This window comes from Arachis stenosperma, chromosome 8, assembly GCF_014773155.1.
Source record: "Arachis stenosperma cultivar V10309 chromosome 8, arast.V10309.gnm1.PFL2, whole genome shotgun sequence".
Lineage (NCBI taxonomy): Eukaryota > Viridiplantae > Streptophyta > Magnoliopsida > Fabales > Fabaceae > Arachis > Arachis stenosperma.
In genome coordinates this window covers 15,184,766-15,256,854 of record NC_080384.1, presented here as the reverse complement: position 1 = coordinate 15,256,854, position 72,089 = coordinate 15,184,766, and the positions used below count along the sequence as shown (strand labels likewise).

Sequence of the window (72,089 nt, the reverse complement as noted above, 5' to 3'; positions counted from 1 at the left end):
GACACTAATTCTATCCGTTCTTAATCTGTGAGTACCTGACTCTGTCGGTAGGTTACAAAAGATGCAATATTATTATATAATTTGATGATAATTTAAAATAAAATTTATTTTATGCAAAAAAAAAATTTAAGTGGCTAAGAATATTTTGTATTTAAGGAGAGGTTTTTGTTTCAACATCCACTCAGAAACATTCAATACACACCCTACCCCACCTGCACAAGAACTCTACCCGCACACTATCTTACCCATTTCAAATCGAGCTAACAACTCTACTTGACCAAGTTATGTTGAATATGTGCAAATAGAGTGCATGTTATCATCACTAGTGGTTACTCAAATTTATAACTCTATTTTATTATACTTTAATAAAATATTTGGTATTTTTTTGTATTACATCCTATTGTCTAAGTGAAAAAATTATAAATTTTAATTTTAATACATTAAAATCTATTATTCTTAAGTATTATTGCTTAATGATGACCAATTTTTTAATAGAATTAACTTATTTATTCAACAATTTTAAATTAAATTCTAATTTTGCTTCTAAAATTTAAGATTTTTTATTTTTTGATTTAATATTTTATTTTAATAAAATAGAAAGAGTACGCAAGGATAATAAAATTCTGAAAGAATAATAATGAAAGAAAAGAAAAGATGAAGAAATTTTATTGATTGTTGATTAATTGAATGGTACACTATGAAGGTAAAACTAAGTATATATAGAGCATTGGCCTATGAAAGATAAAGATAAACTATAAGATAAGATAAAGACTAAAATTATAATTGAATTTGTGTATTCTGTTGGGTTGAATTTGTGGGCCGTGAGATGTCTTTATTGTTGTCATGGGCTAAGGTGGAAGATTGGTTTAATACGCCCGCGCAAGCTGGAGGATGAAAGATGTCAATAATACTAAGCTTATTCATATTAAGATGGAAGGGTTGAGGAGACAAAGGTTTGGTGAAGATGTCAGCTAGTTGCCTAGAAGAGGGAATTGGGAGAAGTTTCATCACTCCACCTTGAGCTTTTTGTCGAACCAAGTGGCAATCAACCTCTAAATGTTTAGTACGTTCATGAAAAACTGGGTTAGCAGCAATATGAAGAGCACTCTGATTATCACAATATAAAACTGGTGGGCGGATAGGAGAGATGCGTAAAAATTGTAACACATTTAGTATCCATTGAAGTTCACAAGTTGTGTTTGCAAGTGCACGATATTCTGCTTCCGTGGATGAGCGGGCAACGGTGGTTTGTTTCTTGGTCTTTCAAGAAACTAAAAAACTGCCTAAGAAGAAACAATAACCTGTTAAAGATCGCCGAGTGTCAGGACATCCGACCCAATCAGAGTCACTGAAGCCGAGAAGCTGAATTTCTGATTCCCTTGGAAAGAAAAGTCCTTTGCCGGGACTAGTTTTCAGATATCGTAACACATGCTTGGCAGCTTGAAGATGAGATTCAGTAGGAGATGTCATGAATTGACTTAATTGTTGAGTGGCATACATGATGTCCGGTTGAGTAGTGGTGAGATAGATAAGACGTCTGGAAGGGTGCAGAAATTATAATAAAATGCAATTGACAGTAATCAGTGGTAAATGCCTCAAAATTGTAGTGAAATTGTATTGATAAGTATAAGGATTGAGTGACAGAGCATAAGTAGGAGAGGAAAAAGAGTAAGACAATATTATGAAGGTATAACAATGGAATTATTGAGGTAAATAAAAGGGGGTAGCAGCCATGATGCCCTGCTAGAACCTGCGAAAGGAAGAAAGGAGAGACTATAAGAGGGAAGGAAGGTAGAGAGAGATGAGAATTTAGAAATGGGAGAAAGACAAATACCACAATGATCTACTGCTCATGATTCTCCCATTTCCTACTAATAGTGCGCCTTCTGCTACTGCGTCTCACACCCTGTACATTCGAGCCTTGCTCCACGTGTCCAATTTCTCTAACTAACTCTGCCCTCTTTTGGTCATTTTGCCCCACTATAATGTTTCCCTTTTTTGCTACTGCTCCTTTGTTCATTACATTACCCGCTCTTCAACTTCAACCTTGTCCTCAAGGTTGAAATCTGGGTAAGCTTGGAGGAATTCTGCTGCATCCTCCCATGTCCTCTCTGCACCTGTACCTTGTCCCCATTGTATCTGTAATTGCTGCACTTCTTGGCCATTTTTCAAGATGACTCGGCGGTTCACAATGGTATGCGGACTAAGGATAGGGCCTTCTTCACTCGACCGGAGTGGCAGTGGCAAGTATTGCTCTTGTTTCTCGCCCCTGAATTTCTTGATGGCAGAAATATGAAACACATTGTGGATTTTGGCCTCGGCTGGTAACTCTAGGCGGTAAGCTACTGAACTCAGCTTTCTGCAGATGGGAAAGGGCCCAAAATAACGCATTCCCAACTTTTGGCTCCGACGTAATGCAACCGAGTGCTGCCTGTATGGCTGGAGCTTAACCAATACTAAGTCTCCTTCTTCAAATTCGACGAATCGCCGATGCTTGTCAGCTTGAGTCTTCATGAATTGTTGGGAGCGTAATAAGGTAGATTTAAGTTGCTCAATCAACTTATCCCGAGCTAACAATAGTTCCTGTAATGGAAGTTCATCCCCTGCAGAAATTTCATATCTGACCAAGGAAGGAGGGTCACGTCCGTATAGAGCTTTGAATGGGGGCATCTTTATGCTGTTGTGATAAGTGGAATTGTACCAAAATTGTGCCCATGGAAGCATGTCAAGCCAACGCTTGGGATTCTCAAAACAAAAGCAACGAAGGTACATTTCTAAAGTCTTATTCAAGACTTCACTTTGGCCGTCCGTTTGCGGGTGATAGGCTGAGCTCATCGCTAAAGTGGTTCCTTGAGCGTGGAACAACTGCTGCCAAAATTTACTAATAAACACTTTATCACGATCAGAGACGATCGACTTGGGAAAACCATGGAGTTTAACAATGTGCTTGATGAAGGCATCGGAAACTGTCTTGCTATCAAAATCACGACGCAGAGCAATAAAATGTGCGAATTTGGTGAGTCTGTCAATCACAACCATGATCACCGAGTATCCATGAGAAGGAGGTAAGGATGTAATAAAGTCCATGCAGATGTCATCCCATACCTGGTGGGGAATAGGGAGGGGCTGCAACAGTCCTGCTGGCTTGGTAGTTTCAGCCTTAGCTTGCTGACATATCACGCAATTCTGGACATACTTTCGAGTGTCCTTATGCATATTTGGCCAATAGAATGAGGAACGGATCCGATCAAGAGTTTTAGCGATACCAGAATGTCCCCCGCCCGGACTATCATGGTGCTCATGAAGGATAAGAGGAATGAGGCTGCTGTTTACCGGAAGCACTACTCTATCTTTCCATAATAGAATACCATTTCGGACCGTATAGTGTGGATCAACCTGCCTGTTTTGAACGCATTGTTGCCATAATTCTTGTAATTGTGCATCTGCCTCAATTTCCGATTTAAGAGTCCCCATCCATTCAGCCTTGGGACGAGACCAAGCTGCAAAAAAACATCGTGACAGGGCATCAGCAACTGCATTTTCCTGCCCCGGTTTGTACTGTATCTCATAATCATACCCCAGAAGCTTGTGAAGCCACTTTTGTTGCTCAGGCGTATGCAGAGTTTGATCAACCAATGCCTTCAAACTCTGCTGGTCAGTACGAATGATGAATTTTTTTCCCAGCAAATAATGCCGAAACTTTGCTACAGCTTCCGTAATTGCATAGAATTCCCTAACATAAGCTGATTGTTTCTGTAGCGAAGGAGACAATTTCTTTGAGAAGAAGGCTATAGGATGCTTTTCTTGAATCAATACAGCACCAACCCCTGTCCCTGAGGCGTCAGTCTCAACTTCAAAGGGTAGCTCAAAATTTGGAAGAGCTAAACAGGTTTGGATGTAATGGCAGCCTTCAATTTATTAAAAGCTAGTGTGGCTCCATCATCCCAAGCAAAGGCATCTTTACGCAGTAAATCAGTAAGAGGACTAGCTATGGAGGCATAGTGACGAATGAATCGACGGTAGTACCCGGTTAAACCCAAAAATCCTCTTAGTTGTTTCACATTGGTTGGTTGAGGCCACTCCATAATAGCTTGAACCTTGGCTTTCTCCATGTGAACGCCACTGTCTGAGATAGTATGCCCTAAATAATCAATTTCACTGGTTCCAAAAGAGCACTTTGAGAGCTTAGCAAAAAGGCATTCCTGTTGCAGTAACTTTAACACAGTCTCTAAGTGCTGTAAATGTAAAGTAAAGGAAGGGCTATAAACAAGGATGTCATCGAAAAAAACCAACACAAATTTACGCAAGTAAGGTCGGAACACATCATTCATCAAGTTCTGGAACGTTGCTGGGGCGTTAGTGAGGCCAAATGGCATGACCAGCCATTCGTAAAGGCCTTGGTGAGTGCGGAAAGCAGTTTTGTATCTATCCTCAGGGCTGACCAGAATTTGGTGGTAACCCGAACGAAGATCAAGCTTGGAGAAAATGGAGGCGCCAAACAGCTCATCAAGTAATTCATCAACCGTAGGAATTGGAAAACAATCCTTAACGGTGATATTGTTTAACGCTCTATAGTCCGTACAGAAGCGCCAAGTACCATCTTTCTTTTTGACTAGTAATATTGGAGAGGAAAAGGGACTCCGGCTTGGTTGAATAATCCCGTCATCAAGCATTTGTTGGACCATGAATTCTATCTGTGCTTTTTGACTGTGAGGGTAGCGGTAGGGTCTAACCTTAACAGGGTCAGCACCCTTGATTAAAGGAATACAGTGATCATGACGGCGCTGTGGTGGTAGGCCTGAAGGTTGCGCAAACACCCCTGCATAAGAGTGCAGCAATTTCATCACTTCTGGGTGTATGTCGTCAGATAGAGTCAAGGAAGAATGAGCAACTTCAACCTGAGGCTGCAGCTGCAATGTGAAAGCCTCAGCAATAGAATTGGTATGCACAAGTCTCCGGATGTGGTGGAATTCTGCCTGAGCTATAGCATTGGTCTTCTCCCCATGTACCGTAATCAAACTACCCTCATGCATGAATCGAATATAAGCTGCTTCATAGTCCACAATATGGGCTCTCAATCGTTTCAACCAAGTGGTTCCAATGACGAGATCACCACCAGCAACATTTAAAACAAATACATCAGGGACCAGCACTTTATAACCCTGTAATGTCACTTCTAGCAAAGGGATGCGACCTTCAACCTGCATAATGTCAAAATTTCCCACTACAACTTGGACTCCCGGAGCTGGCTCAATGGAGAGATTCAAAAATTTTGCAATCCGCGGCTGGATGAAGCAATCAGAGCTCCCACCATCAATGAGTGCTTGGATTTCTAGCTCACCAATGTGAGCTTTGATTCGAATAGTGGAGTGGCCCGATGCACCATGCATGGCATTGTAAGAGAGATGATGGTCTATCACCTCTGCATCCAGCTGTTGTAAATTTTCTCCTTCAGACACAACTATGTCCTCACTATTCACTACTACATCTACCTCATCATTCTCAACTTGCATAAGCATGAATTGCCGATTTGAGCACTTATGAGCAGCTGTGAATTTGTCATCACACCAATAACAAAGACCTTTCTCTCGTTTACTCTGAATTTCTGCCGGAGACAAATGGCGAATGGGATTCCTAGGTGGTGGGAGAGATGGCTTCTGAGACGGTGTAGGAAGCAAGGGAGGCAAGCTATTCCGTTGAAAGGTACGCACAGGTGTAGAGGAGCCGTGTGATGGAGACTTAGAGGTTGCCGGACCTGGAGCGTTCCGCGGAGATGTCGAAAACTTGTCTTCATAGAGCCTAGCCAAGCTTACGGCACGCATCAGTGAGGGTGGACATTGAGCTTTTACCTCACGTCTAATATCGGCCCGGAGACCGCTAATGAAACAGTCGCGTAATGCATCAGCAGGTTCGATATGAGTTCGATTAGCAAGAGCTACGAATTCAGCGTAAAAGTCACTTACGGAACCCTGTTGTTGCAGCTTGAACAAAAGCTCCCTGGGAGACTCAAATAAGGAGGGGCCAAACTCTAATTCAATAGCACGCTTGAGCTGCGTCCATGAACGAAACTGAGCGGAGCGCTGTGACATCTGAAACCACGGAATCGCGGAGCCAGTCATGTGCATCGCAGCGAGGCCGATTTGCTCTTCCGGAGGTACTCTAAAGAATTCAAAATACTGATCTGCGGAGAAAATCCAACTCAACGCATCATTACCGTCAAATTTAGGAAGATCGAAGCTCACCCTTCGAGGCTGTGACCAAGGACGCGAGTAATTGTCAACTCCAGAGTTCGAACCTAGCGGGGACTCGTGAGAGATGGAGTGTTGTCGGGACCGATCGGAAAGGAGCTGAGTGAGGGATGACTGAATCGTCTCGAATTTCAGATTCGTCGCCTCTTGCGCTCGAGTACGTTCTGCTCTGTTCTCCTCAGCCACCGTTTCTATCATTTGAGACAAACGCTTCAATTCCGCTTCCATCGTCTTCATGCGAGTGTTTTCCGCCATGGCCAATGAAAGCACCAAATGGAAGGGTGCAGAAATTATAATAAAATGCAATTGACAGTAATCAGTGGTAAATGCCTCAAAATTGTAGTGAAATTGTATTGATAAGTATAAGGATTGAGTGACAGAGCATAAGTAGGAGAGGAAAAAGAGTAAGACAATATTATGAAGGTATAACAATGGAATTATTGAGGTAAATAAAAGGGGGTAGCAGCCATGATGCCCTGCTAGAACCTGCGAAAGGAAGAAAGGAGAGACTATAAGAGGGAAGGAAGGTAGAGAGAGATGAGAATTTAGAAATGGGAGAAAGACAAATACCACAATGATCTACTGCTCATGATTCTCCCATTTCCTACTAATAGTGCGCCTTCTGCTACTGCGTCTCACACCCTGTACATTCGAGCCTTGCTCCACGTGTCCAATTTCTCTAACTAACTCTGCCCTCTTTTGGTCATTTTGCCCCACTATAATGTTTCCCTTTTTTGCTACTGCTCCTTTGTTCATTACAACGTCCAACCAAACGGCGATATACAAAAGGGTCGGATAGCAGGGGACTTTTGTCTTGATATAGTCTTGTGGTACTATCCATTGGAACAGAGGCAGGTTTAGCACCTAATAAACCAGAATCCTCCAAAAGATCAAGATAATATTTTCTCTGAGATAAGCAAATTTTCTTCTCTAATTGAGCAACCTCAATACCCAAAAAATATTTTAATGGGCCCAAGTCTTTAATTCGGAAGTGTTGGTGTAAAATAGACTTAATGGCAGCAAGTTCAGAAATGAAATTACCAGTGAGAACAATGTCGTCAACATAGACTAAAATGATAGAAATTTGATCACCAATGAATTTAACAAATAGGCTATAATCAGATGAGGTCTGCTGATATCCATGAGATAGCAAAAGATGAGAAAGTTTGTCATACCACATACGACTAGATTGTCGTAAACCATACAGTGACTTTAGTAGCTTACAGCATTGATTCGGTTGAGGAGATGTAAATCCGGGTGACAGAGTTATATAAACATCCTCAGCAAGATCCCCATATAAGAAGGCATTATTGACATCCAACTGATGTATGGGCTAACGCTTCATAGAGGCCAATGCCAAAACTAATCTGATGGTGGCAGGCTTGACAACAAGGGAGAAAATTTCCAAGAAATCAACACCTTCAGTTTGAGTGAATCCTTTAGCCACAAGGTGTGCTTTATATCGATCAACTGAACCATCAGGCTTGCGTTTGATGCGATAGACCCATTTACAACCAACCGGCTTAACCCCTGCAGGGCAATCAACAAGACGCCAAGTTTTGTTCAGCTCAAGAGCATCCAACTCATCTTTCATAGCACTATGCCAATTAGAGTGTTGATTGGCGTCCTTAGAAGACTTTGACTCAACGTCAGAATGTAAAGATAAAAGAAACTTTTTATGTGAAGATGAAAGAGAAAAAAAAAGACATGACTGAAGATAAAGGATACTTGCACTTTGAGGGAGATTGATTTGTAGAGATGAGAGAGAAATTACACAAGTAATCAGAGAGATATGCTGGAGGTCGGTGAGGCCGATCGGAATGACGAGGATGGAGTTGCTCAGGTGGTGAAGAAGGTGACGGGGGATGAGAAGGTAATGGTGGACTAGTGTCTAGTGTTGAAAGTGATTCGATGGTCATGGGTTCAACTTGGTTAGGTAACGATAGTGAGAAAGAAGGAGAGGTTGTTGGAGAAAATAAAGAACTAGGTGGAGTTGGGTCAATGGGTAGGGGTGGCAAGCGGGGAAGCCCACCCCGCCCCGCTTCGCCCTGCCAGAAGCCCCCGATCCTAGAATCCTAGCCCGCCCCGCCTAACTACGGGCTGGCGGGCTGGCGGGCTAAGCCTACCAAAGCTCCTCTTTTTTTTATTATTAACTACTGAGTAATATATATAATTTAACAACCATATTAATAAATTTATAATTTCTAATGGCATAAAAAATTATATTTTTTATATTCACAAACATTAAAATCTTTGTAATTATAAATATCTAATAAATATAATTATAAACCAAATTTTCATTCAAAATATAAGTATAAATATTCTCTCCAAAGCAAAATAAACATAATCCAAAACATAATTATAAATATTGTCTCCAAAATAACATAAACATAATTCAAAACACTCAATTTTTATCTTCATACTCTTGTAAGTTAGGTTAGGGGAAGTTAGGTTTTGCCAAAAAAATTGCAAAAATACCCCCTCACTAAAAAAAATCTTAGCCGAGCGGGGAAGCCCGCCCCGCCCCGCCAAAGCCCGCGGTTTAAGCGGTGCGGGTTAGGCGGGGTTTTGCTATTTGGTGGTCCTGATTTTTCAGTCCAGCCCGCCTTTTTTGGCGGAATACGCGGGCCGGCCCAGCGGATTTAGGCCCGTTTGCCACCCCTATCAATGGGTATAGGTGAGGATTCAACTAGAAGACTAACTGAATCTTATTTTTGAGAATGTGTGTTTGGTAATGTTGGGCTGAGGGTATGAAATTGGACATTTTTTGTGACTAAGGACAAGATCATTTCATAAAAAATCACGTTTCTAGAAATCTCAATTCTTTTATATTCTAAAACATAAACAATATATCCTTTAAAACCACTTTGAAAGCCAATAAATACACCCTTTTTGGCTCTTGGATCAAATTTTGATCTATTTGCCATCAGGGTAGAAACAAAACATAAGCATCCAAAAATTTTAAGGTCATGATAATTTGGTGCATGATTGAATAAAATCTCAAATGGTGTTTTAAAATTAATTGCGGATGATGGAACTCTGTTAAGTAAATAAACAGCATGTCTAACAGCATAAGACCAAAAAGATGATGGTAAATTAGATTGAAATATAAGAGTACGAGCCATATTTAAAATATGTTGATACTTGCGTTCTACCCTTCCATTTTGTTGAGGAGTTTCAACATAACTACGTTGATGAATAATGCCCTTTGAAGTATAAAAATCAAGTAAAATAAATTCTGGTCCATTATCGAAACGAATAGTTTTGACTTTGGAGTTGAATTGTGTTTCAATTAAAGTAATAAAAATATTTATGATTATGAATAGAATTTTATCGAAATGGACCCCAAATATCAAAATGTAATAAATCAAAACTTGCATTGACTTTGTTAAAACTTTGAGAAAATGAAAGTTTCTTTTGCTTAGAAAGATGACAAATGTCACAAGCCTCATCATGATGCATAGAGATAAAAGGAAATTATTTATGTAAATGATTAAGTCTTTGTCTAGAAAGGTGTCCTAAACGAAAATGACATATATTGGAAGGTGTAATGGGTGGAGATTGAACGGAATTTATGGAGTGTGTAGTGGATGAATTTTTACCGAAATTGGGTTCAAAGACATATAATTCCTCTCTCATTCTGACCAAATCAATTGTCCCCAAATTGTTGTTCTGTAAACTACAAGAAGAAGATGAAAAAGTGAGTTCACATATGAGTGCTGAAGTAATTTTTGAAACAGAGATAATATTAAAGTTGAAATGAGGTAAATAAAGAACATCATGAAGAAACAAGGATGGTGAAAATTGAACGATGCCTTTATAAGAAATAGTAGCTTGAGAACCATTTGGTAAATGAACAATAATAGGAGAAATTTGTGTGTAAGAAATAAACCAAGACAAATTTGATGCAATGTGATCTGTGACACCAGAATCAATGATCCAAGTATTCAAGAATGAATCTTGATTTGAAGAATTGTTAACAGTAGAAAAAGTATTGAAAGAACAAAGATAATGAGTAGTTGGACTTGACAAAAGCTCAAGTTGGTTTGAAGGACGAGCTTCTTCATTGAAAAGAAGTGTCATGAAAGAAAAGTGTTTGGTTGACGAAAGGTCCGAAAGAGCCTTCGGATGAAGTTGCTGGTGTGTCATTTCTCCTTGATCCATGGATGTCAGCAGAGTTCAAGAGGAGCTCTGATACCATAATAAAACGGAAAGAGTACGCAAGGATAATAAAATTGTGAAAGAATAATAATGAAAGAAAAGAAAAGATAAAAAAATTTTATTGATTGTTGATTAATTGAATGGTACACTATGAAGGTAAAACTAAATATATATAGAGCATTGGCCTATGAAAGATAAAAGTAAATAAAGATAAGATAAAGATAAGATAGAAATAAAGATAAAGATAAACTATAAGATAAGATATAGACTAAAATTATAATTGAATTTGTATATTTTGTTGGGCTGAATTTGTGGACCGTGAGATGTCTTTATTGTTGTCATGGGCTAAGGTGGAAGAGTGGTTTAATATATTTTACCATACTTTTATTCTTTAATTAAAATTACTTTTTTTATTATTATATTAATTTCACTCTCTAATCACTATAATTATCAATAAGATCATTATAATTACGAGTGTTACCCTTATTTAAAAGTAATAATAGAATTTGACTAAAAAATTAAAATAAAATAAAATAAAATAAAATAAAATATTTAAAATAAAAATAAAATATTTTAAATATTAATGACGGTATTAGAACATAATTCAAATATTAAAAATTAAATTAGTATTTTATTATTTTATATATTTTGATAGATATAAAATAAATTATAATTTATTCAATACGAAATTGTTTTTAATAATCATCAGGGTCAGATACCCCAAAGCAGAAATAGAAAACTACAAAAAATCAGGTAGTACATACTCTCAACTTGGAAACAAATTAAACAGTTATTGAACTTTTTTGTTAAGTTAATAAATCAGTAAGACAATTGACTTTTCGCAAGCTATGATGTCAGCTAAAATTTCGATTCAAAATTGTATGATTCTGACATCTTCAACAAACGAATAGTAGAAATGCAGGAAGTACAACTATTTCTTTTAGCAAATTAATCACAACTAGCGAATCCGATTCAATAAGATTTTGAAGCTCATTTACAATAGCAATCTGACATCTTCTAATAATTTCCCAATCTTATGGAACAACTTCTAATATTGTAGGCGAAAATTTTGATGAACGTACGGAAGTAATTTCCAAAGATTCCTCCACAAAATACATGATATTATTTTATGTTTGGTAATTATTTTTATTTTAAAGGCAAATGTGATTTTTTATCTTAAACTAACATCCACCTAAAGTAAAAAGTCGTAACTTCTGTTTGTATTTAACGTGCGTTTTGATTTTTTTATCTTTATTGGTTCCAATAGTTTTTTTTTATAAGTATTTTGATATTTGTTTCTGTCACTTTTCATCTAAATATTTTAATTTTTTTATTATTTATAGTACTTTTTTTTTGTTATTTTGATTTTTATTTTTTTATTAAATTTTTATTGTAATTTTATTATAATATAAATTAATGATTCTATTAAAAAAGATAAAATAGATAAAAAAAATTAACCATATATAACAATAGAATTATAAATAATAGAAATTTATAGTCTAAAATAATACTAAATAAAAAATACTAAAAATACTAAAATAATTATAAACATTTTTTGTTTGATATTATAAAATTTATGATTGTAATTCTTGTGCATGATTTATTATTCTAATTTTTTTATAATATGTATTATTGTTTCTATTAAAAATGATAATTTAAATAAAATATTAATTATAAGTAATAATAAAATCATAACTAGTAAAAAATTAAAACCCAAAATGATAATAAAAATAATATTATTAAAAATACTTAAAAAGAATACTAAAAAATAATTATTGATTTATTCATATATTTTTTTTATTTTTAGTATCAAATATATTTTTGTCAATTTTTATATATTATTTTTAATTTAATAAATAAATATTTTTTTATTATAATAATAAAAAATTATAACATATTAAAATAAAATACTAAAAACAATACTATATAAAAAATATACTAAAAAAATATAAAAAATTAAATATAATTTAAAAAAAATAATTATTAATTTAAAAATAATTTTAATTAATATTATTTAAATAATATTAATTTTATTAAAATTAATTTTAATATAAAATTATCAAATATAAATTATATTAACATAAATTTATTTTTGTCTAAAATCAATTTTATAAATTATTTTTATTCAAATTTTAATTTGATAAATACCAATACAAGCGTACACTTAGAATATGAAGAATAATTTTTTTTTTGTTTATCCAAATGGTATCTCTAACCCGACAGATTAAGGATTAATCTGTCGCAGATCTGAGCTCTATTTAAAGGTTTGTTGTTGGCCAATAAATTACTGCATACACAAAACGGTGTTCGAACTTCCGACACTTGACTTTCGAACTCCCGACACTTACTTAAGCCACTCGACCAATCCAAGTTGGTTGAAGAATAATTTCTTTATTTGAGCCGCATTTTATATACGTTGCTAAAGGGCCCATGTGTCTTCTACATCTCTTTGCATTTGAAAAGATAGCATTCTTCTTGACCAAAAAATAAGATAGCATTCTTTTACAATAAAATAATAATTACTAAAATATAAACCCTCCAATTCTTTTTATAATAAGTGTAAATATTGTTAAATTAGAGCTTTTAACAAGTATCTTGATATTATTTTGGAATAAAAAATTAGAAGTTTTAATATAATAAATATATTACAAACTTAACTAACTTTTTTTATTGAATAAAATTTTATAACCAAACAAAAAAATTTAACTAAATTATTGCAACTAAGAATTTTCAATATCAATAACAAAAAATTTATATATTACGAGCAAAAAATTTTAGTGTTATTTTTTAATATATTTTGTATAATTTAAAATTTCTCCTCATCATTATTATTATTATTATTTTTGTTTATCTTTTCTTTATTTTAATTTTTCATAATTTTTTTATTTTATCTTTTTAATAAAAATAAAAATATAAAAAATTAAACAAAAATATATATATAATATTATAAAATTATTAAAAAAAAAAGAAACAAAAATGTAGTAATAATAATAGCAATAAAAAATATCAATAAAAAAATACGTAAAAAATATAGAAGAAAAACACAATATAAAAAAGAGAAAAAATGCAGATATTTGTGTTAGTGAAAACAGTTGAAATATGTATCAATATTTTTACTAATAAAATTATTTTTTGTTAGACTTTGACTAATTTAATTAAATTTAGATGATAAAAAATTTAGATACTTAGCAAAATTCTTTCTATTTTTCAATATCGATTTTTTATATCAGTAGATCTAAGCTAAATCTAAATTAGAGGACCGAATGGGGTGATGGTGGTCCCCTGATAGCTAATGGTTGTTGGAGAATGGGAAGTAGAGTGATAGAGTCCAGTTGCTGGGATTTGCGGAGTCCACGTGGTTGCTGAAACCACAATGGCAAACTACGGTTCCACCACGTGGCACGGAACAGGGACACCTCCACATACAAAGCCATCCACTAGCACCCTTGATTTCTCCACCCTGTTAACACCGTCACCGTTAGTTTAACCATAATTAGGTTTTATTTCACACTATTTAAATCACATATTTAAATTTTTTCTATTATTTATCGATTTTTTATTTTTCTTCTTTTGATAAATATACTAGCTTTTATAAACAATGTTTATCCCGATCTAAACTATTTTTTATTACAAGGAGATAATTGTTGCCTTGATTTTTGGTTGGGGACTTGCTTCAGAAATAAGAAACTTTATGCTTCACCCTCTATTTCCACTTTTCTGTGACTTTGCTCGTCTCTTGCTTATTGTATGTATTTACTATTTAGGATTGACCACCATGGTAACCGACAAGGTAGGAAAAGATTTAGATTTCACTATTTTAATTTTATTTGTGGATTTAAATTTATTTTATTTGCGTTAAAAAAATATTTTTATTTTTATTTTTATTCTAAAATTTTATATTTGACTCAACCTACAAGTCCACAACAAAATAATTTTTTTAATCAAATATAATATTTAATTATTTTATAATTCATTAATATATTAATAAAAGAAAAAAAATTAAATTCTTATTAAAATTAAAAATAATAAAATTATAATAAAATTTTTGTTAAAATTATAAAAAATAGGATGTGAATTCGATTTCTAATTCTATTATATATATAATAATTTTTAATTACGTACTATAATATATTAAAAGTGGAAATTTGTCAAGTTAAATTAAGTTTAGATTTATACCCAATCTTATTTGTAGATCAATCTATTTCACTCTCGATCTAACTCAATGTAGATTAAATTATCAATTATATTTAAATAAATAATAATGCTTCACATCCATATAAAATACTTATTCAAGTCATTGAAACAGTTTTTATATTAACGCACTTTTTCTTTCTCTCTAGTTACGTAAAATATACGCGCGCCTCTCTCTCTCGGTCCCTTTTATAAACGTAATAGATAAAACCTCTTCTTCAACGTTAACGATTTGCATTGTAATTTTTGAATATGCAATTTCTGCTACTCATTGATCTTCTTCTTTTTTCTTTTCTTCTACTAGTTGTTCTTCTCTGCTGCTCATTCTTTTTCTTCCTATTCTTCTTCATTTTCTTTTTTGATTTTGTAGATTTGTCTTCTTCGTTTTCAGATTTCAATATTCTATCAAAACAATAAATGATTCAACTTCAAATTAGTTGAATAAGAGCGTTTTGGATTATTCTTTTGAAACGAATCAAGAGGACGTGGTTTGAATTTTTTTTAAATCGAATTGAATAGAATGCAATTGTTAAATTGAATTGAATTGAATGTACGCATATGTTCTGAATTGAATTGATAATCTCTTAATTGTCAACACAGATGTTTTGAATTTATATAATGGATAATTTTTCGTTCATGTAGTCCTATACAATTGTTTCACCATAATAACGTGTTCGGTTCATTCTGCAAAAAGCTGTTTGAATTTGATTTTATATAATGAATAATGTTTCATTCATTTAGTACTATACATTTATTTCACCATAATAACGTGTTCAGTTCATTATGAAAAAAGTTGTTTGAATTTGATTTTATATAATAGATAATATTCCATTCATTTAGTACTATACAATTATTTCACCATAATAACGTGTTTAGTTCATTATGCAAAAAACTATTTATTGCAAATATATATCTTTTCTTCCAAGTCTCCATTCCAAATGATCCACTAGTTTATTGCAAATAATCTCTGTTATATCCACACAAGGAGCAAGCGCGTCAAAGTAATTAGTTTCTATGAGTTGCACCACGTTATTCTCATTGAATTTTGTTGTGTTGCTATTCTTTTCCAAGCTTCCCAATAAGTGAAATTCTTTAACATCTCCAGACGAAATATTAAAGTTCCAGTCATTTGTATTAGATTCATAAATTTATTTCTCTCAAAGTTCGTCCAAGCACTCTTTTAGATTATTTTTTGAATCGAATTGAATGGAATGCAAATGCTAAATTGAATTGAATTGAATTGAATGTACACATGTGTTTTGAATTGAATTGAATTGATAATCTCTAAATTGTAGACACAGGTGTTTTGAATTTGATTTCATATCATGGATAATGTTCCGTTCATTTAGTACTATACAGTTGATTCACTTTAATAATGTGTTCGATTCATTATGTAGAAAGCTGTTTTGAATTTGATTTTATATAATGGATAATGTTCCATTCATTTATTACTATATAATTGATTCACCTTAATAACGTGTTCGGTTCATTATGCAGAAAACTATTTTAAAACTGAATACTGATAGAAACATTTTTTTAATAGTGATATAATGATATATGCACTTTTTCGGTCCATCCAGTGTATTAATTTCGGTTCATTTGAATTTTTAGGGCTATTAATGTTTGATAAATACCTTGATTTTCATTCGCTGTGAACCTGGAATAAAATAGCAGTCAGACAGTTCCAATAGATATATACATTAACATCTCAGACTGACAAGACAAGGACTAATCCATCTTAAATAAGATATATACATTAACATTAGATTTTCAATAACATTTACATTAATATTCACATATATACATTCAAAAAAAGCAGTGTTTGCTTTTTTAAACAAGTTAAACAAAATAGTGTTAATTACAACCAGTCAAACAAAGTATATCTTATATACTATCTAAATCTCCATATGTGAATTTACAATAAGAACTAGAGAGGGTAGTAGATGGATTCAGGAGTCTTATTGCTTCAGATGTCCGAATCACTTGCTCTCTCATTTTGTACATATGCTTATGTTATAGCGCGACTTCTCCTTCTTTGTCACCATTGTCTTCTTCATTTTTTCTGTAAGGACAAAAAAATTGGTCAATAATTCACTCAATATACTGACAAACACAAGCATGCACATTTTAATCAAGTGAATCAAAATGAGCAACTCCACTGAACCGAACAACATTCATGTGCTGAATAAAACGTGATAAACATTCATTCATCAAGAAAAATATTTCTGCATGCATAAGGACTCAACTGAAAATCAAGTGAATCAAAATGAACAACTCCACTGAACCGAACAACATTCATGTGCTGAATAAAACGTAACAAACATTCAATCATCAATAAAAATATTTCTGCATGCACAAGGACTCAACTGAATACACTAACAATCGAGTGAATCAAAATGAGCAACTCTACTGAACCGAACAACATTCACGTGTTGAATAAAACATGATAAACATTTAATCATCAAGAAAAAATATTTCTGCATGCACAAGGACTCAAATGAACACACTAACAATTAAGTGAATGAAAATGAGCAACTTCACTGAACCGAACAACATTCATGTGCTGAATAAAACATGATAAACATTTAATCATCAAGAAAAACTTTTCTGCATGCACAATGACTCAACTACACACACTAACAATCAAGTGATCAAAATTACCAACACCAATGAACCGATCAATATATCACAGAAAGAAAATAACAACACATTTTCTATCCGTATGCCCTAGTTATGCAATAAAAATGGATTTAGAATAAGCCGATCTACTAAACGAAGCAATTCAATCCGCTAAACATTAAATCAAACTAGGAGAAACGCGAGTTTTGAGATAAATTAAATGAACATAATAGCGACAGTTTTTCTCATACCTTGCAGAATCTCTATTCTTGTTTTTGTTTGTTGTTTCTTCTTCCTTTCGAAAGCTTGACATGATTATGGAGTAGGAGCAGTTTTCACAGAAAACACGATGAAGGTTTGAGAAATTTTGAAAGAGATTTAAACTTTTTCAATGACGATTTCAAAATTGAAGAAGGAATGTTGTTTCATAATAAAAGCGTAAATAAATGTTAAATGTTTTGGGAATTTAAACGCATAAATATACACTCATTTAATAGAATTAAATTTTTTTTTAATGTTAAACCAACTTAAATAAATTTAGAGGGAAAATTACATAAATATATAACATAATCGTTAAATAAATTAGATCAATAAAATATTCATAGATAAAATTAATATTGCCAAACCTAACTGCATTTGAAAGAAGGCTTTTTTTTATCACCCGTTCAGATAAACGTGTATATGAATTATGGTTGCTTTAGCAAGTATTAATGCATAAAGTAACATAAAAGCAATTTAGACATGGGGTTTGTTAGGATAGCTTTTTTAAAGGATATGATGGATTATCTTGAGCTTTATGTGATTCAATTATATAAATAGTCAAGAATCCTAAGCCGTGCCGATAACCCACAATACAGTGTATTGAGTATTCATTAAAAATTACTTTCTGGAGAGTTCTATTAATTATTTATGTATATAGTAAAACATTAATTTACTTAGCCAAAAAATCACAAATAATAAACGAAAATATATGCTTAATAATATTTTTATTTATAAGAGACTTATATTTTTTTGACATAATAAATTTTTTAATTATCTTATTTTATTTAATTACACTAAAAATTAATTTAAATTTATATAAATCAAATCTCAAAAATCTTTTTTATTATTAGTTTATTACATTTATAATTATATAATTTTTATTCCAAATAAAAATTTTAAATTTTTATATCATTAATTCTAAAGTATACTTTTAAATTACCACAACATATTTTATGGAAAATTCCAAAATTTTAAATTCAATTTGTTTTAATTTATTGAAAACCAGAGACATAAAAAATTCTTGGTTTATGACATGCAAAATAAAAAACTAAATAAATAATAAATTAATTTTAATTCGTAGATTATAAATGTTATATGTTTGTAATTATAAATTTTATACATAAGAAATTATGAATGTTAAATTAAAGATATTTTAATAATTTAATTATATAACTTATATTTTACTTATAGACTATATATTATAAAATAAAAAAGTATAAATAAAATATGAAAAAAATATGAAATAAATTTTTAAATATAATTATTAGCTGATCAGATTAAGATCAATAAATAAATACACATGAATATCAACTACAAAATATTAAAAAATTTAAAACTATGATTTATTTATGTATATATGAGATAATTAAAAAAATACACATCTTAAAATGAGGTATTATTATATGTATAAAATTATGAATATTATGAATATAAAATTATAGATATTATTTGTGTGAATGTTATGTATATAAAATTATAAATGTTAAAGTTAAATATATTTTCACAAATTTTATTATGCAAGTTATATTTTTACATACCGATTCTTATAAATAAAAAATATAAAATAAAATATAAAAAATATAAAACAAGTTTTTAAATAATGTGGTCGAATTCAAATTTTTGAGAGATCATCATTCTTTGGTATGTTTTCAAATATTTTTAGATGTTGTGTGGGTGTTATTAACTAATATTATCAAGATGTTATAAAACAATTGAAGGCACTTGAACCTTTTGGAAGATTTGAATGATATTTTTTAGTATATTATCAACTAATATTTTAAAATGTTATCAAGATGTTGTGAAATTTGAATTTTTTATTTTATAAAGTAACTTTTTTTTATTATGGTATAAATTTAGATAAACAATCATGTGATGATTATTACTATTATACTCTTTACTAAAATATCTCATCATCATCATCATCATCATCATCAATTGATAACTCCAACTGAATTATCATCGAATTACTTCTATCATCATCAAATTAATAATTTGAATGTTATGAAAGCGCATAGGAGGAAGAATAGAAAAGAATAATAAATTTTTATAATGTAATTAAAGAAAATAAAAACGGAAAAGTTTGGGCAGTAGTTTTGGATTGAAATCTTTTGCTCCCAGACATTTTTCATAGTAAAGTATTCATTAGTTAAACATGAAATCCAATCGAGCGGAAGACCCTAGTACGAGAATCATGACAATTTGCAAATTGAAAATTAAGGTTTTAGCTAATTATTAGTGTTCGCTGATGAAGGGCTTTATATATAAATAATATAAAATTATAGTTTACCTAGCTAATTAGTGCTCGCTGATTAAGGGTTTAATTTTATAAAACGAAGATTTTACACTGAGTATAGTTTAAATATATAGCTTAAAGCACATACTATGTATTACGTAATACATATATATATATATAAAATTAATCGTTATTTGACTCAACCACATATATATATATATATATATATATATATATAAAATTAGTCCATCTAATTAAGCAAGATATGCCAAAGTGTTTTAACTGTTTATCATCGATGCGTTTTTTTTTTACTGTATCTCCCAACTTGATTGGTCAATGATTAATTCGTCATGAATTTAAGTTTTATTTAAGAATTTATTATTGACTAATAAATTACTGTATACACAAAATAAAACTCAAACTTTCAATACTTATTGAGATCAACTAGTTATCATCGATGCTCTTTAAGGGTTTATGCATGCGTGTTGGCATTTGGAGGAGAAGCAACATTATTACATGCGTTGTCATTTAACATTTCTCTGTGATTCGAAACACACGTCCATTTTTGGTGGCTAGCTTTTGTCTCATTATTTTCTTTATGTCAATCGGGATTAATACTTTGATGGATAAGCAAAGGGGGCGCGGATGCTTTATTTTCTTTATTATTAAATAGAATTTTTCTAACGGTGTAAAATGGCGAGTATATGCCAAAAAAAATATTATTATTTATTATTTATGTTTTTTGGTATTTATATTATTATTTATTATTGGAATAGTATACTGCACACAATTAACCGACTCTTGGCTAAGTTTGCCTCGGCCGATAACAGACCAACCAAATTTCATTATGTCTAGGAGTCAATAAAATTTATTATTTTAATCAATTTGGATTAGTTAAGTGGTTAGCTTACTAGTTCGCTTAAATAAATATTGGGAGTTCGAATCTTGCCTTGTATATACAACAACCCATTAATTAGCAACAGACCCTTAAATGGAGCTCAGATCAATGACGGATTAGTCCTTAACCTGTTGAGTTAGAGGATACCTGAAAAACAATTTTTTTTATTATTTTTTATTAATATTTTCAATTTATGTTTTTAAATATTATTAATTAATTATTAATAAAAATAATAAATTTTATTAATTTTTTACATATTTTTTTAATTAAAAAAATTAAAATACTCCTCACTATTTATTGTTTTAATTTCGAATATCTTATTCATATATTTTTAATAATTATTGTCTAATTTTTTATTAATTGGCTGAATTAATGTTAGATTTTGAGTTTTTTTTTTCTTTCAAAAATGTCTTTATAAGTATTATACAAATTTTTAATAAATTTAAGTTGGTTCAATATTTTATAATCCGTAAGTGAAACCTATTTTTTTTGTGGATACTAATTTAAAAAAGATACACCAAAAATTTCACTTTAAATGAAATAAAAGAGTACAAACAAATGAAAGTAAACTAAAATTAAATTACTTGAATTTGAAACTACAAAAAAAAAAATAAATGAATTTAATTTAAAAAAAATAATAAACGCTTTCAACACAATTGAAAGATTTTGAAGTGAAAAATGATAATGCAAAATTTAAAGATGAAATGAAACTTTACAGAAGTAGAATAAATTGCAAAAAGAAAAAGTACAAGTAACTTTAAAGAAAAATATAAAAACATAAATTGGAAGACACGAAAAAATTTTACAGAATGAACTCGAGGCAGATTAAAAAATTCGTTGAAATTTGAGTGTGCGAAAATATTTTGTGAAGATAAATTTTAATTCTTTACTTTTTCTGAGTCTTATTTATTTATAAATCAATTCGATCAACTTTATGTGCTAAATATCGTTTTTAAAAAATTTGAATTAATTTTATTGCAAGTTCGACGACTAAATACCCATTTTGGTCCCTGAGATTCACGCGATTACCTATTTTGGTCCCTGAAATTCAAAATTACCTATACTGGTCCTTCAGATTTAAGTTTAAGTACCAATGTGGTCCCTCGATTCTTTCCGGTGATGACTAGGCAAACGGAGTGCTCAGATGACACCCTTCCTGCCACGTTGGATGATGGGTAAACGACGTCGTTTATCCTTGACACCCAAAAAAGTCAGAAATATCGTTGTTTTGTATATAAATGGAGAAGAAACAATGGAGACCCAAAATAAAGTATTTGTCTTTTTCTCTACCTCTACTATTCTTCATTTTTAACTTGTTTGGACAGCAAAGGTAAACAATGTCGTTTACTCATCATCTAGCGTGGCAAGGAGGGTGCAATCTCAGCACTTGGTTTGCCTAGTCATCGTCGGAAAGAATTGAGGGACCATATTGGTGCCTAAACTTAAATCTAGAGAACCAATATGAGTAATTTTGAATTTCAGGGACCAAAATGAGTAATCGCGTGAATCTCATGAACTAAAATGGAGATTTATACCAAGTTCGACCAACACCATTTCGATTTGCAAAATTCTTCAACTATCAATAAGTAAATATTATCTTTATTTGAAAAACAAAATCCATATGCGTGGGAGTCGGGAAATATTTTTATTACTGTTGTTGAATTATGGCTAAAAATGCATCTGACAAAGTGTTGAAAGATAATGGGGCTAACTTAATTAAGCACAAAGAAACAAAATGATCGGGATATGATATTGACAAACTTTAACCGCGTATGAAATTAATTAATGAAAAGAAAAGAAAACAGATAAAAAAAAAAGCAAAATCACCAGAAAATAAATTATATACACATGCTGTTGTGTATATGGTATGAGAAGATGACAAAATCTTATATTTGTGTAGTGGTTTTAAGGCACGATTAGATCGCTTTCTTTAGAGAGATATTTGTCCCCACACTTAGTTGCTATAGGGTTGATGACAATACTCTCCCACGATACAATGAAACCTAAGAATTTCTTAATTAGCAATAGTAAGAAATTCTCAACTCTCTTGAACAAAGAAAATCTCTTAATAGTAGTGTAAATTGTACGCTTAGTACTTCATGTCTGAAATAGTGGACAAGGACTTATTTATACATATTGCACATAGCAATTATGATTAGTTACGTATACAAATGGTTGTGTCATTTCTATTGCCAATAGATACAATGTTTTGAACATATACAACTTTTAAAGAGTTGTGTCCCTTTAGCCAATAGACACAATGTTTTGAACATACACAATCCTTAAAAGGTTGTGTCCCTTCAACCAAATGGTACAAAACGGTTAGTAACCGTTTATTAATATTAATAATATTAATAATATTAATAATACTAATTAATCAAATTTGTAAATACCCTTCAATCCCCCACTATTTACAAAATTTAAATGTCATACAAGTATATGCATAAAGAATGTGTCACTAAGATTAAACATTTTTTTAGTGTAAATTTTAAAGTTCTAACGAAGTAATAGGTGTCTAATCGATTAAACCTATACTCCATATGCTAGTACCAAAAATCACACACATTACTTATACCCTCCAAGTTCAAGAGTTTACAATTTTAAGCACTTATATGGCCTTGTGCTCATCCTGGTTTCATGAATATTTACGAGAATAAAACCTCTAAAATTCTCGATTAGAGCGGCACCACTCTTATATTCATATAGGTGGAATCTTTTGATAGATAATATTATCATTCCATTAAGAGTTTAAACTCACCCTCCTAATTTATTGTAAATAGTACTAAATCCTATACCTTAGTGCTCCAATTACTAAATAACTTGTTATTACCCATTAAACCTTGAAACTAGTGGTCTACTAGAATAAGGTTGGGTTCCCATCATTTAGCAATAATAGGTTTTAATCCAATTTTAGCAATAGTTTCTTTGATTTTATCCCTTGACAAACCTTTAGTCAAAGGGTCTGCTAAATTTTCTTGAGATCTTACATAAGTGATGGTAATTACACCATCATCTATTAGTTGCCTCACAAATTCATGTCTCAAACTTATATGTCTAGACTTTCCATTATAAACCTTATTATATGCTCGAGACATGGTTGATTCACTATCACAGAAGATTGAAATGGCTGTCGTCTGCTGTGGCCACAGCTTTATATCATATAACAAATTTCTTAACCATTCCGCTTCTTTACCTGCGGCTGATAAAGCTACAAACTCAGCCTCCATAGTAGAATGTGTAATACATGTTTGTTTCTTTGAGGCCCAACTTATTGCTCCACCACCTATGGTGAAAATCCATCCTGAAGTGGATTTGTTATCACTAAGATTTGTAATCCAACTTGCGTCGGAATAACCTTCTAAAACTGCGGGATAATCACTATAATGTAATCCCAAGTTTATTTTCTTGAGATAACCAAGAACTCTTGTTATAGCTTTCCAATGTTGATTGCTAGGCTTTTCTGTAAACCTTGATAGTTTGCACACAACAAATGCTATATCAGGTCTAGTACAATGCATTGCATACATTAAACTTCCTATAGCACTAGCATATTCTAATTGTGCTATAGGTCTTCCCATGTTTCCTTCTAATTTAAGATTAGGATCATACGGCGTATTGGATTCTTTAATTGTGAGATGATCAAACTTTTCCAATACCTTTTTAATATAATGAGATTGACCTAAAGTAAAGCCAACTTCATTCTTATGCACCTTTATGCCTAATATTGTATCAACTTCATTCAAATCCTTCATCTTGAATTTAGAAGTTAGATACTCCTTCGTTATACGAATTCCTTCTAAATTTGTTCCGATAATTAACATATCATCAACATATAAACAAATGATTACTCCATAATCTTTAGTAAATTTTGAGTAAATACATTTATCCGCACTATTATGTGAGAAGCCATTTGATAACACCACTGAATCAAACTTCTCATGCCATTGTTTAGGCGCTTGTTTTAGCCCATACAAAGACTTAATTAATTTGCAAACTTTCTTTTCATTTCCGGGTAGCACATAGCCTTCCGGTTGCTCCATATAAATTTCTTCATTAAGGTCTCCATTTAGAAAAGCTGTTTTAACATCCATTTGATGTATATGAAGCTTATGTATGGATGCTAATGCTATAAGAGCCCTAATAGAAGTCATTCTTGCCACAGGTGCATAGGTATCAAAATAGTCTAGACCTTCTTGTTGTCTAAACCCCTTGGCCACTAACCTTGCTTTAAAGGTTTGTAATGAACCATCAGTATTATACTTTTTTCTAAATACCCACTTACATCCTATAGGCTTTGATCCTGGAGGCAAATCAACCAAGACCCAAGTATTGTTAGATAATATTGAGTCCATTTCATCATTTATTGCTTCTTTCCAAAAAGCAGAATCCCTTGAAGCCATAGCCTCTTTGAATGTTTGAGGATCATCCTCTATGTTCATAACAATAGGAATCTTGTTTGTTATAGAATTCCTAGTTCCTTCTACCAAAAAGGTGATAACCTGAGAAGAAATAAAATCTGGACCCAAGTCATTTTCTTTTCTTACTCTCAAGCTCTTCCTTGGTTCAATAAACTCTTTGTCGCTTAGACGTTTATTATTTTGATTATTTATTTCTTGTGAAATATTAGTATCATTTTGGGGATACTCTGAATTAGAAGTTGAATCATTGATAAATTTATTTTCAATAAATTTTACTTCTCTTGATTCAACAACTACATTAGACACTAAGTCTAATATTCTATATGCTTTAGAATTTTGAGCATATCCTATAAAAGTGCCTTTTATGGCTCTTGGCCCCAATTTGGTTCTCTTTTGATCAGGAACTCGATAAAAGGCTAAACACCCCCACACTTTAAGATAATTTAAATTAGGTTTCCTTCCTTTCTAAATTTCATAAGGAGAAACCTTTCTATGTCTTGATGGTATCCTATTATGGATATGACATGATGTCAATAATGCTTCACCCCACAAATTGTAAGGCAATTTTGCATTTAGTAACATTGAATTAACCATATCCACTAAGGTACGGTTCTTTCTTTCCGCCAAACTATTTTGTTGCGGAGTATATGGAGTGGAAGATTCATGCACAATACCATGTAATTCACAAAAGTGATCAAATTCATTAGAAAAATATTCTCCACCTCGATCACTACGAAGAACTTTTATTTTCTTATCATGCATATTTTCTACTTCCATTTTATATTTCTTAAACATTTCAAAAGCTTTGTCTTTATTTCTAAGCAAATACACATAAGTAAATCTAGAACAATCATCAATGAAGGTTATAAAGTATCTTTTTCCTCCTCTAGTAATATTGCCATTTAGCTCACAAATATTACTATGAATCAATTCTAATAAATGTGTATTTCTTTCAACCTTAGGAAAAGGTTTCTTAGTAATTTTAGATTGTATGCAAATATCACATTTCTTACTAAAATCCTTGTTACTAAGATCAATATAATTATTCTTTTGCATATATTCAATTGATTTGTAATTTAAGTGTGCTAATCTACTATGTCATAAATCACAAGAATCAACAACATACAAGGAAACATTCATTTTATTAATACTAAGTTTAAACATGCCTTCAGTACAATATCCTTTTCCTATGAATACATCATTCTTAAGCAAGATCACTTTATCGGATTCCATTACAACTTTGAATCCTTTCTTACACAAGAGACTAACAGAAACTAAATTTTTTCTCAAATCTGGAACATGAAGTACATTTATTAAACTTAATTTCTTTCCAGATGTAAAATTTAATTCCACACTTCCTTGACCACAAACTTTGGCTGAGTTGTCATTGCCCATCAAGACTTCTCTATTGTTCACTTCTTCATATGTTTTGAATTGGTTGCGATCATTGCAAACGTGAACAGTAGCCCTAGAATCTAACCACCACTCAAGTGATTTTCCCTGTGTTGCTATGTTGACTTCGGTAACCATGCCAATATGCATGTTTTGTACTTTTTCTACAACCATAGCAATTAGATCCTTCTCTTCCACTAAGTTGGTCTTTGGTGCTTCCCTTTTCAGAAGTCTACATTCTTTGATATAGTGTCCTTTCTTGTGACAATGATAACACTCTCTTTGTCTCTTCTTATCTTGCTTTGAATCTTTAGAGAACTTTCTTTTCTTCTTATTGGTGTTGTTTTCACCAATATGATTCACTTTAGAACTTTGAGAAAGATACACAGCATCACGTTTTCGAGTTTCCTCCTCTATACGTATATGCCTTAGTAATTTCTCAATTGTGAACTCCTCACCAAGATGTAAAAGTTTCTTCCTATAACCATTCCAAGATGAAGGCAATTTTGAAATAATTGCTCCAACTTGTAATGATTCAGGGATCACCACTTGTAGATCACGAAGTCTACTTACAAGGATTTGTAATTCATGAATTTGATCCATGATAGGCATAGTATCATTCATAATAAATTCAAAATATTTCATCATAATAAACTTATCTGTTCCTTGTCATTCGGTATTGTACTTTTCTTCCAGAGATTTTCAAATCTCTAATGGTGATTGAATTGACATGTAGAGATCATAGAGTCGGTCGGATAAAGTATTGAGAATATGACCTCGACATGCAAAAGTATCTTCATCACGTTTCTTTTTCAATTGAACAATCTTTTCTTTCTCTTCCGGTGTGGAATTTTCAGCGGCATCGGCAATTGGTGTAGTCTTTGGGTCAATCACATATGCAAGATTGAGAACTGAAAGAAGAAACATCATCTTGTCTTTCCAACGGTTGAAGTTCGTTCCATCAAAGCGATCTAATTTGACAAACTCTTGATTCATGACCTTGAACGTAGTGTTCTGATCTTGTGCCATCTTCAAGAAATATCTCTCTAAAATTGTTGTGTATATGGTATGAGAAGATGACAAAATCTTATGTTTGTGTAGTAGTTTCAAGGCACGATTAGATCGCTTTCTTTAGAGAGATATTTGTCCCCACACTTAGTTGCTATAGGGTTGATGACAATACTCTCCCAGGATACAATGAAACCTAAGAATTTCTTAATTAGCAATAGTAAGAAATTCTCAACTCTCTTGAACAAAGAAAATCTCTTAATAGTAGTGTAAATTGTACGCTTAGTACTTCATGTCTGAAATAGTGGACAAGGACTTATTTATACATATTGCACGTAGCAATTATGATTAGTTACGTATACAAATGGTTGTGTCATTTCTATTGCCAATAGATACAATGTTTTGAACATATACAACTCTTAAAGAGTTGTGTCCTTTTAGCCAATAGACACAATGTTTTGAACATACACAATCCTTAAAAGGTTGTGTCCCTTCAACCAAATAGTACAAAACGATTAGTAACCGTTTATTAATATTAATAATATTAATAATAATATTAATAATATTAATTAATCAAATTTGTAAATACCCTTCACATGCATCATCATTACAGCATACCTTTTTTTTTTTGGGATATAAATTATGGTGAATTATAGTATTTTTACTATGGTACTTAAATTGCCTAATTAAAAGTAAAAAATAAAAAATTTGAAATAAAAAGTAAAATATTTAAAATTATATATCGTTCAACGCAGGACAAATTAACATCAACGTTGCATGTGTTATTCAAACAGTGGTGATTGATTGAGACGTCAAATTACGATGGTTACATAGTCTATCACCCATGGCACTCCGTTTACAGATTCAATTCAGAATTAGGCATAAATATTCTGGATAATGCTACGTTATCTAAAATCTAAGGTTGAAATATTAATTAACTTATTTACGTTGATAGTTGAAATTTTGGTGCTTAAGAATGAGCAAGCATAAATTCAATTTCCTCAACATCTGTCCCTACGCCACTGGTGTTACTGAAGTTGACTACTATTACTTTGTGACCCACCGACCAAAACGAATTTCAGTTATTATGTTTTCAATTCTACACGCGCTTTTAGGTTTATTATCGTTAATATAATTAAGGTTTCTTGCTACCATTATTTTACAATTTCCAATAACCGACACTGGAAAACAACTGCCAACTGCCTGCTTAGTTATATTAATTAATACTGAATTAGAGATAAGGTTTTTTAATTAAATTTAGTTTTTGATGATGGGACAAATTGCACGCACAAAGGCAGGGTTATTTATTTATTTATTTATTTATTAATTTTCTTTTTTAAGAGATTTTAGGGAAGATACTTTTGATTTTTCAGATGTACGGTTAGATGCAACGGTCTTGATCAAACTGTTGATTTGTTTGAATTTTGAACAAATTAAAGTGTCGCTTTGGTTCCGGCGTGGGCTTTAATTCAATTGATTAAGTTGGATATTTTAACCATATTAGTATATTACTAATGAAGGATTATAAGTTGATAACAATGCGTGTCATTATTTCGTTTGGTGCTTTAGCCTTTCCCCTTTAGGCAAAGAAATTCAACTTGCTAGCAACCTCTCATTTGTAGGCAATAATTTGATTCGATTTGAACATATGCTAAATTAAAAAAAAAAAAGATAAATATCTATTTTTTTTTTCATACACACCCTCATTTACTTACATGCATATATTAAAAAGTTTTTTTTTTTTTTTCAACTACAACTCGGCTATTGCTAGGAACCAAACTTGGTATAATTGTCTAGGAGGCAAATAACTTATTCACTAGTATACAGAAGTTTTATCCACATGACCACATCTAATTGTTTTTAATCGAGATACTAAGCCTTACACATGATAAAGTTATAATTTTAATAATGATTAAATTTTTACATTTTTATTTTATTTATCTCTTTATTTTAAAAAACTTTTTTTAATTTATTAATTAATATTTTGGATAAAAAAAGAAAATAACGAGATAAAAATATTTTACTTTTTAATTTTTTTTCTTCTTTTCATTTTCTTCCCAAACCACAACTCCACAAGCATGCCAATATAATCCAGTATATATAAAACCGTTTAATGATAAAGTTAAGCATTTAGTAATCAGTTTATAACGATAAATCATGTAATTATATTATCTTGTTCTGACAACAAAATGAAGAAGGTGGTTTTATTTTCTTATGTTAATATTTATTGTTTGGCCCAGGATGAATCCCATAATTGAAATGAAGTGAACCTCTCATTAGTGAGTCACGGGCCCATTTTACTCTTGACGTACCGCAATTAAAACAACAAAAGATTTCTAGACTAAAACACCTTATGGCGTAGATCGGGTTTCTGGGTTATGGGCTTTGCACTCGGCCTGTACAGGGCCTGGTCCGAAAAGAAAACCCAATGGATTGCACTCCTTGTTTGTTCTTATTTGATAATCCAGTAGCAGATATTCTTTCGTATTTTTTCAGAGTTAATGGAGGGGGAAGATAACTCTATTCGATTTAATAATAGTATAATTGATATCGAATTTAATTTTGATGGACACGTATATCTAATCACGTGGAAATTAAATTTATCTAAATAATTACCATTTTTTTTAAATTTTAAAGTACTAGGAAGATAATTTTACTTTATCACCACCATCAATTCTTGTCACCGGCTACCACACTACCGCCGCTGCCATTGCCATTGCCATCACACATAATTCACCAATAAGAATTAGAACTTTCGATAAAGAGGGCACAACACATTTACATCAACATTCACCAAGGTTTAGATAAAGACCCATGTCTCGAAAAAGAGAAACCGAAAGTGAGAATGTTTATTGGGTTGGAGTTTGAATTTGCAAAAGGCATGGAGAAGAAGGGACAGAGTTGGTGAATATGGGGAGCATCTCGAGCTTCTGTCTATAGTGAAGAGTTCATCGCACCTGTCTCAACTCTCTCAATGCTAATGTAGGCGCTACTTGGACGATTGAAGTAGAAATTGAGCTACTATCGGTGAGGCTCCACAACCAAAGATTCAGATTTCAAAGTTTGGGTTTGGGATTGGCATGTTCTTGATCCAATTAGAGCAGTTTTTGCAGTGATGAGCTAAACCCAAGAGTCAAGTTTTTCTTGTCATCCTCGTCTTCAGTTTGATACCACCAGTGTGACGGTGGTGGTGGTAGTGGTAAAGAAAAAGAGGAGAAAGAAGCAGTTGCGGTACATGGTAATGAGAGTTGGATAAGAAAGGTTTTTGGTGATAGTGGTGGTGGTGAAAGACTAGAGTTTAGAGGGGTAATAAAGATTATATTAAGGAAATGACTAAATTTTTAAAATGATCCTTTAGATTGGGCTCTTGTATCAATTTCACTTTTGAGTTTTCAGTTGTACTATTTTATAGGAGTGTTTAAAACAGATCCGGATCGAACTAAACCGATGAATCGAACCGAAATTAACCGAAAACAAAAAAATCGAAAAAAATTTATTTTGCTGTTTTTTGTGCGGTTCGGTTCGGTTTTCGGTTTTGGTTATAAAAATCCTAATCGAACCGAACCGAACCGGTTCAAAAAACCCTAAAAATGCCTAACCCCACCCCCTAGACCCTCACCCCCCAAACGAACAAAGTTGCTGTGCGAGTGTGAGAGCGCCCCCCCAGCCGTTCCTGACCTAACCCCCCAAATCCCTAATCCTTAACCTGCGGCTGCGCTCTCTATTCTCTAAACCCTACTACTCAGTCGCTCTCGCTCTCTCTTCTCCAAATCCCCAAAGCACGACGCCACCCACAGCACCACGTCGAAGCCTTCCTCTTCGCGGAGACGCCACCCACAGCACGACGCCGTCGCCCACGCACAACACCATGCCGTCGCCCACGCACAGCACTACGTTGTCGCCGTTGAGACGCCACCACCCAGCGCCAGCAGTGTTTTTGGGTTCTCCCACTCAGCGCCACTATCATCAGTTCAACCCACTCCCAGCACGGCAGCACCTCCGAGTCTCCCAGTCAACCTTCCTCCCAAGTCAACATGGAGCCCGAGCCACCGATTCAAGTAATTTGCTGTTTATTGCTATTTACTGGTTGTTTATTGGTGGTTGTTTACTGTCAATATGGAGCCCGAGTCAATATGAACCATTTGCTGTTTACTGGTGGTTGCTGTTTAGTGTTTATTGTTGTTTATGGTTGTTATTTATTGCTGTTTAATTTGAACCATTCCAAGTCAATATGGTTACTGTTTATTGCTGTTTAATTTGCTGGTTATTGAATTATTGTTCAGTGTATTGAGATCAGTGTATTGTTCAGTTTATTGTTGATAATTTGGTATTGCTGGATTGCTGGTTATAGATTTATTTTTCAGTTTATTACTTGATGCTGGTTATTGATTTATTGTTGAATGTTGATAACTTGGTAATTGGTATTGCTGGATTGCTGCTGGTTGATAACTTGTTGTGTTTCTGGCCTTGATAACTGGCTTATTGTATTGCTGGATTGCTGATGGTTGATAACTTGTTGTGTTTCTGGCCTTGATTTATTGTATTTATTTATGTAGTTTGACGTAAGTTCAAATGAGAATATGGGTGAATCCGGATTGCTGCCAGTTTCTCTTCCGAATGAATTAACAAGCATCAGATCTCCGACTGCATTGCCTCATGTCCCAACTCCTCATCGAAACACAACAAAGCTTGCTAGTAGAGGCCGAGGAAAAAGGCGGGCTGTTGAAGAAGCTCCCGTTGATGACTCCGCTGAAACTGAGACCAACGAAGGTAAGAGAAAACCTTGTAGGCCTAGGTCATGGACATGGGATCACTTCACTAAAGATGAAACTAGTAATCCACAATATCCTAGAGATAAATGCAATTGGTGTGGGGCTAGTTATGCTTGTGATACACATAAAAATGGCACTAGTAACATGAAAAATCACTTGTTGTTGCAATGCAAAAAATTTTCGAAGGAAGCATTAGATCCTATCGAAAAGATTTTTTGTTTTCAATATGTGATAAAAGATGATAGAAAAGGGATAGGTAGTTCACTTTCTGCCATGTCATTTGATGTTGATCGTTGTAGACAAGCACTTGCTAGAATGATTATTGTAGACGAATTGCCTTTTTTGCATGTTGAGGGGGAGAGTTTTCGTTATTATACGAGTTGTTTGCAACCCAAGTTTCCAATTCTGGAAGGCTCACAGTTGCTAGGGATTGTTGGAGGATTGGAACTCACATCCATTAAGGGGAGAGTTTTTACATGTTAGATGTTGTGTTCATATTTTAAATCTTATTCTGAATAATGGGTTGAGAGAAATGCATGAGTTAATTTTAAAGATTAGAAATGCAGTTCGGCATGTGCGTGCATCACCAGGTCGTACTGAGAGGTTTAAAACTAGGATTAAGGAAGCTAGAATTCTGGAAAAAGGCACTGTCCATTTAGATGTTCCTACCAGGTGGAACTCTACCTTTTTAATGCTTGAAAGTGCTTTGAAGTTTCAAAAGGCATTTAAACGTTTGGGGGAGAGAGATTCTGAATATGCTATGATGGCTGGTGGGATTCCTAAGTCTGAGGATTGGGAGAATGCAAGACATTTTGTCAAGTTTTTAAAAATATTTTATGAGGTTACTAACAAAGTTTCTGGTTCAACGTTTGTGACATCTTCTCAACACTTTAATGACTTTTGTAAAATATTGTCTACACTTAAGCATTGGATGGGAAGCTTAGATACGGTACTTTCAGGCATGGCTAAGAAAATGAAGTCCAAGTATGACAAGTACTGGGAAAATATCAAAAACACAAACATGATGATTTTCATTGCAGTTGTTCTTGATCCTAGGTATAAGCTTCAATTGATTAAGTGGAGTTTTGAAAAGTTGTATGAAAAAGAAGATGCTGAATTCTTAACTTCAAAGGTGAAGGATACGCTTTTCAAGGTGTTTGATAGCTATAGGCTGTTTGGTGGTAACTATCAAAGATCTACTCGGCAAGATCCTCCTGAAATAAGCACACACGAGCTTGAGGCACATAAAACTTCTTTTGCTATGGAATTTGAAAAGGAAATGCAATTCGATGAGAGTGCTAACAAGAATGAGGTGGAGTTATATCTTATGGAGGCATTAGAGAAGAGTAGCGTGCAGTTCGACATTCTAAATTGGTGGAAAGTGAATTCCACTAAATATCCAATTCTTGGGCAGATTGCAAGAGACGTCTTAGCCATGCCAGTTTCCACAGTTGTTTCAGAATCGGCATTTAGTACTGGAGGAAGGGTGTTGAATAATTATAGGAGTTCTCTAACTTTGATGACAGCTGAAGCGTTAATTTGTACACAAAATTGGCTCCGAAACTCTCCAAAACTTGTCCTTGAGGAACTCATCGAGGAATTGGAGAAGTTGAAATTAGGTATGGTTAAGTTTGTACTTATAATTTTCTTTACTTTAATCTGGTTTTTATTAATATATATTATTTGTTATGATTGTTTCTTGATTTATATATTTTGTAGAAGTTGCACCCACTCCTGATCCCAATGAAGAAGATTCTAGTGTTGAGTGTGATTGAGTAAATCTTGTTATGGTAGGAATTATTCTCCTTATATTATTATTATTATTATAATTATTATTGTTGTTGTTGTTCTTATTATGTAACTATTTTTTTTATTTCAGGTTGGTTTGCATTAAGAAGTTTAACTATTTTGTTGGAGAAGACACCATAACTTTGCTATCAGTTTAATGACAATTTATTTTTATTTTTAGTTGTGTTGACTGTTGAACTATTGAACTTCTTTAATTGTCGTATTTGAATTCTGTTGTCGTTAAATTTCATTAGATCAAGACTTTGTTAGCTATTGTGTATTTCGATTTGTCGATTTCAATGTTACGACTTTGCATAATAGTATAGTAGAATTTTTTTTGATTTGATTGAAAAAACCGAACAAACCAAACCAAACCAAATCGATTTTAATTGGTTTGGTTTGGTTCGGAAGATCTTGACAAAAAAATCGAACCAAACCGAACCACATTTTAATTAGACGATCGAATCGGATGGCTTTTCCCTCAAAAATCGAACCAAACCGCACCGCGAATACCCCTACTATTTTAATCTTCGAAATTGAATTTTGAGCTCTATAAAAGTCCCAAAGCCTATTTCTGGCCTGAGTCAGTAAATCAGAGTGCTGATTTGGCAAGTGGCTACCATGGTAGATGTGGAAACGGTTATATAACGTGGATATTTGGTGAGTTTTCTCTAATATAGTCCTTATCCTTATTTATAAACCCTAAACCCAATGTGAACCCTATCTTTTTCATATTCTTCTTTCACTTCTGTCTTCTACTTCTATTATGGCTTTTCTCCATCTTCTTTTTGCAAGTGTAGTACTGCTCCCAACGAAACTTGTGACAAATTATGGGTGGTGCTAGTCACGCAGTAGGGAGTTCGAGCCGCTCCTCTTCAACCAGGAACTAGACAAGAACATCAGTCCGACCCAGGCCTGAAAAGGTGTCGGAGTGGTGTGGATGTGGATGTCGCCCCATCCTTATGTGGTCAGGGACTAAAAGACATCCTAACAAGTCCTTTTTTGGGTGTCCTAATTATAATGTAAGTGGGTTAAGCTCATATATGTATGGTTGCTGTGTCTGTGTTCCAAATTGGTATGACCATTTTCTGGATTATTACAAACAAGCGAAAAGAGATGGTGCGAGTTATTTGTCTGGGCAGATTCTAAACAAGAAGATGTGGCTTGGAAAGCTGATATTGAGGAGGGTGAACTGAAAATGAACTTGGTCTGGAGGCTAGGAAAAGTGGAAGCAATTGTGAGAAATCAGAAAGTGTTAATCCAAACCATATGTTTAGTGTTATTTTTAGTTGTTATTTTTGTGTTAATGTTGTTGTTCAAAGTTTGAGCATGACATGAATTATACAAGTGTATTCCTGATTATAACTATCATGAATGAAAAAATTTGGAGATAATTGGATAAAAAGATTTGGCCTATTGTATTCTAACATTTGATGTGAATACGTTTGATATGAATACTTACAAAATAAAAATTGAAGACAGGATAACCATATGGTCAATAATTAAAGCACTATCATATATGTAATTTATCAAAATACCATAGTATGCATATCTTTAAGGTCTTGAGTGTTTTCCAAATTTGCAGAAATTGTTGGAGGAGATTATCTTCTTCTAGTTGCTAGCTTTGTAGGTCTTGTTAGAAACATCTGATTTGATTTAGGTAGCAGCAATGTAATGCAATAAGTAAATAAATAAATACTGATACACATGAGCACTATAAAGCAAATAGTAAATAAATAAATAAATTATGATATACATGAAGATGTTGGAGAAGATGTGGTCCCACATTTTGAGTGTCTTCGAGTTTAGAGTATGTTGGCTGAGAGAGATCAATCTCAACAGGTTGGACTTCAATTTCAATTAAGCCAGCACCTACCTCAGCTTGCGAATCTTTGACAATAGGAGTGGGATCAGCATTATTAGCACCCTTAGTAGCAGCAGGATTAACATCTTCAGTATTAGCAGTAGGATGATCATTAGTGGCATTAGTAGAGCTTGGTTCAGCACCCTTAGCATCTTGTGCGGCCTTTGTTGCTGCTGCAGCAGCAGCTTTAGCATCTGCAGCTCTCTTCTTGTCACATCTTCTCTTTGTATGACCTTTTTGTAGACAGTATTTGCAAGTAAATAGCCTTAATTGTCTTTTCAATGTAGTGCTTGCCTTGGACTTCTTGTTAGATGCACTACCTTCATCCGCATCTTTTCTCCTTTTTGTTTGAAGCTTTCCTGCCTTCCTTTTCACCATAGGTGCCAATGGCCTATTATAATCAAAATGTTCCCATAAAGGTTGGCCAGGAATAGAATTTATATGGTGGCTGTAGGTGATCTTGTAAGACTCTATAGTTAACCATTTATGGCAAAAGTCCTCTGGGTACTTGTTCACTCTAGCAAGGGCAGCATAAGCGTGTATACAGGAAATACCTAAATAAATAACACAAACACACTCAAATTAATAAATCAAGCAAGTGCATTTGAAATCAATTATGACTTGTTAGCATCTAGAACTGACAAGTGCATAGTGTTTTTCCCAAATTAACAACATGATTTGTAGGATGACCATGCACTTCGAATTTCTCATAACCATTATCACCAGCCTAAATTGGATGTCAGTTTTTAGACTCCTTCCTAACCTTCTCAAACCTACTTTTGATAACTGGTGGTAGTATTCCTATGTGATTTTTCAGCTTCACCTTATTCTTAGCCATTGTGCGCATTACAAATATTCTGACTGCCTCGAGCAGTGTGATGATTGGCTTTCTTCGTGCTTCCTTTATCAAATACTTCACATGCGTTGTTGCAAATATAGTCTAACTTAACTTTGGCTTGTGATTGAACTTTAACCTTGTCCCTGAATTTCCTGGTCATTTTTTCAGATATGCTCAGGCATCCTTGTTAAGCCTCTTAATCTTATCCATTAACTCCTGGTACGTAATGGCTCGTGCACAATCCCACAACAATCCCCTTAGTTCCAAGTCTTTCTATTATTTGTTGAAATTACGCTCTAAATGCCACACACAAAAACGGTGATGCACATTAGACAACACCTCCCTCATGGCTAAAATCAGACCCTGCAACAAAAATTGAGAAAGCATAGCTATGTTGAGTGAGAACATATAATGACCCTATAAAGTACACATAATGACCCCTATAATTTCACCCCGTGCACCACAATAGACCCTGAGTTTTAAAAAAATACACCATAACAGTCTCTAACTCTCACAATGATTCACCATAATAGACCCTAACATTTACATCGTGCTATAACATAATTCTATTCCAATTTTGCATAATCAATTCATATTGAGCTCAAATAAAATTCACCAAACTGATTTCAAGAATAACTCATAAACATTTGCTTATGCTATTATGCAGACTTCCTCAATTCAAGAATCAATAATCAATATATCATCATCATTAACCAATGTTATTCACACACATACAAAATCAAATCATAATCATTATTTTAATAATCAAATCAAATCAATAAATCAATAAACATAACATCAGAAGTACAACCATTAGGCTTTTTGCATCAATATATTTAAAAGTATAAGCCTAGCATCAGATTGAAAACAGCACAAGCATAAAAAATAATAATCAGTATTTCAATAATCAAATCAAATCAATAAATCAATAAGCATAACATTAGAATTACAACCATTAGGTTTTTTGCATCAATGTATTTAATAAGTATAAGCCTAGCATCATATTAAAAACAGTACAAGCATGAAAAGTATAGAGGGAATAAATAATTTTTCATTATGAAAGATTTGGGTGTTGATAAAATTATTATGGAATAATTAAATAAATTTTATATTCATAAAAGATAAACTATGTTTGACAAAAATATTTAATCGTTAAATTTTTATTGACTCAGTTTAAAAAATATGTTAAATTTTAAAATTAATTCTACCATTAATCATTTTCAGCCTTTAATTTTCTGTTATGTCTTGCTTTGAGCAAACAAAAATTTATCAATGCTATGCTGCCAAACACAAACAAACTTATTCCAACCATTGTTAGTTTTTAAATCTTCAACAAGAAAACTCATATTACTGTCGACAACAAATGCTGTGTGATGATAATACCAGCTCACAAGCTAGCGCATCTTCCACTATAAAATTCCAAATACAAACCATCATATCATAAGAGTAAGTCACCATCAAATTTTCACACGTGCGATGAAAATCTCACCTTCCTCATTGCATATCCGTGCCCATATATAATTGCAATCGAAATTCTAAAATTTCTCATATCTCAAATCTTGATGCTCTTATCCCCCAAAATAGTCGCAATTATACAATCGTTGTATTTGTTCCAATCACAAGTTAACACCTCAAATTTGTGGGGAGGGAACACCACAGTGGACAAAGATTCACGAACATCCCACATGCAGAGGATGCAGTCGTTAGAGACAAACTCAAAGATGTTGGCATGGTGGGAGTTTCATACGGCAAAGTAGACGCGGTAGGAGAACTCTAAAAATGCAGAGGGAAGAGGGACGGTCGAGGGTCCAAAACTTGTAATATCGTCTAGGAGGTGGTGAGGAGAGAGATATAGTAGGATGTTAAAGGTTAAAAATGATTACTAATAGGATTAACTTTAAGATTTAAAGTGTTTTTTAGTCAATAAAAATCTAATAATTGAATATTTTTTTAATATAATTTATTTTTCATATATATAAAATTTATTTAATTTTTTTATAATAAAAAATAACTAATTATTTTTTTATAAATATAAAATTAATTTTATTTATTATTAATAATTTGTGTTTTGAATATTTATAGAGAAAAATAATAGTTTATTTTTTATTAATTATACAAACAATAATATGGAAAGAAGAGAGGGGGGAGGGGTAAGATTTTATCAAACCACTAAACGAGGGCGACAAAGGCAGCAGATCACCTAATCACGTTGCTTGAACCGCATCCTAATTTGCCAGAGTTATCCTCGGGTCGGGAAAAGAGCAAAAGACCATCTTTGGAAAAATGATTAATATCTTTGAAGAGAATTGAAGTCATGTATCTATTTATTAGGAAACGACATTTCTACTATTTTTGTTTGTATATTTTAAAGCATAGTTTTTAGTATTAAAAAAATCTTTTCGCACCATGTTCTGGATACTAAAATAATTGCTAGCTATATTATTAAAATGTACGAAAAAAGTGATAAATATTTCTTATGTCCGTTCGTATTTTCCACCAGAAACCCTATTCATATTTTGTTTTCAATATTTTGTGCGACTAAAATTTTTACTACGGAAAACCATGTTGGATTCTTAAGTTCTTCTGTATATATCTGTAAATAAGTTTTTTCTACTATATAATAGCGTTTGTTTGTTTGGTTTCCAATAATGTGCTTGTTAGTTGTTAATTTTTTCTAATCTAGAGATATAATATTTTTATATTGACCGCTTAAGAAATGTTTTAGCTCCATTCTTGGTAATAAAATGATAAAATTCTAAATAAATACACCAAAAATAATCATCACAAAAATATTTAAAATTTAACTAACATATATCTTAAAAATAAATTAAGATAATTGATTAGGATTTTTTTAAAAAAAATACAAAATTTAATTTTCAATAAATTTAATGTATAGTTATTAAAATAAAAAATTTTAACAGTAATAACTTTAACATGTATTTTTAGAGATATGATAATTAAACTAAATATTTATATACTGAAAAATTTTAGAGAATCATGAGATTTTAATAATTTTGATTGTCATTTGACAATCATAAATACTAAATTGTCATTTAAATATATAAATTCTAGAAATATAAGTATAAATTATATTAATTTATGTGTACAAATTTTGATAAATATATGTATAAATTATATATTTTTTGTATATAAATACATGTAAATATGAGTGTAAATTATTTTTGTCAAGTATTAACAAAAAGGCAAAAGCTATGTATGTAAATTATAAAAAATGTAAATACAAATTATACTGATTTATGTATGTAAATTCTGATAAATATATATATAAATTATATATTCTATGTATAAATATATATAAATATGAATGTAAATTATTACTGATTAAGTGATGGTAAAAAATAATAATTTTTTCATAATTACGTAATATTACTTTTATATTTATGTTACATGTATATTAAAATTAATTATAAAAATTAATATTAATATAAAATATATATTAAAATATAAATATATATTAAAAGTAAATTAAATTATATATATATTTAGATACAGATTTTGGTATTCCAATAATATTCTTATTTTCTTTATTTTCATTTACCTAAACGGAGCTTTGCCAACCAATAAAAACTAAAGGATAAGGATACGCCAAACCGTGTATACAAATGGTTAAGTTTTTCTTAGTAACATTCAATCATCAATTCTTATCTCTTTTTATTTTTTATCTTTTTTGTCGGTTGATAAAAAAAACATATTGAAAAGTATAGATCATTTGTTTTGATTGGATTGAATAAAAAAGCATGGAATCATTATTGTTTGTTGACATGGACACACACTGAACAGAGTTGTTTTTCACTTTTATATAAACTGGATACCACTCTGTTTCTGAGTGTGAGTTCACATGACACTTTACAGTGACAGCATGGCCCTCTCACCACTACTCTTCACCGTGATCTCCTTCTTGCTCCTTTTCCAACTCCAGGCAACACCACCACCATTTGCTTGTGACTTTTCAGACCCTTCCACAAGATCCTACCCATTCTGCAATCCAAAGCTTCCAATCGCTCAGCGAGTCAGAGACCTCGTCTCAAGACTCACATTGGACGAGAAACTCTCCCAACTCGTCAACAAGGCCCCTCCCATTCCTCGCCTCGGTATCCCCCGCTACCAGTGGTGGAGCGAGGCACTCCACGGCGTTGCCGGCATTGGCGGCGGCATCTTCTTCAACGGCACTATCACTTCCGCCACCAGCTTCCCCCAAGTCATTCTCACCGCTGCCACTTTTGACTCCCACCTCTGGTACCGAATCGGTCACGTGAGTTACTTTACTAAACAATATATGAATAATAAATATATCGGATCTTTATTTTATTAGGTGTGCAGATATTTATTCTAACATTAACATTTTTAAAGTAGTGTAGTGTATTTTAATTTAATTGACGATTATTCACGTTGTTCAAAAAAATTATTAGTTACATAACATTATCCTATGTCAAATCATGATTTTTATCCTTTAACAAGTCTCAGCTATTAATTCTACTAATTGCACGTGAGTTTTTACGATTTGTTTTTGTAACAAACTAATGGGGGCGCGTGTGAATGAAGGCGATCGGGATAGAAGCAAGAGCAATATACAATGCAGGGCAAGCAATAGGGATGACATTTTGGGCACCAAACATAAACATTTTTAGGGACCCGAGATGGGGCAGAGGACAAGAGACAGCTGGTGAAGACCCACTCATGACTTCTAACTATGCTGTCTCCTACGTTAGAGGCCTTCAAGGTGACTCCTTTCAGGGTGGAACACTCAGAGGCCACTTACAAGCTTCTGCTTGTTGCAAGCATTTCACTGCTTATGATTTGGACAATTGGAAGGGCGTTAATCGCTTTGTCTTTGATGCTCGTGTATGTCTTCTACTCTCTATTTTCTGCATTGGATTCTCTACTTGTCATAACATATTTTATTCTTTAATTAATTAATTATGTTATGTGAAGAAGAAACAAACATATATGGTCTCTGATAGCCTAATTGATTTTTCACTTTATCCATGATTCCTCATTAATTAACTAGTCTTTACTTTTTAAGGTCTTATTCTTTACACTTTAGTATGAGGATCAGTGAAGAATTATCTATATAATAACGATGGGGAGGAAGTGAATATGCTATATGATGTTACACTTTACCTACTTGAATTTAATTTTTATTAATTCTTGAAAAAAGCATATCTATACAAAAACAAGACCTTTATGATATTGGGACTCAATTCTAACACTTTTTTAAGTCATGATTTCGGTGAATAAAAAAGGAAGCAATAAAATAATATTATAATGAATGGTTCAGGTAAGTTTGCAAGATCTAGCGGACACATACCAGCCTCCATTTAAGAGTTGCATAGAAGAAGGACATGCAAGTGGGATAATGTGTGCGTACAACCGTGTCAATGGGGTTCCAAATTGTGCTGATTACAATCTCTTAACCAACATTGCAAGAAAACAATGGGATTTCGATGGGTAATTAATTCTTCCTTATTTTTGGGACCTTCTATATCTGCCTTCAACGCCCTTCATTAATTTATATATGTAACAGGTATATTACATCTGATTGTGGAGCAGTGAGCCTCTTACATGATGAACAAGGATATGCAAAATCACCAGAGGATGCTGTTTCCGATGTCCTTCGGGCAGGTAATTATTCCATACTTATAATAATTCTGGCATATAAACTGTCAAAATGTTTGTTATAATTCAAAGTGGAAAATGGAAAGTCTAATTAATTATGTTATTAACTAATTATATATGCATGAATACAAGTTTGATTGTATTTGTCACTATTGAGTTTTGTCGGCTTACGTGCTATATAGTTGTAGCTTTTTAATCATATCAACTATTAAGGCTACCAATTAGGGTATGAAAGTCATAGTGCTTTGGCCCATAGGACATGGTCATTGGTCCATACCACCACCTCACACTTCACATTCATCATTTCTTATTCTATTATTGTTGTTAGGATTTGGTTTAACAAGTGGAAATGTGTTATAGAAAAAAAAAATTATATATTTAATTAAGATTATTATAAGTTTCAAAAGTGTTTTTTTTTTTTTGCATAAAACATTTCTACTTGTATATGTGCTTGTTAGTAAAACTCCTTTCCTTTTATTATTAGTTGTAGTTATTTATTACTTATGTGAATATAAATCTGTTTATAATTTTCTGTTATATATCTGTCAATTTTAAATTGTGGTCCCATTTATTATTGTCCCAATGCGGCTATGCCATTATCTCTGTTAACCAATCAAGTGTGAAATCCAGCAAGTCAGAGATTCATTTTAAGAAGTAAAGTTAACAAAATAATTAACAGTATAGATAATTTTTTGGGAAGGTTTTCACATGTACCACGGTATTTTTTTGGTATACTGCTATTTCATTCTTTTTTAGCATTAAGATATATAATAAAATAATTAAAAGGATAAGATTGAATAGAAATACATTGAGTGATTTTGCTTTTTTGGAAAACACCATAAAATAGAGACAAGTTGTTTCCTTAGCTCATGGAAAGAATGAAGAAATTACTATCTTGCACTTGTGTTCATGTGTTGTGTTAGTTTTCTTTTAATACACCTTTTACTTTTCTTTTTTTTTTAACCAATTTTTATTGATCATTTTATCTCTCTATTAGTTTTTCTTCCTCTTTTTCGTTTTTCTAAAATAGATGACTTCCTTTGGCACGATATACTTTATTTGTCTATTTATTTTACAGAAATATTATTATTATTATATAAAATAATACTATTTTATAATTTAGTTTTGTTTTTCTTGTACATATATAGTACTTACTTAATTCAATTTTTTATTATATTAAATACATGTTATTTTACTAAATGCATATTATTTTCTAAAATTTTAAATATTAATTTTTTTAAATATTAATCTATTTTTATTAGGTTATTTAAAAAAGAGATAAAATTAAAAAATAATGAAAAAAAAGGGTAAAAAGACTATTTTAATATTAGTATAAGTTAAATTTAATTGCTCAAGTAAGTATTACTATAATAATATTAATAAAAATTTGTGCAAGAATAATATTACTTATATTTTAATTTTATCAACTAAACTCATTTAATTTTAAAATATAAGTATTAAATTTATTGTGCTAAATTTTTTAGGATAATATAGAATTTCACAATAAATTAATTTTATTTGATATTCGTCAATTAAAGAAATAAATTTATTAAAATATTTTTTAATTAATTAATTAATTAATGATAAGTCTTAGGAAAAAAAACTAATCTCATCATTCTTGTTAATTAAATTATGATATAAGATAGTGGTATGGATAGTCTTATAGGTAGGACTTGTCAAGAAATAACTTAAAAATTGACAATAAATAAGTAATAAGAAATTGATAGAAAAAATAAATAATAAATTTTGTGCATCATTAATACTATTGGTGAAAAATATTTATTAAAAAATTAAAATATTAAGTCATAAATGAACATCTTTAGGTGAAAGATATCTATAGTCAAATTTAAAAAAAAGTTAGAATTATAGGTTCGTGAATTTTGTCAAGCTATAATAAATTAATTTTTTTTGTATATAAGAAACTATTTAATAAAAAAAATTTAAAATTAATATTAAATCTATTTTTGTTAAATTATATTAACTAATTGCTTATACTTGTAAGTTAAGGATATCTACTTATAATCAAGTATAACCAAGTTAGTTTAACATAACAAAAATCAGTTATAGCTAATATATTCTAAGTCTTATAATTTAATTTGGTTAGACTTGGTTCATAAAAAGATTTGAATATGTAATATTACTCAAAAAAGTATTTATTTGGATTAGATTTTTTTGGGGTGAAAAAACACTTTTTAAAATAATAAAATATATTAAATTTTAAACATATTTAGATGCATTTAAAAGAAAAAAATTCACTAAAAAATTAAATTATTTGATTTTTTAAAATATCAGTAATACTTTGATTTTAAAAAAGTAGAAGTAAAATAAGTTTTAATTAATTTTTTTACTAGGCATATCATTGATCATAATTAATAATTACAATTTATACCTTTAAAAATAAAAAATAAATTACTCAAATTGAATAATTTTATTTTAGCAATGAAAAAGTAAATTGTAGCAACATAATATTATTATATTTACAAATATTAAATTTAATAATTTGTCATGTATTATGTACAAGATAAGATTAAAGTTTATAATTTTTTTCAATTAAAATTAATGTGCCAATTCTATAAATCATAACTTCTTAAATTAAGGAATAATATATAAAATAAATACATAATTATTTAATCAATATAAAATAACATGATATATATAATTTTTGAAATATAAAAAAGTGTTATTTCTTTTAATAAATTGATTATTTTTATAAGTTTACCTCACATTATTGCAAATAATTTTATTTTTAAACATTTTTTAAACAAAATTCTCTTTTTTTTATGAGACTTCACAGACAATATAATTTATAATAAATAAAGAAATAAAATTTCTGTACATTGTTTTAGTGTGTAGCAGTGTACCTATGTTTTTTCAAGCTAAATGTGTTATTTTTTGTTTTTTAATGATTGAAAGGTTATTTTTGTTTTTTTATAAATAACTACAAGACAAAAAATTAACTTACAACCTAATTATACATGAAACATTGAAGTTCTAATAAAGTAAATGGAACACTTGAAAACTTTTCAATTTTTTGTATAAGATATGCGGTAGAAACTTTTTTATATTGGAAATGTGGAACAGTTGCACTCGAATCAAGATCTCCTTAAATAAAAAGTTAGTAAAATAATAAAATAAAAAATTAATTATTTTTAAATATAATAGAATATATATTTGAATTTAAATTTTCTGAAGTTTGAATTTTACTTTAGAGAGTAAAGTGTAATTTTCTACACTTGAATAATTTTTCTTTTATATTTATTCTTAGTCCCACCCATAAAATTAATGGTGAGAGATCATATTTTATTCTCTAAAATAAAATTCAAACTTTAAAAAATTTAAATTCTATATATTTTATAAAAATTATAAAATTAATAATAAATAATTCTTTAATTTACTATTTCTAGCTTTAGAGAATTTAAATTTGCTGCAGTGCTGCACTCAATCCTCAACTGTGACTCTGTGAGCCGTCACTCCAGAGAAGACTTTCTTAATTCTTTGAATGTTGGCTTTTCGTAGTGTGCCAGCCGTACCACAGTGGCTTTCGGTCCTGCAAGTGGCAATAATGATTAATTCCTTATACAACATCGTCTATGTATGTTCTAGCAATGAAAAAAATATAGAGAAATAACGCATATACTAAATAATACAAACAACAAATTAACGTATATACTAAATAACACAAATAACGTATATATTAAATAAAACAACAACACAACTTTATCCTATTAGATAGATCCATTACATGAATCAAACAAAAAATATATATTAAATAACACAAACAAAAAATATAGACAAATAACGTATATACTAAATTAACACAAACAGCCGGTGAGAGCTTTGATGCGAGGTGTTTGTCCGTCCAAGAGTGTTGCTGTCTCGCGATATTTGTGCAATCGTTCTCACTATTGATTCGTGATCCTATGCTCCCGCCATCGTTATTGTTCACGACTTTTATCAACTAAGTCGAATGTTTATTTTACTATATATGCAGATAATTTTTTTTTTAATTTTAAAGTGGATATTTATTTGGATATACCATTAATATTTTAGTTGATTTGTTTAATTCTACATGTATATATTCTACAGAATGTTCATTTTCCTATGTATGCGAATGATTCTTTTCACTAAAATGTGAATGTTTATTTGGGTCATACCATTTGAGTGAATGAAATAAAGTGACACGCAATGGAAGTGACAAAAACATGACGTAGCGGCGTGGAAGCAAGAATAGAGATGCAGGGGGTGCGATGCAAGGAAGAAGAAGGTACAGTGATGGCGTCGGTTGCAGGGAGCATAGGGGCAGCGCGACGCATAGAAGAAGAAGGTACAACCTAGTGCAGCGCTTGCTTCTTCAGACGGTGGCAGTGGTGGTGAGGTGCATTGGTGACGGCGTGACAGGGAAGGGGGAGTGAAGCGGCTGCAGTAAAAGGGAAAAAAGGTATAAGGTGAGAAGTTAGGGTTGTGGTGGATAAATGGAGTAGAATGTTTTTTTGTTTTAGTGGACCCGAAGTGCAGTCCATTGTTCACGTTTTTCGCACCTCCAATTATCTACCTAGCAAAACTCTCTAGCAATTAACAGGAGTTAAACCTCAAAATTGTTCCTAAAGTTGTCCTTGAACCTCAAAGTGGTCATTGAAGCAAATAGTTACTCAATTTTGCCCTCGATCTTGCACTCCAGGACTCGTACGAGTCCCTAATGCACTTTCTGTTCATCGAAACACTAAAACGACGTCGTTTTATATTTATATATATATAAAAAAAAAAAGAAAACCCGAGCCTCCCCTTCCCCTTCCCCTTCCCCTTCCCCTTCCCCTTTCTCTTTGTTGGCACTTCTCGCCGGCCTCCATCACGGTACCTCGCAGCGCTGCACGCCCCCGTTTCCTAACCTAGTTTCTTACACTCTTGTCTCCTCTCTATCTCTCTCTGCCTCTCCCTCTTCTCGTGTCTCCTCTTAGTCTTTCTCTGTCTCTTTGATCTCAAAATTGATTCCTCCATTACTTCATTTTGTTTTTACTTCATACACGACCAACCATCAATTTTCATAGATGAGTTAACTAACCATTCTTATTACTCACCAATACACACCATTTCAACAAACTCAATTCAAAATTCATTTATCAAGTTCAAATTTTTATGCAATCAGTGATAGAACAAACTCCATTACAATAAAAAATTGGAAAAAAAACCCATACAAAAGAAAAGATAGAGAAGAGAGACTAGGTTGGGAAAGAGGGCGAGCAGCGTAGCGCCGTGACGGAAGCCGGCGAGAGGTGGTGGCAGAAGCCATGAATTGGAGAAGGGGAGAGTAGGGATGGCAATACCACCCGAACCCGTGGGTACCCACTCCGCTCCTACCCGCCCGGGGCGGATTTTTAGCGGGACGGGTTCTTGGTAGGGACGGGGCGGGGCGGGTTTAGGTAATACCCGCCCCTACCTGTCCCGCTATATATATAATATATATTATTTTAATATATAATATGTATAATATATGTAAAATAATTAGTAAATGATTAATAATATTGTATCATATTTAAATTTTTACTTTAATTTATGTTATGTATGTGATGATGGTTATATAAATTTTGAAATTTAATTTAATTTATTAGATTTTAATAATTATAGGGGTGAGTAGGAGCGAGGCGGGTTAGGATTCAACGTTTTACTACCCGCGGGTAGAAATGAGACGAGTTCTATGTGGGTTGGTGTATGGCGAGGCGGAGTCGGGTAGAGCAAAAATCCGCTCCTACTCGCCCCGTTGCCACCCCTAAGGGAGAGGAAGGAGAGGGGTCTTAGGTTGGAAAAGGAGAAGGGGGAGGGGAAGGAGAAGGACCTCAGATTAGGAAAGAGAAAGAAAAAGAAAATTTGGGAAAGGGTTGGAAAAGGAAAAAAGGAGGATGGAAGGAAAAAAAAAAAGAAAATTAGAAAAGGATTGGAAAAGGAGAAAAGGAGTGTATTTTTTTTATTTTTCTTTTTAATAAATAAAAACGACGTGATTTTTAGTGTTTCGATAAACAAAAAGTGCATCAGGGATTAGTATGAGTTTCGGAGTATAAATTCAAAAATAAAATTAAGTAACTATTAATTTTAAAGACCATTTTAAAATTTGAGTGTAATTTCAATGACTAATTTAAGATTTGACTCGAATTAATAGTGTTTCATAAACCTAAGTTTAAGATATTCTTTGGACCTAACCAAATGGCTTTACATTCGGTCCGGGAAAACCAAAATGGCATGTTCTTCCATAATTTGGTGAAAGTCCATTCATGTAACGTTGTCAAGAAAAAAGTCCGGACCGCCGCGATATCTATACTTAGCATCAAGACATGCAAGAAATTGGTTATACTGGGTTTGCATGAGATGCAATGATTTGTCTCGTATGATCATATTGCACCAACTCAATCCTATTCCATTAAATTAAATAAAATCAATACACCAAACCCCCCCCCCCCCCCTTTGATTAAATTAAGCATTCTGTTTCTTTGTGTTTGGTAATTAATATTCAACTATGTTATATGCATACTAAAATCAGCCACTAATATATAATATATGCTAAAATATAAAATATATATTAAAAATTAGTTAAACAATACATATACTTATATATAAATATATATTACTAATTTTAATGACTAATTTAAATATATAAACAATATTTTTGTTAAACTATAACTATATAATTAATGGATGAATATTTTTTATATAAAAATAATAATTAAAAATTATTAGATAATTTAATATATTTAAATATTTGACTAACATAATATATTTTAATATTTTAATTTTATCTTTACATGAGTATATGGGTGGTAAACGGGTCTAAACCCACCGGATCGATCTACGTAACTTGTCAAAAAAGATGAGTCGGACTGAAAAATTAGGACCGTCAAATAACAAAAGCACGCCTAACTCGTACCGCTTAAACCACGAAATTTGGCGGGACGGGCAGATTTTCCCGTCGGATTTAGTGTTTTTGTGGCAAGTAGGTATTTTTGTAATTTTTTTTTGCCAAACTCCAACTTCCCTCAACCCAACTTACAAGAGAATGGAGATGAAATTGAATATTTTGGATTATGTTTATTTTGTTTTGGAAGACAATATTTATAATTATGTTTTGGATTATATTTATTTTGCTTTGGAGACAATATTTATAATTATGTTTATTAGATATTTATAATTACAAAAACTTTAATATTTGTAAATATAAAAATTATAATTTTTTATATCTTTAGAAATTATAAATTTATTAAAATGATTGTAAAATTATATATATTATTTAATAGTTAATAGTACAAAAAAAAGAAGAGATTTAGTGGGCTAATCCGCAGTTAAACGGGATGGGGTGGAATTTTAGGGCCGCCTCATTAGGTGAGGCGGGACGAACCAACCCATCAAAAAGCAGACTTTCGACCGGGCGAGCTTCCCCACTTGCCACCCTTACATGAGTAATCATCTAATTAATAATAAAAAGATAGATAGATGCACAAATATCCTACATTAAAACAAAATTGAGACTACCAAAAAAAAGAAATGTAAATAATCTAAATGATCTGATTCCATGGGTTGAACCCATAACTTTAAAATAAGAGCTGAAAATTTTCAGGGATGGATGTGGAATGTGGAAGCTATTTGACAGAGCATGCTAAATCAGCAGTATTGAAGAAAAAGTTAGCTACATCTGAAATAGACCGCGCCCTTCACAATCTGTTCTCAATCAGAATGAGGTTAGGACTATTTGATGGAGATCCAACCAAGCTCCCATTTGGCTTCATTGGACCCAACAACGTGTGTTCCAAGGAACACCGCTACTTAGCCCTGGAGGCAGCAAGAAACGGCATTGTCCTCTTGAAGAACCAGCACTCCCTCCTCCCACTTCCTAAGACAAACCCTCCTATCTCCCTCGCCGTCATCGGCCCCAACGCCAATGCTTCCCCTCTAACCCTTCTTGGAAACTATGCTGGCCCTCCCTGCAACCAACTCACTTTGTTGCAGGGTTTCCAGCATTATGTTAAGGACACTCTCTACCACCCCGGATGCGACGGCGGCGCCAAGTGCCCTTTTGCCCACATAGACCAGGCTGTTCAACTTGCCAGCAAAGTGGATTATGTTGTCATGGTTATGGGGTTGGATCAGAGCCAGGAGAAGGAGGAGCGCGATCGCGTTCACCTTGACTTGCCCGGCAAGCAACTTGAACTCATCAATGCCGTCGCTAAAGCTTCTAAGAGGCCCGTTATTTTGGTGCTTCTCTGCGGAGGCCCGGTGGATATCTCTTCCGCCAAGTATAATAACAAAGTTGGAGGAATTCTATGGGCTGGTTATCCCGGGGAACTTGGCGCCATTGCACTTGCTCAGATCATCTTTGGTGACCATAACCCAGGTTAGTTAATATCAGCGTTCTGATATCATGTCATGAAACCATTTCTGTTGATTTCAACTTAACAATGTTTATGTGTTCAATGCAATGCAGGAGGAAAATTACCAATAACTTGGTACCCAAAAGATTACATAAAAGTACCAATGACAGACATGAGGATGCGTGCTGATCCTTCATCAGGCTACCCTGGTAGAACATATAGATTCTACACAGGTCCTAAGGTCTATGAATTCGGCTTTGGCCTAAGCTACACCAAATACTCCTATGAATTTGTTTCCGTCACGCGCGACAAGCTCCACTTCAGCCCTTCATCCACTCATTTCATGCTGCAAAACTCGTCAGAAACCTTGAGGTACAAGTTAGTCTCAGAGTTGAGCGAAGAAGCTTGCAAAAGCATGGCGGTTTCGGTGACTGTGGGAGTTCAGAACCATGGAAGCATGGTTGGGAAACATCCTGTGCTGCTGTTCTTGAAACATGGGAGACAGGGGAATGGGAATCCTATGAAACAGTTGGTTGGTTTTGAGAGTGTGTTGTTGGATGCAGGGGAAAAGGTTCATGTTGGATTTGAACTAAGTCCTTGTGAGCATATGAGTAGAGCAAATGAGGAAGGTTCATTGGTAATTGAAGAAGGATCTCATTTGTTGCTTGTAGGTGATGTTGAGTACCCAATTCATGTCATTGTTTGAACTCTAAATGCCAAAGATTCATAATTCTTCAATAAGGTCAAACCTAAGTTGGTGCCAAAGTGAAGTGGTTATTTATAGACTACTAAACTAAATGCATCACAATTCATAATTTGATCTGCTTCTTAATTATATCATTATGGTCAAAGAAGAAGTCTCTTTTTTGTGAAGCAAGTTGTTGAGATGTTTAATTAACTTCTTAGAAGTTTGTTCTAATTATTTATGTATCATTATTTGAATAGAATGTGTTCCATTACACTAAAATCAATCATTAATATAAAATATACGTTGAAATATAAATACATATTAAAAATAAATTAAACTACACATGTATTTATATATAAATACACTGATAGTTAGGGTCTGATTTTACTATTTTAGTATATAAAAAATATTTTTATTATTTTTTAGCTATAAAAATAATTTTAGATGGATTATAGATCTAAACCCGAATTAATATTTCAATGGTAAATATTATTTTGTAACAAATGGAATATATATGTTTGATGCGAATCTTAATAATTGATAAAGTCGACCAAGGAATGTCCCACATGACTAAATGTCTTATTCAGAATTCGTATGGTTGATATTTTAGGAAGAATTAGTATGATGAAACTTATAAGAAAAAACAATTGACCACTCACCTTTCACATAAGAAGCCATGGATAAATTGACAGCTTGCATCAAACATTCTTACAATAATTTGCATGATAGGTTTCACTAATATTAGGGCAGTGACTACGGTGACTATGGGATTTTAAAAAGTAGGCTAAAATTAAAGTAATATTTTAAAAAAAAATATTATTTATAAAAAGTATTATCAAATTATAAAAAATATATAATTCTTTGGATACTACTGCAGTAACATAAAGTGGATTACTCTTTCGAACAAACAAACTTTATTCTTATTCCTAATAAGTGATTATCGAATTCGAAAAAAATGATTAAGAGACACAGACCTTCATATATCTATGCCAACTAAATTTTAATTTTAACAATATTTATATAATCACCATAAGCCATAATCACCGTAGCTTAATCATACTAAAATCCACCTTTATATTATATAAACTTTCATTCTTCTTTTGAAAATGAATTAGTATTTTAGGATCTTAAATTGCTTTCTCGGATGCTAAATGTTTATCCACGTAGCAAAACAAGAATCAAATGTTCTCTAAAATCCAAATTTGATTTACACAGAAGTATTTAAAAAAAAAAAATGCAATCATCAACCACCCCAACATAACTATTTAAAGTTGGTAGATGGAGTATTAATGTGCATCCAGTGAACGTGTCCTTTTCTCGTTTATAGTTTCAGAAAAGTAAACCCAAAACTTAAAAGCGTATGGTTGGTTGTTGCTATCTTATAACATGTATGTTACACTTACACATGCATCAATTTTCTAAATAGAGTTCTTTGAATATTTTGAAGCTACTAGTAACAAAAACTGCCAAGACTTTAAATTAATATCAATCCAGAATGTTAACTTCAATTTCTTATGATAATATGACATGTGAATAGTTTGATTGAATAATGGAGGATGATATATGTTGTTCCATGAGCCAGAAATAGCTATTATATGGGGTGGCAACGCAACCGTGTCACTATTTATTTTAATGCATGATTGAGTTTGTGACAGTGATAGTGAGTGACATACTAAATATAAGTACAAGAACCCATACATTGATACATACATAGTTCTCCATCCACAGTTTAAGGGAGGGATAAGGTTGTGTTTTTTCTTGTTTCTTGCATTTTGGAATCCAGCTTCTTGGTCCCCAGGTACCATTTTTCATTGTGCGTATATATTTCTCTCTGCTTCTTCTTTCTTTGCTTTCCATTCTTCACTTTCATGTTAGTCATATCTACTTTTGTGCATACCTTAAAAAAGAAGTGAAATGTTAATGACATGTATTCTAATATGATAGAACTATAGGAGGGTGAAAAAATTATATATAATATATAGCTTATTGTATAATCACATAGAACTTAATTCCTTAATATGTTTATGTTTTCTTAAATCGTGGGTTTTGCTTTCTTATTTATATGGATCTTCAAATTTGTTCAGATCTAAATGTATGGTAATACGGTATGAATTGTTTACTAGGTAAGTAAGGTTTATACGTACAAGAAAGGTTATAACTTATAACTACTCTTAAGTCTTAACGGATGAAACTAACTTGCTAACTAAGTCTACATAGAACATACTAGTACTGTGAAATCACGTTTTGTTAATTAACCACATACTAAGGTAATTTGACTTAAGTGGCTATAAATATAAACCTATATTTCAACGAACAAATCATAGGCAAAGCAAAATAAACTACACCTAAATTGTTCATTGTTAATTTATACCAAAAAATCATAGTTTGCTTTATATGTTACTGACCTTTGCATTGTTCATTAATCATTGTTATAACCTTTAGAAAGTCTTTTCAGATGATGAGTAGTGTGGATCATAGAAACAGTAGTACCGTCTATAAAGGCCATGAGAAAATATCAATATCACAAGAAGAGCAAGAAAAGGTACGTTAGCTTTAAAAAATCGCTTTCTGCTTTTATTTTTAGTAATTTTGCGAAGAAAAAAAAAATAGAAATACAACCGAATAGGTCGATAAAGTTTGAATATAATAACTTGGTTGCTTGCAGATCAATGAGGTGAGAAGGTTGATAGGTCCATTATCAGCAAAGGCATCTGTTTATTGCAGTGATTTATCCATATCAAGGTATTTGAGATCCAAAAACTGGAATGTGAAGAAGGCAACACAAATGCTGCAGCGGAGCCTGAAATGGAGAGAAGAATACAAACCTGAAGAGATACGTTGGGTGAGTCACTTCTATCTCGTAGTTTCTTATATGCCAATATTGCTAGTATTGCTTTGCTTATAAATTTGCTGAGTTCCCAACATAAAGATTGTTATTATGATACAAAGAGTTTAGAAAGAAAAAAAAACGAAGAATTATTTAAAAAAAATATTTTTTTTATTATTCATATTTTTCATTTATGATTACAAAGTTTTTATCAATATATAGATTAAGAGTACGCTAAAAGTACACTCGTTATGGAATAATATCATAATAAATTACATTGATTTTTTTTCTAATCCCTTCTAATATTTTTTTGATTTTGTTCCCTAATTATGATATTCTAATAACCCTTTTTACTTTCCTTCATGATGCAGGAAGATGTTGCTAATGATGCAGAGACTGGGAAGATTTATATGCCAGGTTACTATGACAGGCATGGTAGGACAGTCCTAGTAATGAGGCCTAGTCGCCAGGTTAAACTTCACTAAGAGTCAATTACTTTCTTTTTACTGAAGTTGATAGTTGAAAACTGTTAGATAATTTGATATATTTGACTAAATTTTCATCTAACAATTTTATGCATTTCTTATTTCTCTAATATACTTGTGTTTATTTGGACAGAGAAGCACACATGATATAAAAGAACAGATTATGTATTTTGTATACTGCATAGAGAATGCCATATTCAATCTTCCACCAAATCAAGAAGAGATAGTTTGGCTGGTTGATTTCCAGGGTTACACTTTGGCAAACCTTTCATTCAAGATCACACGTGAAACTGCTTTTATATTACAAGAATATTATCCAGAGCGCCTTGGTTTGGGATTTATGTATAATGCACCTAGGATCTTCCGGCCATTCTACGCGGTAACTAACTAACTAACTAACTAAGTAACAGGTTTTGATAGTTATGGTCATAAATATAGTAACATCTTGTGATGTCAAAGCTAACAGTGAATTGCTGCAGATGGTGAAGCCTCTGTTAGAGTCCAAGACTTACAACAGAATTAAGTTCGGTTACTCAAACGATCACAACACCAAGAAGATGATAGAGGATTTGTTCGATATGGATCAACTCGATTCTGCATTTGGTGGGAACAATGACACTGTATTTGATATAGTAAAATATGCTGAGAGAATGAAAGAGCAGGATAAGAAGGTTGCCTCTTTCTGGGCACTGGTAAAGACTCCATCATCATCAGTGTCACACAGTGCAAGTTCTTCAGACTCAACCAGTTTAGATCCAGATTCTGATGGTTCTAACACAGAGAATTGAATGTTCCTAATATCTTGGTTAATGAAGGTAAAAAACTGTTACACTATACCTGTAGTCTTTTAAGAAGTTCTGAGTCAACTGTAATATGTGGCAAGATGCCAAAACGTTACTTTATGTTGGATATTATAAGCTTAATGTGAACTTTATGTTCGATTTCATGAGTTTATCAGACTAACAAAAATGTAATTTTACATGGTAGTTTAAGTGCCCTCTTTTCTTTTCTTTTTTTTAAAAAAATTAAAAATAAAAACAAAAAAATATTTGGGATAGCAAGCTTCGACCCTTTTTTTTTTTTGGGCTTGGAGCTTCTTTTTTTTCCTGATTATGTAGTATTGATGATTGAATGCGTAGCAAATGTTTCATGGAAAAAAAAATACAGAGTATAGACCATGAAACACTAAGATATAGATAACCTGCAAAGTGTTTTGCTAGAAAAGAAATGAAAAAGTTCTATTTGAGTTATTTTACATTGTTCAAAATTTTCAATATTCTTCAATAAAACAGGCACAAAACAGCTTTGTGTAAAACCGGAAATAGCGTTTAATCCTCAACTGCATGAGAAATGAGTTAAAATGATGTTCTAAGAGTACTTTGGAATAACTAGTTTCAAACTTTCAATAATGAAACATTAATTATATATCCAATAGAAGTCCACATTACAACTCATTTACAATTATATAAGAATGAATCCGAACTGAAAATATTACATGACTATCATACTCATACTACAACAGTCACATGGAAACAATTGCTAACCATACGATATAAATATACCTAAGAATGAGAGAGTTTCTCCCAAATACACGGCTTCAAAACTTTACTAAAAAAAATCCAAAACAACCTTGTTTTAGGGCAAGTGAAAATATTCACACTACCCCCTTTGTATGTGATTCAACTGCTATAATGCTGATTAATGGTGAATATTGTATCTCCTGAAATAGTCAAAAGAGAATTGGATTCAGTATATGGAGAGAGACGAATGAAAATATGAAATTGAAAAGAAGTATTGAGTGTTTACCAAGAAAACATATCATTAGAACATCTCATCCAACTTCTGTCTGTAAAGAGCCAATCGCTGTGACCAAAATATAAAGTTAGAATTAGTTAAAGATGAAGGATAGAAGAATGAATAGAACAAACAATAGAGCTTCATCCCTGGGGAAGGAAAATTGAAGAACGAATAATGGAACTCATAATAGGGGATCAATCAAAATAGCAGATGACTCACAAGTAATCATTAACAATAGATTACAGAAGCAAGACAACAAAATCCAGTCAGAAGTTTGACGAAGCCACCTTTTTTATGCGTTGCAAAAAAGCAGTAAATATTACTGTATTTACTATTATAAGAGTTTCTTCACTGATAATTGTCAACTATTAACTACGTTTTGTTAATAACAAAGTATCAAACACACTGATTGAAGAAAAATGAAATATTTTAACCAGGAATATCATTGCAACTTCCTTATCAGAATTAGATTTGTCTATGGACTTCCTAAAAATAAAGGTGAAGCTTAAAATTACTCACAAAATGTAGCAGGGCTCAAACTGGAAGAATATAACCTGATACTACTTATATACACAAAAACTTGTAAGATTCAAATGAAAGGCATCAATAATGAAATTCAGCTTTCATCCCACTAAGAAATCCATATTTAATCTTAGATTTGGTTGCTGGGTACAATTATAACAGCAAAGTTTACTTACTTTGGCAATTAGGACATCTGTCATTTGTCAATATCAATCGTTATAGCATAGCACATAAAGACAAGAAAAATAACATCAACAATTCACAAGCCAAACTATATGGATTTATAGATGTTATATTCTTTATATTTCTTGTGTAATACAAGTGACATTGCACTTGCGGCATTCTAGGCGACTGATATCTATCTTTAAATCAAATCCTCTATGATGAAGAAATTTTTTTTTTAGAAGATTAAAAAAGGTTGAAATATAAAAGCTGATATGAACTAGATACCTTGGTGTAAGCATAAACCCCAGCTTCCTGTGGTCCTATGGGACTCCCCCTCCTAATGAATCTTCCCTCTTTGAAAATATACAGCATGGGAATTCCAGTTGACAGTTCCAAACTAATGACCTATAGAAAGGTTAGAAGGAAAACATTAAATAAATAAATAATCACCATTTAGTGTGATATATGAACCTGAGGCACCATAACTCAGCATACTCCAATTACCTCTTGGGAAGTTAACTTGTCCAGATACATGATAATGGATCTCAGGGAGTTTCCGTGGGCAGCAATCATAACATTCTTTCCAGATAAAAGTTGAGGTTCAATCTGCAGCACAAAGTCAATGGAACAATCCCTTGTCAATGTCAAATGATCACTTCTGCCAGAGCAGAAATTCAACCATACAATGTATCAAACCAAATACTTCTTGTCTAGCACATATAGTGTTGAAGTTACTTGGTATAGCACATATAACATCAAAACTAAACTTTCACTTACTTGGTCTCTAAAATAGGCAACTGCTCTTTCAGCACACATTTCCAAACTTTCTCCATTGGGAGGAGGTGTGTCATAGCTTCTGCGCCACTCATGGACTTGCTCTTTTCCATATCTGTCAGCTGTTTCTTGTTTATTGAGACCCTGTAATTCCCCATACCTGAAATGATAACGATTACAAAATGCTGATTAGATCTCAACAATATTCTCGACATTGTAAAGCAGGAACTAAAAGCAAAAATAAGGAAAAAGATTACTACATTCTTTCATTTAATTGCCATGATGCTATGACTGGTATAGACTGTTTTTTAGTGTCTTCACTAAAAACTTGACTCCATTGCCTTGCTTGTTCACTTTCATTATGAATGATGATAGGCACCTGAAGGAATTTTTATGGTTAACAGCTTATAAATTGAACTTTAAATAGTTCTTCAAATTGTGTAAACAACAAAAGTTCAGTATGCCAGTATATGCATAATGAGCAATAACCAGAGCATTACATGTCAATTTATCGATTACCTAACTTTCTCGGTTAGTTTCAGCTTAGCAGTGATTTTGGAGCATGCCATTGCCATGCTTCCTAGTTCCTAATATGCCCTAAGCCTTCTAATAATGAGATATTTTTGACACCATAAGATAGTTTTCCATTCTTTTTTACCTTCTTACGACGATGCTGGGTCATGGCAAGCATGGCTGTCATTTGTGCCCGAATCAAAGCAGATGTAAATATCACATCAACTGGAATGCTGCTAATTCTTTTGCCAGCTTCTATTGCCTCATCTATGCCCTTCTTGCTTAGTGGAACATCAACACAACCTGTGAATAAGTTCTTTTCATTCCACAGCGACTCACCATGCCGAATGAGGATCAAAGCCGCTTCATCTGAAATAGAAACATATTGAACATCAATTAGTTAACTTTAGACCCTAAAATTCTTGAATGTTTCAGTGTTTTGCACACATGAATGTCTAGTAATAGATATAGATTTCAAATTACCAAAAGGAGTATCTATCTTACTTGATTTCTTGTTAGTGTCAGTGGTGGGGGTTCTCGAAGGGGATAATGAAACTGGATCTGCCACCGATGTTTGAGAAGCCGAAGATCGAATAACACTGCGACGGTTACTGCAGCTAGAATACCTAGCTCCTCTGCTTGACAAGACATTGCTACTCACAGAATCGTTATTCACCAATCTCACAAAATTGTTCCTGAGCCTCTGCTTATGATTAACATTGTTGGCATAAGAATGAGACTGAAAAGTCCCAATAGCATGGCGATACACTTCAGCAGCCATTATCTGAAGGATTGAAAATAAAGCAATACCAATTAAACCCTGCTATCCTACACAAATAATCCAAAGCAGTTTCTCGATTCATCCACAAATACGTATGATTCAAATGAAACAAGAAAACGCACAAACGCATAGGAAGAAAATATCCATAAAAAAAAACCTTAGATATCAAAAAAATAAAAAACAAGTAATCAAACTTAGATCTATGCAGAGATGAAATGAGCGTACCGGAGATGGAATGAATAAGGAAGAAGAGAGAAATGATTGATATATAGAAGCGGAAATTAGGCGGGCGAGAAAAACGAGGTGGCAATGCAACGAAGGTAGCGTAAAGCTTTAATTACAGAGAGAATCTTAATTCTAATGCAAGGGAGAAAAGATGGCGGAGTTATACAAGGTGAGGTGGTGGTTACAGCCGTACAGGTGTCGATTTTTGGTGGCAGCCAAAAAAGAAAAAAAAAACCTGACAAAATTGTTAGTTATAGAAGAAATCGCAGCTTGGTGTTGGGTTGGTGAAGGTGACGTTATTTAATATTTATATTACAAGTTCCATCAAAGCATGAACGCAACAGTGCTTGAAATGTTGGTTGGTTTGAATAAATCCCACAAACACTGTAATGCCAAATTTGAAACTTTGTAATACCGAACTTTATTTTTGTGCTGATATATATATACTCGTTTATTTTCCTCCCTTGCGTCAATAAAACGAATAATCCTTGCGAATATGCTTAAAAATTCCAACTGTTGGTTTTATGATTAATATTAATTATTTTTATTTTATCGGAGAATTAGCTTTTTATAATAAAGTAATAGATGAGTAAAAATAAAGAGGATAAAATAATATAAAAAATGTTGACTTATTGTTTGTTAAAAAAATTAATTTTTTTTAAATAATGATGTAGATTTATTTTTGTTGGAGTCAAATTTGGGTATAATGATTCATCGAAATTAGAAAATAATTTACTAACCAAAAAAATTGAATATTTAAGATTTTTACATTATATATATATATATGTTAAAAATTATCGTCTAAAATTTATATTGATTAATATTAACGGTTTTATTGTATTTATTTTAGTAATGCACGTTATAATTGAGAAATGACATATTTAAAAAATTAAACTCTTTTAAAGTAACGAATTTAATAAAATAATATTTTAATTATTTTTAAATTAAAATAAGAGTAATTACCCAAAACAGTTTTCAAAGATTTTAAAATAAGACATTTTAGTTTCCAAAAAAATTAATACACAGATCAATCCCTAAGGTTTTACTTTGGCAAACAAATGTTCATTTTTCGGCAAAATAATTACCTAGATCAGTCCCCAAAGATTTTTAAAATGGACATTTTAGTCCCAAAAAAATTAATATACAAATCAATCCCTAACGTTTCTTTTTATTAGACATAACAGTCCTCTGTTCAAAAATAAAATAAAATAAAATAATTATTATTATTATTATTTGTACAATAATATTGTACTATATTTTTTTTACATTTTTTGGACAAAAATAATGATAAATTTATTCATTAGATTCTTTTATATATATATATAGTCACTCAATAATAATAACAAAATTATTAGAGATTATTCTACAAGAAATTCAAAATTAAAACTATTTGATATTTTTGTATTTAGTATAATTAAAAGATGTGCTATGTAAAAAAATATGTTTGTATTAAAAAATATGTATTAAAAGAAAATATTTTAATTTAGATTTATATTAAATACATATTTTTTTTAATACAAACATATTTTTAAAATAGTACATCTTTTGATTATATTAAATACAAAAATATCAAATACTTTTAACCTTGAATTTCTTGTAAAATAATCTCTAATAATTTTATTATTATTATTATTTGCTCATATCCTAGCCCAATGACAAAGTCCATATCCAAATAGTACATAAAGGTCCAACCCATAAGATTGGCATTCCCCCGCAACTGACCTCCTCGTAAGAGGTCGGGTTCAACATAGGCTCCGACACGAGGAAGTCGGAAGAGAAGATTAGTAGGCAGATAACACTCATTCAAATAAATAACTACCCTTAAAATCTCTCAACCCACTTCTAGGAGTCAAATCTCAACCTCCCTAAGATAAAGGGACGGTTATCCTCGTTGAAAGATGGAACCACTCCAACGGTGGTTATGGGTTCACCACTATAAGTACACTGACATCCCTCAGGTGCCACCCCTCATTCACTCATATACACAAGTCGGACGGAAACCCCCAAACAAGAGCTAAGACAAAGGGCTTCCCCCTCATACGATCAAGCCAACCTTACAAGTCTAATCCTCTGATCTCTAGTTACCTGACGAGGTTGGAAATATACGGGGGCACAAAGAAGAACTTGAGCTCCTCCCCGAAGTCTGAGAGCAAGCCCAGATAAGAGAAGCGGCCTTGAAGCAAAGGATGGCGAATAGGTACAATAAAAGGGTCATTCGGAGAAGTTTCACCCCAGAGGACTTGGTTTTGATAAAAAACGACATAGGAGTCAACAAGTATGGGAAAGGCAAGCTCATAGCTAATTGGAAAGGACCATACAAAATTAGAGAGGTCTTAGGAAAAGGCTACTATAAGGTGACCGACTTAAACGGCACCGAGCTACCTAGGTCGTGGCATGCTTGTAATATGAAAAGGTACTATAGTTAAAAGCGAACCCCACTCCCTCATATACTCTTTTCCCAACTTCATATTTTTTTTCTAAAGAAAGGGTTTTCCTGAAGGGTGATTTTTAACGAGGCATCAAAGTGGGGACTAAGGGCAATAAACCCTTAGTAGCCAGAAGTATCCTTACAAATAAATAAAGATCTTTCTCTTTCAAATATCTCTTTATGAAATTCCTCCCTACATCATTATTCTACGAAACGCGCCGATTTAAACTCGACAAAACATGAAAATTCCATGAACCGACCTAGATGGTCGTTAGGATAAAACAACGAGATACAAGTCAGTGTAAAGATGTTATAAAAGTAGGTCATATGAGAACTCGGAGATTAATCAACCCGTAGGTTAGAAATCCCGACAAGAAATGAAATGCATCGCAAAAATAACCTAAGTTATGAAAACTAAATAAAGGAAAATTGAGTGCGAAGGAACACAGAAAAGAGAAAAAAAAACCATTGAAAAACCAAAGGCAAACGCTATCCCAAGTGTTTAAGAAAATTTCAAAAGTAAACTTAGACAAAGGGCAGCAAGCCAAGAAAAAAAGGCTTTTCAAAAAGATCAAAAGGGATTTTTTCAAAACCTAAGTAGAAAAAGCATGCACACAACACACAAAGATATCCTAAAACCCTTATCCAAAAAATGGTATTTTTAATTTTTGTTTACGGCCACAAAGGGCCAGAAAAAGTCAAGTATCAACCGCCACCACGAGAACAAATAAATAAAAATTGTTTAAAAACGGGGGACCCACAGGCCGAGCCCCCATATAGCCACGAAATTAGTTGGAATAAGGAAGGTCACCACTACCAAGAGAAGAGCCATCGCCACCAGAGCCAGGGAGAGCAGTCGGAGCACCATCAGGACCAGAGAGAGAAGTCGGAGCAGCACCAATGGAAGACGGAGCAAGTTGATCGGGACCATTCTCAGGAGCCTTTGAAGAACTTGGGGCATCTCCTTATCGGGGGTGGAGAGAGATTCCACTATCCTTTGACCCCGACTCTTCAACTCGGATTCGGAAACAAGTCGGAGAGGGGAAACAATGGCCCCGTCAACCACGATCTTATCAGAATCCAAAGGAGAAAGATCCAAGTCGAGAGCAATAACCCCGACCTGTTCCTTGAAGATCCTCCACGCCTCTTTGGCTCCCTCGGCGATAGAGTCCTCCAGCTCCAAGTAGGCCTCCCGACATCTCGCTAAATCCTTCTTCACGTCCACATGGTCCTCGAACAAACTCATATAACTCTGCTTCGCCTTCTCCCTCAGACCCTCCGCCATGGCACACTGACCCAACAACTTCTTCTCCCTCTCCCGAAGACGATCCCTCTCCTCCTTCAACTCGGCGACCTCCACTTTCAACCTCTTTTCCTCTTCTTGATATAAGAAAATCCTCCCCTCTAGCTCCTCAACCCTCATGGACGAACCCAAAGAGCTGAGGGGAGTCTTTTCAAAAATATCCAGAAGTCTCGTACATACCTCCGCCACCCTAACACTCCCCTGAACCATAACATTAAGGTGGTTTCGAACGGAAGCATCATCCATACTTATACGAGTATGAGGATAGATATGATTCCGAACGAACTGAGGCGCATTAGACTTGGCCTCACCCTTAAAAGAAGAACTAGACTCTAAAGTCTTGCGCTTCATCTTCTCTGACTCATGGGAAGATAGGGGAGGAGGGGATGGAATAGAAGAGGCTGAAGAGGATATGACAATAGGTCGGGAGGGGGTCCGCAAGTTGTGAGAAAGAGGAGGAGGGGGAGGAGGAGGAGGGCCAGCAGCTCTGGTACCACCAACCCTGGCGTGAAACCTCGACTTGGCCTCCTGAATTCTCTGATAAGACTCTCTGGAATTTTTTTTCGCCATTTCTGCAAAAACCATTAGATAGTAGGAAAGTCAGCATACAAGCCAGAGGAAACAACTCGAAAAACTATCAGGTCAGAAAACAGAATAAACAAACATAACGTTACCTAATTGGGCCTGCACAAAGGTCGGAGACCCCTGGAGGAACTTTTTTGTCTCTAAATAAGGGGCTCTCCCCCATACTTCTTGAAAGAACCCCAAAATGGCCGCCTCCACCTCATCCAGGTCATCCAAACCATATTTTTCACAGGGAGAGGCCTCTAACCAGTACAGGGGAAAGCGAGGAGAAGAATTTTGGTCCAGAAAAAAGGGGTGGTGACCCTCTACAGATTGCACTTTAAAAAAGACTTTCATACATAAAGAAAAAATGAGGGTCTGCATCAGATGCCCTCCCAAAATAAACCTGGTCTTCCGGACCCGGGGCAACTGATGCATAATTTATAACCCACAAACTAACCGGCAAGTGCACCGGGTCGTACCAAGTAATACCTCAAGTGAGTGAGGGTCGATCCCACGAGGATTGATGGATCAAGCAACAATGATTGAGTGATTGGCTTAGTAAGACAAACAGAAAAGAGTGTTTTGGTTGTTCAAAAGCATTAAACAGTAATTAAGAGAATATCAAAAAGCAAGTAGTAAATAATATGATAGAAACAATATAAAGAAGGCAGTTAAGGTTTCAGAGTTATCTATTTTCTGAATTGACTTTTCTTACTAACTATTTTAATCATGCAATATTTAATTCATGGCAAACTATATGTGACTAGACCCTAATTCCTTAGACCTTTCTAGTCTCTCCTAAATTTATCAACTGCCAATTCCTTGGTCAATTAATTCCAATTAGGGGATAAAGATCAAATTCCAGTTTATATGCCACAAAAATCATAATTATCCAAATATAAGAGGATTATATGTCACGTATCCCGTTAAGTCCAGATAATTAGAATTTAGGAGAAATTGTTTTCAAGTTGTTGTTCAAGTAATGAGCTTTTCCAAGTTATACAAGAACTCAATTAGAAAGAGGGTCATACTTCCGTTCCACCCAAATTCATAAGATAAAAAACGAAAATAATTCTTGAAATATAAATCAAAACATGAATTAAAATAGAAAAATAATAGTATCAATCCATACAATAGACAGAGCTCCTAACCTTAACAGTGGAGGTTTAGTTGCTCATGGTTCAGAGAGAAAACTAGGATTGTAAATTGGGCTGAGGTGGAATGAAAAGTTAACTAATGGAATTCTCTAAAAAGGAAGTTTCTTTTCCCTTTTATATCTAATCCTAATAAATTTAAAATCTAGTTTCTAAAAACTAAAATAATATATTTTCCTAATTTAAAGATAAAAATAAAGTTTTAAATCAGAATTAACTAAATAATCAGCAAGCCTTCAATTGATGGATGGGGACCACTTGTTTTGTAGGGTCCACGCTTAACTTGGGAAGTAATAGGAAGTGTTCGCCTGAGCCCTCTATTCTGCAGCCTCTAATCTGTGTTTTCTGGGCTGAAAACTGGGTCAAAAATAGCCCAGAAATTGTTCCCAGCATTTTCTGTGTTTTCTGCACGTGGCGCATGTCACGCGTACGCATCAGTCACGCGTACGTGTCGATGGTCTTCTTTGCGTGGCACGCGTACGCGTCAAGTACGCGCACGCATCGCTGTGCAACTTTGCTTTTCACACGTACGCATCAAGCACGCCCACGCGTCGCCATGGAAAGCTCCAAATCACGGGCACGCATCGCTCATCGCTGTCATCTCCTTTAATTCTTGTGCTGCAGAAACTCCATCAAATCGAGCTAAATGCTACCTAAAATAAACAGAATTTCACGAGACTCAAAGTAGCATCCATAGTGGCTAAAAGATAATTAATTCTTGATTAAACTTAACAAATTAGATGCAAATTCACTAGGAAAAAATAAGAAAGATGCTCACGCATCAGTAACCAGTTCGTACTTCAGCTCGTCCTCATCAAGAGTACAGATTCTATGATGAGCGCGCAGATCGGAAACGTAATCAGTATCTACCAGGGGGCTCTCCCAAAGCACAGTGTCATCAACCCATAGTGAAAGAGACTCTAGAGTAGACATCTTTTTCCTAAAAAGATAACGAATCCTACAAAGAAAAAGGAGAAAGAATCAAAACGGGGTCTCTAAGGGTCTGAGGCAAGTCTTTTCAAACCAGCAGAAAACGCTAGGACTACAGTTAACACTCCTCCAAACAAGACATGCAAGTAAAAAACACTCTATAAAGAAAAAGTAAGGAAAAATAACTGACCTTTTTGTCACGCAAAAGGCAGATGCGACAGCACTCGAAATAAGAGGAGTTTTCTTCTCTCGGTAAAGGGTGCAAGTGAGAAAGTTTTCAGAAACGAAACAAGAAAAGTGAGGGAAAAGTATTTATAAACACGTTAGGGGTATAAAGGTAAAACGACGCAACCATTTAAGAGAGGCACCATTACCGATGTAACCGCCCCCCGCGTGTAAATGCTCAAAATCCCTGAAGAGATGCAACGTTTGATTAGACGCGACGGTTAAAAAATTTAAATCACGTCGGCTCTTGAAAGTCACGTCGGTTCTTCACCACGTCGGCTACAACCCCGAGGTGAATACTCAAGCCCCACTTGCAACAGAACTTGGGCTCGAGTAGGGACACTGTTCATACCATGGCCCAATGACAAAGCTCAGATCCAAATAGTACATAAAGGTCCGACCCATAAGATTGGCCTTCCTCCGCAACTGACCTCCTCGTAAGAGGTCAGGTTCAACATAGGCTCCACCACGAGGAAGTCGAAAGAGAAGATTAGCAGGCAGATAACACTCATTCAAATAAATAACTGCCCCTAAAATCTCTCAACTCACTTCTAGGAGTCAAATCTCAACCTCCCTAAGATAAAGAGACGGTTATCCTCCTTGAAAAATGGAACCACTCCAACGGTGGTTATGAGTTCACCACTATAAGTACACTGACAGGTACCACCCCCCCCCCCCATTCACTCATACACACAAGTCGGATGGAAGCCCCCAAACGAGAGCTAAGACAAAGGGCTTCCCCCCTCATACGATCGGGCCAACCTTACAAGTCCAATCCTCTGATATCTGGTTACCTGACGTAACATCATTATTATTATTATTATTATTATTATTATTATTATTATTATTATTATTGAATCACTATATTTATATATATATATATAAGAATCTAATGAATAAATTTATTATTATTTTTATCTAAAAAATACAAAAATTATGGTACAATATTATTATATAATTAATAATAATAATAATAATCAATAAAATTATTAGAAATTATTTTATAATAAATTAAAAATTAAAACTATTTGATATTTTTGTATTTAATATGATCAAAAGATGTACTATTTTAAAAAATATGTTTGTATTAAAAAAATATGTATTTAATATAAATCTAAATTAAAATATTTTTTTTAATACAAACATTTTTTTTACGTAGGACATCTTTTGATTACATTAAATAAAAAAATATCAAATGATAGAATTTCTTGTAAAATAATTTCTATTATTATTATTATTATTAAGTGAATATATATATATATATATATATAAGAATTTAATGAATAAATTTATTATTATTTTTGTTCAAAAAATACAAAAAATATAGTATAATATTATTGTATAATTAATAATAATTATTATTTTATTTTATTTTATTTTTGGATTGTGGACTATTATGTCTAACAGAGAGAAACATTGGGGATTGATTTGTACATTAGTTTTTCTTAGGAACTAAAATGACCGTTTTTAAAATTGTTAGGGACTGATCTGAATAACTACTCTGCCGAAAAATGAATTGAAGACTGATTTATCTGCTAAAATAAAACTTTAAAAATTTGTATATTAATTTTTTTAAAAAATTAGAATGTCCAATTCTAATATCTAAGGAAGTATTTTGAATAATTACTCTTAAAATAATAAAATTCACATATTATTTTATCATTTTATTAAGAATTTTTTTCTCAAACAAAAGGGCTAGTGAAGTTCTCACTAGATGATAAACTACATTTGAGGGCTATTAAAAAATATCGCATAAAAGTAAAATAAATAAATAACTAAAAGATTTAGCATGCTTTTATTCTACATGCAAAACGTGCCATCTGCAACTGTGCTTCAAAATTACAAAATACAGAGAACTATATATTTTATTCATGTCATGCCATTTAAAAAGAAATCTATAGTCTTACCCAAAATGTTTTTTTTTTCAAATAATTTTATTGTTATCTACCAAACTAAAAAGTTTCGCACCTATTTCTAGCTTAAATATCCTTAAAGAGAAATCCATGACATGACAGGGTTCTGACTTCCTTCATCAAACAATTTCACAAATGCCACTATTCAAATAAAGATGACAAATTGTTTGAAAATGTAATTTATTTATTTAATTATATTTTAAATAAAGACAATATTTTTATAAATATAAAAATTTAATTATATAATTTATTATTCAAAGATCAAAAAAAAATATTTTTACATAAAATAATTATAAAATTTTTATTATAATATTTACTTTTAAAAAATAATAATATTTTATTTATAATAATGTTTTAAAATATTATTTTCTTTGACAAATTATTTTTCACTTAAAATTATTAATTTCAATTATAATTTAGTTTTACTTTCGTATCTAACCATTAAAAAAAAGTCTTTTTTTTTAATCTTTTTCAAACATGTTCAATGTATACCAATTATTTTATGAAAATTAGAAAAAAAATTCAACATTTAGTATAATTTATTATTTTTTATCAATATTTTTATTTATTAATTTAATTCTTTTATTATAATAATTTAACAATATATTTTTAATTTATATTTTTAAACATTATTAATTAATTAATCATTTTTTAACATTCTTCTAAAAATAATTTATTAGACCTGATAGATACATTAGGCTGACGCTGAATTAGTGTATAAAGAATTAATTAGTCTGTGATCAATTTGTTAGTTAGTTGGTTGTCACATGTCAATTAGTTTGTTAGTGATTAGTTTAGTTTGTGACAGTTGTAACTCTTCTGCTATAATTAGTTAAAGCTAAGTTATTATTGTATGATATTGAAACTCACTTTATCAATATACTTCAAATTCAACCAGAACCTTCTTTCTCTTCTCTACACGTACTCTGCTCGTACTCCCTCTTCTTTCTTGAATTCTTTCCTTTTCTACTCCATCTCTTGCTTGAGCCTAGTACCTTTCATGGTATCAGAGCTTTCTTTCATTCAGTTCAATGGCAAGCGAAAGTCAAAGATCTGAAAACTCAATGAATCAGTTGAACACAGCTCCAAATTTTACCTCTTTCCCAATTTCAATGAAACTCGATGATAACAACTTCTTATAGTAGAAAGACCAGGCTGGATAAATGATCGAAGGTCACAATTTGCTTCACCACATTATCGGAGAAGAAATCCCATTGACGCTTGATGAATCAGCAAATGTAACACCAGAGTTTGCTGCATGGAAGAGACAAGATGCCCTTCTCAAATGGTGGCTTCTTGCTTCAATGACTAAGTCGTTCACCATTAGAATGGTAGGACACTTTTCTTCAGAGCAAAAATAATGCAATTGAAACACAAGTTGAGTAGTATTAAGATAGAAAACTCAGTAAATGAGTATATGTTAGCGTTAAAAGGAACAATTGATGCTTTAGCTTCAGTAGGAGAACCAATGCGTGAGAGTGATCATGTAAACGCTATTCTGAATGGATTAAACGAAGAGTATAGCTCAGTAATCGTATTAGTAGTGGCAAGACCAGTAAGCATCTCGGTTGGAGAATTAGAGGCTTTGCTATTAACTCATGAAAATATGTTGGAGAGGTTTCGAAAACCAGAGTCCTTTATACAAGCAAATGTGGCACAAAGTTCATCAAGTTACTCTCATAACTTTAACTCAAGAGATGATTTCAGAGGAGATTACAGAAGTAGAGGGTGGTGGCAGACAGATGAGAAGTGGTAGAAATTTCTATAATAATAGTCAAATCTGGTAATGCCCAGAATTTATCCAAAGTACTACTGCCGCAACCTGGAAATTCAGCTTCACAATTTATCAGAATTTATCCAAAGTACTACTGCGGAGTACAGAATCTACACATGCATATATTGAGTTCCTTTGATATACTCCGATGCCGCATCGTTCACATGAGATTTTGTAAGTTGGGTGTGCATTTGGGGTATGCTGTTTGAGATCCTCCATACGGATGTAAGATACACCACGACAATACTCGCATTCATATAGAAGTTGCCTACCTGAAGTTTCCGCCATGAACGAAGATGAGAGGAGAAGGACAGAAGTAACACCTGGCAAATGGTCAACTCATGGGTTCCACCGCTTCAATACGTTGAGACGCATGCTTCCGTTGTTAACAATATTTAGGTGTGTTATATCGAAAATAATATTTTCGAATAGGATGTTATTGAATTCTTTGATAAATCAATGTTTGATAAATTTAGACTTCGATCATTGTCAAGTGCTAAAATAATATTTCGATTAACCTCCAAATACATGTTACAATTAACTTTGGATTTGGGCTAATTAGGTACTCCGTATGTACTCTCTATTAGTCGATTGACTTAAGTGTGAAAATCGAAGAGGCAAACTCGACGGAGGTCAACTATATCAAAAAAGAGGTCAACAGTGCGATTTGTTAGTAAAAAAAAAACAAAGTTGTGAACTTCGAGGTGGAGTCATCGAGGATGGTCAATCAATAAAGGAGAGAATGTTTGAAATTCGAGGTGGAGTCATCGAGGATGGTCAATCGATGAAGGAGAGAATGTTGATCGACTAGGACTCATAAAAAAGGAGTGAAGCAATCGAAGAAGTGAAAAAGTTAATAAGTGAAAATGATTAATGGCGGCACTCAAAGAGAGCGGGAAGAGTTATTCAAGGATTGACGCATGTGGAAGTTATATATGAATTTGATTGGTCGAACACTTCCACAAATACATGAAAATCGAAGAAACAAAGGTTGGAATCTTTTCGAAGAAAACACTCACACTCACTCACATCCCCAGCAACTTTCTGAGTCAGTCTTTCTTCTTTGAAGAGTTTCTTCCATGTCTTTACTTTTCATTTAAATTCTCTACAACTTTCCTTTTCATGCAATTTATCTTCTTTGCAATGTCATTTCGATTCCTTTAAATTCAGCAACTTTTATCCTTTCCAGTCTTTACCTTTCAATTTGTCCTTTATTTTCCAAACACTTTTCCTTTATTTAATTTGATTTCTGCACAGCTTAGTTCCTTCTTCTTCGTCATTGTCAAAGGCATGAATTTTGATGCAAAATAAAACTGATACTCACAAAGAGGAGTAGGTTTCGCTCCCAGACCATTAGATATCAAACCACCACCTATTTACAAAAAATGGACAAAAGAGGGTGAAATATCTCTGTCTTGAAAAGTGACTTTGAAAGCACCTCCACTATATGGAGTGCCTCGAGGACCCATGATTATTTCTGTATAGGGAAGCATACCCTCTTCTTTAACCTTCTCTGGATAGGTTTGTCTTTGTTTTCCCACCATGTGTGGCCTATTTTCATCCCAATGGCGACACTCGCATTTGTGCTGTGAAAGCCACGGTCTCTTTTTAAATAATTGATGCTTTATCTTCAGTAGGAGAACCAATGTGTGAAAGTGATATGTAAACGCTATTTTGAATGGATTAAACGAAGAGTATAGCTCAGTAATCACCTCAGTAGTGGCAAGACCAGTGAGCATCTCGGTTGGAGAATTAAAGGATTTGCTATTAACTCATGAAAGTATGTTGGAGATGTTTTGAAAACTAGAGTCATTTATACAAGCAAATGTGGCACAAAGTTCACCAGGTTATTCTCAGAACTTTAACTCAAGAGGTGGCTGGTGCAGTGTTTTACAACCACAGACTAACCGGCAAGTGCACCGGATCGTACCAAGTAATACCTTACGTGAGTAAGGGTCGATCCCACGAGGATTGATGGATCAAGCAACAATGATTGATTGATTGGCTTAGTTAGGCAAGCAGAAAAAGGTTTTGAGATATTCAAAAGGTTTAAGTTTGAACTCAGAATATCAAAAGGATAGACAAATAAATAAATTGGGAATAAAATATGGAGAAAACAGTTAAGGCTTTAGAGTTATCTATTTTTCCGGATTGATTTTTCTTACTAACTATTTTTATCATGCAAGATTTAATTCATGGCAAACTATATGTGACTAGACCCTAATTCCTTAGACTTTCCTAGTCTCCTCTAAAATTCATTAACTGCCAATTCCTTGGTCAATTAATTCCAATTAGAAGGTGATGATCAAATTCCAGTTTATATGCCACAAGAATTCTAA

The 72,089-nt window shown here is 32.7% G+C and overlaps 4 protein-coding genes across 7 annotated transcripts; 3 read left to right on the top strand and 1 right to left on the bottom strand.

The window, feature by feature from the left end:
• Positions 1 to 32,733: 32,733 nt before the first annotated feature.
• LOC130945444 (zinc finger BED domain-containing protein RICESLEEPER 2-like) lies at positions 32,734 to 33,976 on the top strand. Its single transcript, XM_057874159.1, has 2 exons — positions 32,734 to 33,820; positions 33,921 to 33,976. The coding sequence occupies exons 1-2, from the start codon at positions 32,734 to 32,736 to the stop codon at positions 33,974 to 33,976; spliced, it is 1,143 nt and encodes a 380-aa protein (XP_057730142.1).
• A 6,565-nt stretch (positions 33,977 to 40,541) lies between these two features.
• Positions 40,542 to 51,560, top strand: LOC130944152 (probable beta-D-xylosidase 7). The gene is made up of 6 exons (XM_057872334.1): positions 40,542 to 40,964; positions 41,255 to 41,554; positions 41,991 to 42,160; positions 42,237 to 42,334; positions 49,929 to 50,702; positions 50,793 to 51,560. The coding sequence occupies exons 1-6, from the start codon at positions 40,551 to 40,553 to the stop codon at positions 51,383 to 51,385; spliced, it is 2,349 nt and encodes a 782-aa protein (XP_057728317.1). The 5' UTR covers positions 40,542 to 40,550; the 3' UTR covers positions 51,386 to 51,560.
• Positions 51,561 to 52,916: 1,356 nt separating this feature from the next.
• Positions 52,917 to 55,665, top strand: LOC130944154 (uncharacterized). Of its 3 annotated transcripts, none has more exons than XM_057872338.1 (6): positions 52,917 to 53,165; positions 53,810 to 53,909; positions 54,033 to 54,209; positions 54,566 to 54,664; positions 54,813 to 55,058; positions 55,159 to 55,665. In XM_057872338.1, the coding sequence occupies exons 2-6, from the start codon at positions 53,823 to 53,825 to the stop codon at positions 55,465 to 55,467; spliced, it is 918 nt and encodes a 305-aa protein (XP_057728321.1). In that variant the 5' UTR covers positions 52,917 to 53,165; positions 53,810 to 53,822; the 3' UTR covers positions 55,468 to 55,665. The 3 variants fall into 3 exon arrangements, with proteins under 3 accessions (XP_057728321.1, XP_057728322.1, XP_057728320.1); XM_057872339.1 differs by having other exon boundaries at positions 52,917 to 53,180; positions 53,823 to 53,909; XM_057872337.1 differs by having other exon boundaries at positions 52,919 to 53,165; positions 53,823 to 53,909.
• Positions 55,666 to 56,045: 380 nt separating this feature from the next.
• LOC130944153 (2,3-bisphosphoglycerate-dependent phosphoglycerate mutase 1) lies at positions 56,046 to 59,849 on the bottom strand. Of its 2 annotated transcripts, none has more exons than XM_057872336.1 (9): positions 59,457 to 59,849; positions 58,955 to 59,278; positions 58,596 to 58,819; positions 58,198 to 58,316; positions 57,941 to 58,097; positions 57,668 to 57,769; positions 57,449 to 57,568; positions 56,486 to 56,542; positions 56,046 to 56,399 (listed from the first exon to the last, which is right to left on the bottom strand). In XM_057872336.1, the coding sequence occupies exons 2-8, from the start codon at positions 59,229 to 59,231 to the stop codon at positions 56,501 to 56,503; spliced, it is 1,041 nt and encodes a 346-aa protein (XP_057728319.1). In that variant the 5' UTR covers positions 59,232 to 59,278; positions 59,457 to 59,849; the 3' UTR covers positions 56,046 to 56,399; positions 56,486 to 56,500. The 2 variants fall into 2 exon arrangements, with proteins under 2 accessions (XP_057728319.1, XP_057728318.1); XM_057872335.1 differs by having other exon boundaries at positions 58,955 to 59,234.
• Between the last annotated feature and the right edge of the window lie 12,240 nt (positions 59,850 to 72,089).

What these genes read in the sequence shown, in the direction of transcription:
- LOC130945444 (XM_057874159.1), top strand. Translation starts at nt 32,734, where the DNA reads ATGCATGAGTTAATTTTAAAGATTAGAAATGCAGTTCGGCATGTGCGT. An exon ending in ATTGGAGAAGTTGAAATTAG is followed by an intron (nt 33,821 to 33,920) that starts GTATGGTTAAGT and finishes TATATTTTGTAG; the next exon opens with AAGTTGCACCCACTCCTGAT.
- LOC130944152 (XM_057872334.1), top strand. Translation starts at nt 40,551, where the DNA reads ATGACACTTTACAGTGACAGCATGGCCCTCTCACCACTACTCTTCACC. An exon ending in TCTGGTACCGAATCGGTCAC is followed by an intron (nt 40,965 to 41,254) that starts GTGAGTTACTTT and finishes GTGTGAATGAAG; the next exon opens with GCGATCGGGATAGAAGCAAG. An exon ending in CTTTGGTGACCATAACCCAG is followed by an intron (nt 50,703 to 50,792) that starts GTTAGTTAATAT and finishes AATGCAATGCAG; the next exon opens with GAGGAAAATTACCAATAACT.
- LOC130944154 (XM_057872338.1), top strand. Translation starts at nt 53,823, where the DNA reads ATGATGAGTAGTGTGGATCATAGAAACAGTAGTACCGTCTATAAAGGC. An exon ending in TAATGAGGCCTAGTCGCCAG is followed by an intron (nt 54,665 to 54,812) that starts GTTAAACTTCAC and finishes TTATTTGGACAG; the next exon opens with AGAAGCACACATGATATAAA. An exon ending in TCTTCCGGCCATTCTACGCG is followed by an intron (nt 55,059 to 55,158) that starts GTAACTAACTAA and finishes GAATTGCTGCAG; the next exon opens with ATGGTGAAGCCTCTGTTAGA.
- LOC130944153 (XM_057872336.1), bottom strand. Translation starts at nt 59,231, where the DNA reads ATGGCTGCTGAAGTGTATCGCCATGCTATTGGGACTTTTCAGTCTCAT. An exon ending in CCCAGCATCGTCGTAAGAAG is followed by an intron (nt 58,317 to 58,595) that starts GTAAAAAAGAAT and finishes AAATTCCTTCAG; the next exon opens with GTGCCTATCATCATTCATAA. An exon ending in TGGCAATTAAATGAAAGAAT is followed by an intron (nt 58,098 to 58,197) that starts GTAGTAATCTTT and finishes TTATCATTTCAG; the next exon opens with GTATGGGGAATTACAGGGTC.